At 33.8% G+C, this 61,967-nt stretch overlaps 3 protein-coding genes, 1 long non-coding RNA gene and 1 pseudogene across 4 annotated transcripts; all 5 read left to right on the top strand.

The window, feature by feature from the left end:
* The first annotated feature begins 6,244 nt into the window (after window positions 1-6,244).
* Window positions 6,245-32,327, top strand: LOC140955792 (uncharacterized). Its single transcript, XR_012170349.1, has 3 exons — window positions 6,245-6,451; window positions 6,597-6,697; window positions 32,207-32,327. It is a non-coding gene; the product is annotated as an uncharacterized lncRNA (long non-coding RNA).
* Window positions 6,956-12,675, top strand: LOC118059615 (TMV resistance protein N). Its single transcript, XM_073410499.1, has 8 exons — window positions 6,956-7,443; window positions 7,971-8,031; window positions 8,314-8,426; window positions 8,534-9,629; window positions 9,742-10,017; window positions 10,104-10,763; window positions 11,014-11,601; window positions 11,759-12,675. The coding sequence occupies exons 1-8, from the start codon at window positions 6,956-6,958 to the stop codon at window positions 12,497-12,499; spliced, it is 4,023 nt and encodes a 1,340-aa protein (XP_073266600.1). The 3' UTR covers window positions 12,500-12,675.
* Window positions 19,991-25,462, top strand: LOC118059614 (TMV resistance protein N-like). Its single transcript, XM_073410402.1, has 7 exons — window positions 19,991-20,419; window positions 20,702-21,194; window positions 21,349-22,456; window positions 22,578-22,853; window positions 22,939-23,763; window positions 23,899-24,513; window positions 24,605-25,462. Exons 2-7 carry the CDS (start codon window positions 20,707-20,709, stop codon window positions 25,331-25,333), a joined length of 4,041 nt encoding a protein of 1,346 aa, XP_073266503.1. The 5' UTR covers window positions 19,991-20,419; window positions 20,702-20,706; the 3' UTR covers window positions 25,334-25,462.
* A 6,550-nt stretch (window positions 32,328-38,877) lies between the features above and the next one.
* On the top strand, window positions 38,878-48,732 carry LOC118059616 (TMV resistance protein N). The gene is made up of 9 exons (XM_073410515.1): window positions 38,878-38,940; window positions 39,412-39,562; window positions 39,839-40,328; window positions 40,483-41,572; window positions 45,743-45,763; window positions 45,874-46,149; window positions 46,260-46,919; window positions 47,205-47,792; window positions 47,899-48,732. The coding sequence occupies exons 1-9, from the start codon at window positions 38,878-38,880 to the stop codon at window positions 48,526-48,528; spliced, it is 3,969 nt and encodes a 1,322-aa protein (XP_073266616.1). The 3' UTR covers window positions 48,529-48,732.
* A 6,915-nt stretch (window positions 48,733-55,647) lies between these two features.
* On the top strand, window positions 55,648-60,708 carry LOC118059620 (TMV resistance protein N-like; annotated as a pseudogene).
* Window positions 60,709-61,967: the final 1,259 nt, after the last annotated feature.

Below are 61,967 nucleotides of genomic sequence, written 5' to 3' on the forward strand. Positions count from 1 at the left end.
CTAAGCCTATGTCTCACATGTTACTTGAGATATTAGTCGAGGAGGCACTTAAAGGAAGCAAACCTTCTTCCAACTTTAAAGCAGAATCTTTTGTTAAGGTGGCTACATAAATTAGTCAAAAGTTCAACGTGCAATGCGAACCTAAGTATGTGGACAATCATCTCAAGACTGTGAAAAAAGAATGGGGAATAATAACCAAACTTAAAAATAAAAGTGACTTTGGCTGGGATGATTGTTTAAAGATGATTACAGTTTCGAAAGATGTATATGATGAAGAAGTAAAGGTATTGTCGCATGTCAAAATCCGCGCGGCATCGGCTGATGATTTTTCTCGTTGTGTGTTGCTTGCTTTGATTCGTTGGGAGTCGCCACATAGTAATTTATTAAAGGCTACTAGGAAACTAGATGTACTGATCTTGTCAGAAATTCGCGGGTAAGGGACTTGTTGTGGTTAAGAAAGGTATTAGCACCCCTAATGCACCCTACATAAGGTAAGCTGCTTCGTGGCTTTGATATGTTAAATAAATTTTAAAATTTTCTTTTGATCGAATGTTAGAAATACAACTTACATATAAGTTAATAATTCTGGACCGTGAGCAAATCAAAATATTAAATTCTTCTTTATTCTTTGCAATTTTATCATAAATAAAAACATCCATAAAAAAAACATACAAACACACACATACACTTTCACTATATTTTTTTTCTTTTCTTTTCCTTTCCTTTCCTTTCTTTTCTTTTCCTTTTCTTTTTTTTGCTTCCATATTTACAAAATACAAATTACAAAAACTCAAAACTAAAGAAATATTACATTAAACAATTCTAAAATTACAAAACAACCATTCAAAAATCCATAACAGTGCTGGGACCAGTTATGTGAAGCCAAAGGACATCAGGAACAGTGGCGACGCATGGGTTCACCCGCTGTCGCGAGCAAGGTCGGAAAATGAGTGGATCTGGCTCAGCTTCCTTTCCTTTTCCATTATCTGCTGGTGGTGACACCCACCGTCACCTATAAACGAAGAAAAGAACACAAACAATTGATCTGTTTAAAGCCTTCTGTTCTCTCTCAGTGTGCCATTTTCTCCTTCTTCTTCAGGTGGTCGGTTTGTTCTCGGTCTTCTCCTTCTTCTGATCTGGCGGCTGTTATCCGTGGCTGCTGAAGCCGCAGTGGAGATGGGCTTGCTGTTGATGTTGAGGAGGAGGAATGGACAGATCGGGGTCTGTGGACTTGTCGTTGGCTAGTTTTCCCCTTGTTGGTGGTAGCGGCGGTTGGGCTCATTGCTATCGTCTGTGAGGCCTGTGGATCTCCGGTGAGGAACGACGCTACTGGAGGTAGTGAGCTGGGTCTGCTGCCGATCGAATGAGATGATGAAGAGAATGGTTCTGTCTTGGCTAGCAGCTGGGAGGGGAAGTGGCTGTTGGGTCTGTTTGTTCCTCGAGAGGAGGAAAGAGATGAGGGCTCTGGTTTTCTTTGGCAAGGCCAAAGGGAAAAATGAGGGGTTGGTTGTGAGAAGGAGAACCGGTTTTGGTTTTGGGTAAGCGGCTGGAGAGGAAATACAAAATGGCTAAAGGGGGGAGGCGGTCGAGAGTGGCAGAGGAACATCAACTGGCTTTTTATTCGCTGGGAGTTGGGTTTTTCTCTTTTTGATCAAGTGAGGGCGCGATGGCTATGTCTCAAAAAATCCCAAACCGGGGAGGGTGGCTGTTGGCTTTGAAAGAGATGGATTTAGGGTTAGGGTTTTTTTTTCTTTTCAAAATTGCCCCCCTTTTAATTGTGTTGAGGGGACCAATATTTATAGGCAAAAATATTACTAGGTTTCCAAACTTGGTCCCTCAACTTCTTTCTTTTTGTAAATTTGATTTTTCTTAATTTTTTTGTATTTTTTGAAAACGAGCAATATCAACGTCGACTCGATGAGAAAAATCAATGATTTTAAAAATGACGCGTGAAAAGTTGAACGCGTTTGAAAGACCCTTAATAATTTAAATTCTTTTTTTTCAGACGACGTTGAAAATGTTAAAATGATGAAAATATATTAAAAACATATTTTTTGGATTTTCATTAATTTTCTCTATTTTTGGATTTTTCTGAAAATTTATCAAAACATGGGTCAAAAATTAGGCAGCAACAGGTATGATAAATATTTATACTCTTTGTAATTTTTATATTTACTTTTGTTTCTAAAATGTTATATAATGAACTAAAAAATTGCATATTCTAAACTTTATGAACAGGCACATCCCAATCACGTCAACAAAAAACTTGATATGTATGAGGCAATGACAATTATTGTTGGAAAAAACTTGGCAATCAGAAATTATGTCAAATCATATGTTGATGTCAACTTGGAAGAGAACATTGAAGAGCAATCAATTTCAATTGAAAATGAAGGGGAATATGAAGAAACTTCTAAGGAAAAAAAGACATCTTTCTCTAGTACACAAAAGAGGCAACATAGGAAGAGAAATCGCATGTATGAAGATAATGGTGTTGAAAAGTTGTCTAAACAGATTGAAGATGTAGCATTTGTAATTCAAAGTCTCAGCAAAAATCAACTTGATGTTAATGCGTTGTATACAGAAGTGATGAAAATTGAAGGCTTTGATGAGATCACTCTTGGGGATGTATTTGATCACTTGGTTCAAAATGAAATTCTGGCAAAAGCATTTTTGGTCAAAAATGCTAATTTGAGAAAAATTTGGGTTCAGAATTTTGTGAACCAACACTACTACAGGCTTGCTTGCTAAGATGGTTTGACTATGTTTAAAATTTGGATTCAGACTATGTTTGTTATTTGACAATTGTGTTTACTTGTTTAATTCGGTTTAGCATGTTTATGTTTGTTAATTTGAACTAATATGTACATATATGACATCGAAACTTAATATTTATGCATGATTATATTTGATGTTAGATATTTATATTTATTTCTTGATGCTTATTAGATATATAATAAAGGGATATTATAGGGATAATTGCCTTTACCCGTAAAAAAAAAAGTTAATCTTTATCCAAAAAACCCATCAAAATATTTTTGTATTTATTTATCTTTTTAAAAATTCTTCATACAAAAAAAAAACCCAAATATCTAACTCTTACCATAAACTAATTTGGCTTTCTTCATATGAAAAAAAAACTCATTGTAAGCTTTTAAAATTGAAAAAAAAATATATTAATAGGTTTTACCTAAGAAATATTTCATAAGGTTATTTCTCTATAATATGATATGATATATATAGTTATATTTTATAAAATAAGCTATATATATATATGAATATAGGATATAATAAAAAAAATTCATCATTATACTTTTTAGATTTTATTCTCTTATTGTAAGTGATTAAATATTTATATTAAATATTATATATATATTAGATAAACTTGAAAAAAAATTAATTCATTAATAAATTATTTTTCAGTTTATTTTCCATAACATTACTAAATATTGGAAAATAATTCACTTTTCAAGGAAACCACTTTCCAAAAAGGAACCACTTCCAGCAAACAAACGGAGCCCTAGGCTCAATTAAGTTTCCAAAACTTATCAATTCATCAACTAAACCCCTTTTATCATTAATTAAATAAATTCAAAGTTCAATTAAGTCCCCAAAATTATAAATTCAACAAATTGCTAGCAAAATTGAACCCCAAATTTACAATTCCTTCCTAGTTAATCCTCAAAAACTTCTCAATTGTGTTGTATTAACCCAAATCTCAAATTTTATTCATTCATTCCAATTTTTTCATTTCATTTTATAAAAATAATAAAAAAATAAATTATAACACATGCTCCATCTTAGGACCATTGGCTTAATGACTGGTTCATAATATCAATTATCAAAAGTCTTATTTCTGCATAGGTTTTTTATGAGTTAAGCATGCAAGCCTCATAGCTTAGGTCTATATGTGCTTGACATTTCTTTGCCCTTGTATGTTTTTTAAATAAATTATTGCAATGATGTTTCATAAATGATTCAATTATGTCATTATTTTTAAATAAAATTATAATTTTTTATAGTTATATTTGTATTTTTTTATAATTATGTACAAAACTCATATGCAAAATATTTTATAAAATGCACATTAATATTTAATGAGAATAAAATATATAATTGTTATTTTTGTATTTTCAATTTCTTATATTTTTCTCAAATTAATTATTCTTTACTGTTTTCATAAAGTCTCATAAAAATAATGGGTATGTTATTATGTTTTATTTTGTTTTTGAAAATTAGTTCACAAATCATGAGAAGTTTTTATATAAAAAACCAAGCTTCTAATAGAAAATACGTTTTCATCAAAATAAAAATAAATGAAGGAATAACGAAAAGGGAATATTGGCTAAAGAAATATATTTTTTATCTTAAATTTAAATTATTTGAATGCTTATGAATTTTTATTTTAATTGTTTTAATTTTTATTAAAAAAACCTGTGGTGTTGATTAAAAAGGAAAACTTTCATGGTTTTGTCAAATAAGAAAATAAATGCATAAACAAGAAGGGAGATTTTTGAGTGAATAAATATATTTTATACTCTAGAATTTAAATCATTGAAGTTCTTTGAGATATTTTTTAATCCCTATAAAATTAAATAAAAATTAATTTTAAGAATAGCCCCGCAACATCAAATATGGGACTTTTCAAACAATACTCGCCTAAATATTAATTGGGTGTTGTATTTGCTTGGGCTGGGAACGCTACTTATTTTAATTTCTATTTTTAACTATAATTTGAGACCGAACCCACCAAATAGACTTTTAATTCATGCTGAAATATTCATAATGCAAATTGAAAGGACTGTAAGGAAACAAACCATGCTAATTCTCTTTTAGTTATTTCTATAATTTTCTTTTTTTTTTTAATAAAAGAAAAAAGAAAAAAGAAAAAAAAAACATTCTTTAAGCGAAGATTTAATGTCAAAGTCTTCTTTTGATAAAAAGAACCCTTAGCTGTTTTAATATCACCGACACACTATGGAATCTCCACGAAGGTCACACCCATGTTTTAATATCACCGACACGCTTTGGAAATTTAATATATGCAAGTTGTCCGTGGAAATTTATACTTTTTTATTATGATGTTATTGTTGGTAGAAACAATAATTTGCAAGAAAGCATTCATAAAAAAACTATTGAGCCCTTCCCACCTGAAAAATGTATTATCAGTCTGATGATTTTTTTTTTTATATAGAGGAAAGTACTAATGATACTATCTAATAAAAAAAAATAAGGCATATTATATATATTGAAAAGGCCATTAAATCAATAGCCAAAGCAAAAATATAGGGACAAGACAAAAAGAAAAAAAAGAAAGGAATAGACTTAGAAAAAATAAATAAATAAAAATAAAAATTAATCTACTACAACAAAAATAAAGAGATTACCTAAGATTTTTTTCTAACCCATGCTCCGGTTCCCTTGGTTGAGCAAATGAGATCAAGCTATAACAAAGCAAGGAAGTAAATTTATTATTATTTTCAAGATGAGAAAATTATATCCCTATACAATCATCAGATTAGCTTAATTAATTACTTGTTAATCAAAGTTAAGCCCTTTTTTTTAAGATTATTTTAATAGCACATCATATTATGCTTTTCAAAAAGTCGTAAGAGAGCATGGACTAAATTATAATTTTATCTAGTTTGCTTCTTAATAAATAATAGAAAAGATATTTTAATACATATGGATGATGCACATGGGTGGACCATGGGGACCCTAAACCATTCCTTAAGGTCTATGCTAGCATGGAGAGAAATACATATAGCAAAACATTATTGCCTGTGTAAAATTAATGGAAAAAAAAAAGAAATAAAACATTACTTAGAAAGAAAAAAAAATATTCTTCACCGAAAGATAGATTTTCATTTAGAACAATTTACACTATAATCATTAAATATATATTAACTTAAAAAATCCAAGTAAATAGAGTAAAAAAAAAAATATTAACTTCGTGTAATCTAACCAACCTGCTCAGTTTTCTCGTAACCAAGCTAGTTTACTTGTCCAATCCCAATTATATTAACAATAATTTTATATTATTTTTTTTAAAAGGTAAACAACTAGGTTTTAGTAAAATATTGCCCACATGACCAAGCTCATCAATGAGCTGGGGATATACTCTTTGATGATATTATTTTAACTTTTAACGTTTATCAACATAACTTTCTCTCTTTTTTTATTATGATGTTAATGTTGCCCTTCATCTTTGATAATTTTTGCATACATAGCTAATAATTTGCAAGAAAGCATTCATATTCTTTCTCCCAAACAATATTGCCTCTTCTAGCTTTGATCAGTCCTCGTTACATTTTTGCTAGTAACTCTTCTTTGCTTCTTTGAAACTACATGTAAATTGAAAAATATGTTCGGGTAGTTGAAATAAATTACCGTCCCCGATTGCTGCAATTTCATAGCTTGTGGAATCCAACCAACACTTTGTTATATAGAGGTATAGAGGTATGGCTACATACCTCTTCTTTGCTTCTTTCTTGTTTTAATTTCATGTCCTTACTCATAACAATAGTTTGAAATCTTTATGTTCAGATAGACATCATTGGTGATTTTATTAAGTTAATTCCTTGTATGTCTTCTAGAACAAGATCATTCTATTTTAGAATGCTGAAAGAAAAACGAAAACAATCCAAAGATGAAGAAAATGATTCATCCTCGCGAAAGAGAAGAAAAGCTGACCTCAGTAAGCTTTTTAAATGCTATTGTTTTATGCTCTCTGGTTCTTAAACTTGAAGTATTAGGTGACACTCAATGAATAAGTGATTTTCTTAACTTACTCTCTAATAGTAATTGTGTTGAAATACCTACTCAGCACATTCATATGTATTGTCTTTGATGGTCACTTCACATATATCCCTTACTAGTTATAATTGCAAGATAGCAGATACCTCCTGCAATCGCTACATTGCCAATTAATCGTGCCTTAATTTCTGCAGCTGCCATGACAAAGCCAGATTCTTCTCCATCTACACCACAAGGGGCCTATGATGTCTTTTTGAGTTTTAGAGGAGAAGATACTCGCAAGACATTTACAGATCATCTATATACTGCCTTAGTCCAAGCAGGAATCCACACTTTTCGAGATGATGATGAACTTCCTAGAGGAGAAGAAATCTCCCAACATCTCCTCGAGGCAATTCAAGAATCAAAGATATCTATAGTGGTCTTCTCAAAAGGATATGCTTCTTCTAGATGGTGTCTAGATGAACTAGTGGAGATTTTTAAGTGCAAATATAGGAAAACTGGTCAAATTGCTCTTCCTATATTCTATGACATTGATCCTTCAGATGTGAGAAAACAGTCTGGCAGTTTTGCAGAAGCATTTGTTAAACATGAAGAACGTTATGAAGAGAAGGTGAAGGAGTGGAGAGAAGCTCTTGAAGAGGCAGGAAATCTATCCGGATGGAATCTCAAAGATATGGCAAATGGGTATGCCTTTTCTCTATAAGATTTACGTCCACACATTCATGGAGTCATTATACATTATATTTTTTACAATGTGAAACAATAAAATACTTTTTGAACATATTTAATGTTGGGGAATCCGACCGGTGATGTACTGATAGTTGTCCATTGGAAGCTAAGCACACTGACACAATATTTAATGTAGTTCGACAAATTGCCTACATCCACGGGAGATGTCCATATTATTAGAGATAGAGAAAGGATACAAAACAAATACATGGAGGAAAATGATCACTTCACTCAAATTCTACTCTCAACTCACATTGCTGCCCTTGTAGCTCTTCTCTCTTTCTCTTTTATTATCTTCACATACTCTCACAACTCTTTCTCATTTTGCTCTCAAATAATGCCTTTATTTATAGGCATCAATGGTAAGACAATAGGCCATCAATTATGACACAAATGGTGGCAACACATGGGTGCATCATTTTTGTCAATGGTTGATGCAACTTTCATTGTAGCCTTTTGATAATGACATCTCTATTTCTTAGGGTAGGTGCACATTGTTGGGGATATTCGACCGGTGATGTACTAATATTTGCTCATAGAAGGGTAAGCACACTAACATAATATTTAACATAGTTCGACAAATTACCTACATCTACGGGAGAGTCACAATTATTAGAGATAGAGAAAAAGTACAAAACAAATACATGGAGAAGGAGGATCACATTCACTCTAACTCAACTCCCAGCTCACACACACACTGTTGCAAATGGCAGTAGGGCTGTTGCCCACGACAACAGCTCCTCTTTCTCTTTTCTTCTCTTCGCCTCATTCTTTACACTCTCTACATGCTTTCATTGCTCTCAAATAATTATACTTCTTTTATAGGCATTAAATGGTAAGCTTCTCCAGCATACTTGTCAATTTTGGTGGGACAAGAAAGCCTTAATACATGCCACCAATTGTGGCATTAATGGTGCTTCCACTTGCTTGGTGGTGGGGTATTGCCACTAAATAACAATATCCTAACACACATGTCATTGCCCATTAATGATAATTTCCCGACACTTAATTCTCTCGCTATTAACTTTCTTTTGTCTATGAACAGGCATGAAGCAAAATTTATCCAATATATTATCAAGGAAGTGTGGAACAAATTGTATCCCAAGGACATGAATGTTGGTACTCACCCAGTAGGTATTGATCCCCTTGTCAACGAAATAAGAGACTTCATAAGTAATGCAACAAAGAAGGTTTGCATTGTGGGCATACATGGGATGCCAGGAATAGGAAAGACGACTATAGCAAAAGAAGTATTTAGTAAACTCTGCCATGAATTCGAGGGGAGCTCTTTTCTTTTGAATGTTAAAGAAAAATCAGAATCTAAGGATATGGTTCTTTTGCAACAACAACTACTTCATGATATTTTAAGACAAAATACTGAGAAGATCAATGATGTTGATAGAGGAAAGGTTCTGATTAAAGAACGACTTCGACAAAAAAGAGTTCTGGTTGTTTTTGACGATGTGGATCGTCCAGACAGACTACTTGATTTGATGGGAAAGCCAAGTTGGTTAGGCCCTGGAAGTAGGGTAATAATTACAACTACAGATGAAAGCTTACTTCTTGAAGCTGATCAAAGATACCAGGTTCGAGAATTGAATCGGGGTGACTCCCTTCAGCTTTTTTGTAGGCATGCGTTTAGGGACACCAAACCAGCAAAAGATTATGTTGAGCTTTCGAATGATGTAGTTGAATACTGTGGAGGACTTCCTTTAGCTCTTAAGGTTTTAGGTTCTTGTTTGTATGGGAAAAACCAAGCTAGATGGGAATCTGTAATTGACAGATTGAGAAAATTTCCAAACAGTGAAATTCAGAAAAAACTTAGAATAAGTTTTGACACACTAGATGAATCTACACTAAAGAATACATTTCTTGATATTGCATGCTTCTTTATTGGTAGAAAGAAAGAATACGTAGCAAAAGTGCTAGAAGGACGTTATGATTACAATCCAGAAGATGATTTTGGAACTCTCATTGAACGGTCCCTGATTAAAGTTGATGATTTTGGAACGATAGGCATGCATGATCTATTACGAGGGATGGGAAGGGAGATCGTTAAGGAAGAGTCACCTGAAAATCCTGCACGAAGGAGCAGAATTTGGAGTCAAGAGGATGCGTGGATAGTACTCAAGATGCAGATGGTAAGAACTCATTGCATACAGAAAAAGCACATTCATTAATTTGTATCTTTATTGTCAAACTTATTACAAAAAATCAGATGGAAGTTCTATTGATTTTTTTTTTCTTTTTAAGGGAACAGAAGTTGTAAAGGGCCTTACATTGGATGTGAGAAGATCAGAAGACAAATCACTAAGCACAGGATCATTTACAAAAATGAAATTGTTAAAATTACTCCAAATCAATGGAGCAGAACTCACCGGATCTTTCGAGCGGCTTTCTAAAGTGTTGACGTGGATTTGTTGGCTTGAATGTCCTTTGGAATTTTTACCATCTGACTTTTCACTGGACTACATAGTTGTTATTGATATGCAGTACAGTAACATCAGAGAACTATGGAAGGAAAAAAAGGTGCGAAACATACCAAAATGCCTAAAAATTCATCTAGAAAACTTTTGATGATTACTTTTTAATGATTTTTCTCTCTGCTCTGATAGATGCTCAACAATCTAAAGATTCTTGATCTTAGTTATTCAAAGAACCTTGTGAAAACACCAAAGTTGCACAGTTCAAGACTAGAAAAACTACTGCTTGAAGGTTGCTCAAGTTTAATTGAGGTAGATCAATCTATTGAACATTCAAAGTCTCTTGTGTGTTTGAATATTTCGGGGTGCTCACAACTTAAGGAGCTGCCGGAGTGCATGGGTGATATCGAGTCCTTCACTGAGCTTCTAGCAGATGGAATTAACAACGAGCAATTTTTCTCTTCAGTTCGACATTTAAAGTGTGTCAGAAAGTTGTCATTGCGTGGACACTGGAAGTGGGACTGGAACTTACCATATCGGCCTTCATCAAATTCTTCTTGGATTTCAGCTTTTTTGCTAACTTCCACTATTTGGAGAGTATTGGGCAAGCTAAAACTTGTTAATTGTGGTTTCTCTGAACGTGCAACTAATTCTGTTGATTTTGGAGGTTTTTCCTCTCTTGAAGAGTTGGATCTATCAAAAAACGAGTTCTTCAGTCTGCCTTCTGGCATCGGCATCCTTTCTAAGCTGCGGCTTTTGACCGTTCAGGAATGCGGAAATCTTGTATCAATCCCAGAGCTTCCCTCAAATTTAGAACATTTGGATACATTTGGGTGCAAATCTATGCAATGGGTAAGACTACCAATCCAAGCAAAAAAATATCTAAGTTTGTTTCTGATTGGTTGTCCGGATTTAATAGAGATTGAAGGCATGGAAGGTCTAAATAATCATGGCTGGTTTATTTCCTATATTACCAAGAGCAAGTTATCAAATAATTATAAGAAAAGTCTTGCTGAGGTACTATTTCTGTCTCTCGTGCACGCAAATAAGCACACAATTTGCACATACAATATATACATTAATTATTGTCTAATATATACAGGCACTGTGCTACGGTGGTTACGCGTATCATATGTTCTTCAATCGTTGGCATACGTTCAGCCATAGAGATAAGTTCACTATGATTCCAAATTGGTTCAGCTACCGAGGAAAAGGAAGTTCATTATCATTTCATATACCTCCAGTTTTTCGAGGCTTGGTCGTTGGGGTTGTCTGTCAACGCTTGATAGGTCTTATTGGAAGCGCCAAATTGTGTATAAGAAATAAAAGCAACGGTATTCAATTGTTTGAAGCAACTGTAAGTGATTGTGTCGGTAGAAATTGGTTGAGATACATAAGTCTAAGCGAGATGGCAATGAAAGAATATTGTGAAGATGAGGAATTGGAACTGTGCGTGGGACTTTATACGGGAGAAGACGCTGAAGTGTTTGAATGTGGGATCCATGTGATAGTTGAAAAGACAGATTCATTTGAAGGGTCAGAGTGGGATCATGAGTCTAGAGTTGGAAGAGATAGAGGAATACCTGCACCACCATATCTGTCTCAATATGCGCGTTACAATTTCTTTGAGATTTACGGCAAGCAACGTCTCGGTAATTTATCAAAAAATACCAAGGATCGGCTTCTAGAGGTACTAGTTCTGTCTCTCTTGCACACAAATAAACACACAATTGGCGCGCGCGCGCACAAATATATATATATATATATATATATATATATATATATATATATATATATTAATTGGTATCTAAAAATCTCAGCATTTCTTGAATTCAATATTTATGCAGAGAATCTTCAATTATCATTTTCTCGAGTATTTTATTCCCTTCAAGGCCTTTTCAGTTCCCTATGATTATTCCATCATTCCAAAATGGTTTAGCTACGGTGGAGAAGGATGTTCATTATCATTTGATATACCTCCAGATTTCGAAGGCTTGGTCATTTGGGCTGTCTGTTCAGGTGCTATTTGGCATCAAGAATTAAAGGCTATTATAAAAAATAAAAGCAACGGTGTTCAGTTGTTCGAAGCTACACATGCAATGCCCTATTTCCGTAGTAGGTGGCTAAGAGTCATAAGTAGACGTGAGATGGCAATGGAAAAATACTGTGGAGCTGATGGATTGGAACTACATGTGATATTGAGGTCCGAAAAGAGTGAAGTGGTACGATCTGGGATCCATGTGATACATCCATTTGGACGGAGCAACTACGATCAAACTCCAGCGTTGGATCATGACATTTATAACAAAGAGTCTTTTGAAGGTTCAGAGGGGGATCATGATATTGACTACTACGAGACTTCATTTGAAGGGTCAGGATCGTCGGATCATGAGATTGACAACCAAGAGTACTCCGAAGTTGAAAGTGATAGAACGATACCTTCGCCACCATATCATCTGCTTCATCATCCCCGTCATGGTTTAATGAGATTTTCTACAAGGCAGCAGTGGAAAGCTTTTTTGATTCGGGCGTTCAGCCTATGGAAAACCATAGTCATGCAAAAATTCTTACCTGATGATCTCAATTAGTCGAGGGATTGGTTTCAGAAAACTCCCCACTTTATGCCCACTTAGCTATGATATTATCATCTTGTTGTGTAAAATCACTAATTAAATTAATGTAGTATTTATTTTAAATAGCAACAGACTGATATTGTTTGTTACACACTATGAACTTCAATAAGAGAATCATTAAAGAATTGTAGACCCTGTATGATCTAAAATAAATAATAAATCAAACAATTCAAAGTTGAGACAAGTTATGGGATTTTCTATAAATAAATCATAATGTTGTAAACTTGTTTAAAAGACTATGGCACTATTTTGGCTTAGACACATGATAGATTAGACTTTAGAGTATTGTTTGTCACTCTTGTCCATAAAATTATCTTTATGAAATAAGAATTTTCAAAGTTTTGTTCTGTAATAAATAATTTTTTATTTGTTAGGAAGTGTTCAAGTATGACCATGTTTTCTTCATCTATGCACTATTGATTAAAGAAATAATCCATAAATACAAGCACTTGTGGGCTCATGCATTAATGAGTAAACACAAGGGCATGCATTGAGGAAGATAATAATTAAAAATTTAAAATTATTGTAAAATGGGTAGATTTTACATGATTTTACTTGATCTTAGTCTGGTTTTTATATGTTTTTTATGTTAACTTAATTTTGAACGATGATTATATATTTACTTGTAAAATTATATTATATAATTTTTACAAGTTAATTCTTAATTTTAACACCCTTAACTTTTCCTACACTTTTCAAAGCCCTGCTTAGTCAAAATTCAAAAGGGTCAAAAGATTTTTTTAACCAAAAAAAAAAAAAAAGCTTTTATCACATTACCAAATAGAATATACTAGTTACTAGCCCAAAATCCCTTATAACCTATGAATCTATGAATGAATCAACATTGGTTGAAAATACTTGAATATTTTTTTTATTTTTTTATGTTTTAAATCATTTTGATGTGCTGATGTCAAAAAATAATTTTTTTAAAATAAAAAAATATATTATTTTAATATATTTGTGAGCAAAAACATTTTAAAAAAACAACCACAATCATACTCCAAACCATCCCCTTACACAAATTAGCAAATCAACAAACAAGAACAAATTTATTTTTTTAAAAAAAGGTGAACTTTTTTGGTCCAATTAACATGTTCTTTTAAGTACTAAAAATACACCAAAAAGAGAAATCACTTTCATGTTGTAAAAGAAAGAAACGAAGAGCCCGTAAAACCTGAAGGAAGGATAATTGCACGCAAAAATGATTCGACTGAAATTGGGCTTTCTTCACGGCAGAAGTTTCTTTTTTCCCTCGGCCAACCCATCCGGTTGAAAAGCACCAATTTCAAAAACTCATGCATGTTTTGAAATCACTAAATTAAATTAGAAATTTTTAATAATATCTCATATTTAAAATATTTTTAGTGTTAAGAATTAAATTTTACATAGAATTCAATCTCTAAAAAATTATATCAAAATAAAATAGATATTAACCCCTTTGATTTATAATTTGAAATAGAAAAAAATTAATGTTAAAACTTATTTTTTTTTAAATACCTATCTTTTTTTATTATAGAACATTGAATAAATGAGATGACGGTAATATAAAAAAATAAAATGAATTGAATTCTATTTATTTCAAACATGTAGATTTAATTTATTAATAAATTGAATTCAAATTAAATACTATAATTAAATTCAATTACGGTGGAAAATTAATTCCACACAAGCAATTAAGAAATCATGTTAAAAAAAATCATTATTATAGGTCCAACTTAAAAATAAGTTACATAACTAAACACATATTATACAAAACAACTCTAAGAAATTATGAGTTGCTAGCAAATAATCCAAATTTTCTAGTGGACTCATGAATGAGTAAGTAAACATAAAGGTATACATAGAGGAAGGTAAGAATTGGAAATTTGAAAATATTGTAAAATCAATAGTAACATTATGATTTTACCTGAATTTAGTCCATTTTTTTTATTTTTTTTTATTTTTAACTTAATTTTGAACAATAAATATTTATTTACTCATAAAATCATACAAGTTAACTCGTAATTTTAATACCCTTTACTTTTCCTTCACTTTTGGGAGCCCTTACACTGCTTTGTTAAAATTCAAATGGGTCAAGATTTTTTTAACAAAAGGAAAATAAAGGAAAAAAAGAAAAAGGCCTTCGGATGACATTACCATATAAAATATATTGATAGCATGAAACATCTTTAATTTTATCAAAGAAAGATATCTCTAATTTAAACATTAATGTAGAGTTTGCTAGATTTATATATGATCGGGCTCAGAGCAATGCGTCCATGCAACCTCATGTTGAGCAGCAGAACATCTAACACCTTTCCTCTAACAAGTTTGTCGCACGTCACCCGCGCGACGTCAGTTAGCAATTTTTTTGTTTCGTTTGCTTGATTCATTGGAAGTCGTCACCTAGTATTTAAGTGAGGGTTACTAGGAAACTTGGATGTACTGGTCTTGTCAAAGATTCATGGGTAAGGAACTGATTGTGGTTAGAGAAGGTATTAGCACCCCCAACGCACCCTACCTGAGGGAAGCTGCTTTGTGGCTTTGATGTGTTAAAGAAGTTTTAAAATTTTTGTCTTTTCATCGGATATTAGAAATACGACTTACATGTAAGTTCATAATTCTTGACCGTGAGCAAATCAAAATATTAAATTCTTCTTCATTCTTTGCAATTTTATCATAAAAAAAAACATCCATAAAAAGCATACAAACACACACATACACTTTTACTATATTTTTTTCCTTTTTTTTTTTACATCTATACTTCAAAATACAAATTCAAAACAACTACACAAAAATTACATTACACAATTTCAAATTTACAAAATAGCCACTAAAAACTTTAGAAATTGCAGGGAAGGCCTTCTACAACTGCAGGAACAGTGGCGACGTGTCTCCTCCACGCGCCTCCACTACTGACGACGCGTGGGTTCAAACAGCGTGAAGGGGAGGGGGGGCTGTAATGGCTTCCTCCCCTCTTTACTTTCCTGCCACCCGTGAGGACCTCGTCACCTGTAAATCCAAGAAAATGCAACAAATGGCAATTGATTTTAATCCTTTTCTTCCTTATTTTTGGATATGCCTCTCTCTCTTCTCCTTTAGATCTGCTTCACTGCAGATCTGTTCTTCAATGGGTTTTTCATCCTCCCCTCCGCTACGGGTAACTAGAAGAAGGAGGAAGGATGACTGCTGATTTGTAGATGCGTAGATGTCGCTGGAGGCTATTGGGTATGCGGGCGCTGCCGAAGGGAGAAGGTGAAGAGTGTGGCCCTGGTGCTGCTGTGTGTGAGCTGCTTGCTCATTGGCGAGGACGGCGTTGCTGCCACTGGCGGTGAAAACTGGCTGTGGCCGCTGAAGTTGCGGTGGAAATGGGAACAACTATTGAGGGAAGATATGTGGAAATGAGGCTTGTGGAAATGTGGTGGCTGTCTTGTAGCTGAAAGGGAGGCTTGCGGCTGAGGGGAGAAGACTGGGGGTCAATTTGGTGAGGGGGGAGATCGGCTGTGGGGCTGTTGGATGGGGGAGCTGGGTCTGCTCGGGTTAGATGAAAGAAAAGGGAGGGCTGGTGTTTGGCAGTGTCAGGGAACAGAGACGGATGGGGGGAGGAAGAAGAAGAAAAATCAGAAGAGGGGAGGCGGCTGCTTCGGGTAATGGAGAAGAAAGAGTTAAGCTTTTTTTTTTAGGGTTTTTTTTTGTTGCCTTCCCCAAATGTTCAAAATTGCCCCTCTCATTGTTTCGAGTTGTGGACCTATATTTATAGGTAAAATGTTGCTTGGGCCTCAAAATTGGTCCCTTAACTTTCTTTTTTTGTAAATTTTGATTTTTTCTTGTTTTTTTTTTCCGAAAATAAGCAATATCAACGTCGACTCAATGAGAAAATTCAAGAATTTTAAAAATGACGCGTTAAAAGTCGAACGCGTTCAAAAGACCTTTGAAAAATTAAATTCTTTTGAGACGATGCTGAAAATGCTAAAAACGATGCAAATATATTAAAAATATATTTTTTTGGATTTTCTTTTGTTTTTTCTCTATTTTTGGATTTTTTTGAAAATTTTATCACATAGATGGATCAAAAATTGAGTAGCAACAAAGTTAAGTTCACACTTGCCATCCATGGATTTCACTAGCACTAGAACAACCTAATCTTGATAAAAAATAAAAATCAAATACAAAAGAAAAAGAAAAAAGAAAACAAACCAAGAATTCCAGTATAATAGGAAAGAGGAACATCTGTGCAAGTTCGTTATAAATGTATTTTTAACGTGGCATGAAAAATACAAAATAAATTTGGATCGTAAAAACGGATCGTGAAATTGTAAAATCATAAAAAGATATTTTTGTATTTAATTTTTTTTTTTAAATATAGATAATTGTTTTTCTTCAATTTTTTTTTATGATTTTAAATCATTTTAATATATTGATATCAAAAATAAAATTTTAAAAAAATAAAAAAACTAATATTTATATGTACAATTGAGTACGTAAATATCGTTTAAATTGATTGATGAAAGAACTTGATTAATTAATTGTTATACTATAAGAATAATACGAATCATTATGTGTAAAATTATAATGAATGATATTTTTTAAAAATAATTTTTTTATTTAAAAATATATTAAAATATTTTTTTATATTAATATATTAAAATTATATAAAAATATTTTTTTAATGTTAAAAACACTTTTAAAAAAATCTAGAAACATAAACAAAAAACTATGCAAATTGCCAAATACCCATTAATATGAGTGATTCTGAAAAACCTTACTTGGCCACGTCATGTTATAAGTATAGTCTTTACAGCTTTACTTGGCAATGTCATGCTATAAGTATAGTCTTTAAGGTATAGCGAAGGTCATGTAGATGTGAGCTGGAGGGTTGGAGCCTGACGTATATAATTCTGGATGAAATCATGAAAACAGTTCTAAAATCACGATTTTATATGATTTCACTTTATTTTAACCTGATTTTAATTATTTTTGAGTTTTTCAAATAATTTTGCACGTTAAATATATATTAACTCGTAATGATTTTACGAGTCAACTCGTGATTTTAACAATATTGCATTGTGTGTTGAATTTTGAACAGTCCCTTTGTTTCTGTAATGAAACTGTGCTCTTCCCAAATCAGGTCACCTTTCCTGTAGTCTGGATGACCTGAATCCAGAACTCTAGCCACCCCATGCATTTCCACTTAAAGGCTGCATAGTTTTGAATAGCCACATATCAGTTTGAGCTGAACTCCTTGGGAAAATTATATATATATATATATATATCAACGAACTGCAAGATAAAGAGAATGAGGAGGCATGAGTGACTTACCAAACCGGGCATGTAGGAATCGATATAAGATCCTTCACGCTTCCTCATTCTACCTCTCCAGACTGGATCGCATGACAAATACAGATTCTTGACTAGAATTCCAGGAGTTTCTTTTGGTACCTTAAGGTTGATGGTACTAGCGATCACCTCCACGTCTGATTTCTTAGGCAGACCCGAGATTACATACTTCTTCAATATCACCTGCTTGTTAGGCTGTTAGCTACTTCTTCATCACCACTCATTGCCATTATGTGCCAGAAATTCCAAAACGTTAAACACACACAGAGAAGTTTGCAATCTCTATACATAGATAAGATATACAACTGTTTCTGCTAGCTTTTTCTCCATGTTGTTTTTCTCTTTTGCATTGCTAGAAAAATAGGGTGCAAAATGGCTATGACAATCATGTTTTTAGCAAAAACAATTGCCAAAACAATCATGTCATGTTATTGATTAAAAAAAAATCCAGGAGAATAGTTGAAGAAAAGCACCAATTTCAAAAACTATTGCTTGTTTGGAAATCACTAAATTAAATTGAATTAGAAATTTTAATAATACCTTTTATTTTTCCTACACTTTTGGGAGCCCTTGCACTGCCTTGTTAAAATTCAAAATGGTCAAGATGTTTTCAACAAAAAGGAAAAAAAGAAAAAGAAAAAGAAAGCCTCCGGATCACATTACCAAATAGAATGTACTAGACTAGTCACCAGCCGAAAATCCCTTAAAACGCTATGAATGAATCAACATAAATATGAACACAAAGAATTGAAAGGTGGATTATATAGATCCAGTCCCTTTCCCTCCTTTAACACAAATTAGCAAATCAACAAACAAGAACAAATATGCAAGTTGTCCGTGGAAATTTTTACTTTTTGATTATGATGTTATTGTCGGGTTTCTCAAAAACACGGTAGAAATAATAATTTTATTTTTAAAAAAATAATAAATATATTTTATATGAATAAAATTAATATATAACAAGTTTTAAATAATGTTGAAGATAAATTTTTTTTTTTTTTTTTAAATATCAGACTAGACCCGGAAACAAAAAAGCAGGGCTGAGAGATGGAATTCAACAGGCAAATAAATGGAGATGGAGAGTGAGGGCGAGGGTCTTCGACTCTTCTTTAGTTTCCCGTGTGGAAAATTATGCCATTTGATTGTGATGCTGCCACACCCAACAACGCGGTTTTGTAATCAATGGTGCTAGATTGATGCTTAGACGTGTAGCCCTCGCCATAACTGTTGTGGATTGCGACAATCTTTTCCACTAAAAAATTCAATATGGTCTTTCAAGTTTTGGTTTTTGACATTTTTGTCATAAAATTCATTTTAAAAATAATATTTATAAACTTATTCGGTTGTGCTGTAATTTTTAAATAAGATTATAATTTTTTTAGTAATGTTAATTATTATTTTATGAATAATTATATATGAACCTAATATTCAAGATTTTTTTTTGAAAAAATTACTCATGAATATTCAATGAAAATAAAATATTTATTTTATCAATTTAAAATTAACAAATATTTTTTTGTGACTTTCTTAGCATAACATGATGAGTTTTTTTTTTAAAAAATTTAAAATTTTTTTACTAATATTTATTTTAATTAATGTAAAATTAAATTTAAAAACTATTTTTATTCTAAGGTAGAAACAAAACAACAATTTTCCTTTTATTTTTCGAGAAGCATATCCTTGTAACAAAAAACTTCATGCACTTGCAACCATAGTTTTTTAAATCGACGGGGAGTTGATCCCAAAGCTCTAGATTTTAGATTAGTTGGGATTAATCTAGATTTATTTAAATTTTTTTTATAAAAAATAAAAACCTTGATCACACGCTGCTAAAGAAATTTAGTCCTCCAGTCTATGTCAGAGGCGCGCTAAAGCAACAACTATAATCAATCAGCAACAACCGGGAAATTACCTTGATCACACGCTGCTAAAGAAATTTCCAAGCTCCTATTCCTACATATGATACCCGAAACAATATTGCCTTCAGTCCTCGTTTCTTTGCTCTTCAGCTAACCTTTCTGATTGCTGCAATTTGATCTTTAAAGTCACCAGGTTCGTGGAATCCGAACAACTCAAACACCATATTGAGGTAACCTTTGCGATTGTTGCTACTGATTGCATGTAGTTATACATGGAATTTTATGCTGCCATGTTTTTTGCTTGTAACTCTTCTCTGCTTCTTTGAAACTACAAGTAAATCAATGGACTGACTGGAAATTAATAACCGTTTTTGTTCAATTCACTATTTAACGTTCAATTCCTTGTCATTTACAAAGGAATTTCCCTTGTTAATTTCTCATGTTCTTGCTGGTAACTCTACTTTGCTTCTTGCAAACTATATGTAAATTGAGAGACTGACTTGGGAGTTGATAACAAAAATTGATAACCGTGTTTGGGTAGTTGAAATAAAGTATCGTCCCAGGAATAGGATTTCAGTTCTGAGACGTCAAACAAAGGCAGCTAGCTGGAAGCAGTATTAATTAATCAGCTAACCTCTCTCCCAGATTGCTGCAATTTCATAGCTTGTGTGGAATCCAACCAACCCTTTGTTATATAGAGGTATAACTCTACCTCTTCTTTGCTTCTTTCTTGTTTTAATTTCATTTCTTTACTGATAACAATAATTTCAAAGCTTTATGTTCAGATAGACATCAGTGATGAGTTTATTGAGTTAATTCCGTTGAAATTGCGTTGAAATTCCTACTGAGCACATTCATGTATATGTATTGTCTTTGATGATCACTTCACATGTATCCCTTACTCTAGTTATAATTGCAAGATAGCAGATACCCCTGCAATCACTTCATTGCTAATTAATTAATCGCGCCTTAATTTCTGCAGCTGCCATGACAGAGTCAGATTCTTCTCGATCTCGACCACAAGGGGCCTATGATGTCTTTTTGAGTTTTAGAGGAGAAGATACTCGCAAGACATTTACAGATCATCTATATACTGCCTTAGTCCAAGCAGGAATCCACACTTTTCGAGATGATGATGAACTTCCTAGAGGAAAAGAAATCTCCCAACATCTCCTCGAGGCAATTCAAGAATCAAAGATATCTATAGTGGTCTTCTCAAAAGGATATGCTTCTTCTAGATGGTGTCTTGATGAACTTGTGGAGATTCTGAAGTGTAAATATAGGAAAACTGGTCAAATTGCTCTTCCTATATTCTATGACATCGATCCTTCAGATGTGAGAAAACAGACCGGTAGTTTTGCAGAAGCATTTGTTAAACATGAAGAACGTTCTAAAGAGAAGGTGAAGGAGTGGAGAGAAGCTCTTAAGGAGGCAGGAAATCTATCTGGTTGGAATCTCAAAGATATGGCAAATGGGTATGCCTTTTCTCTATAAGATTCACTTCCACACATTTATATATGGAGTCATTATACATTACCTATTTTACAATGTGAAACAATAAAATACTTTTTGAACATACTTAATTGTCTTGCTATTAATGACTAATGACTTGCTTTTGTCCATGAACAGGCGTGAAGCAAAATTTGTCCAAGAGATTATCAAGGATGTGCTGACTAAATTGGACCCCAAGTACTTACATGTTCCGAAGCACCTAGTAGGTATTGATCCGCTTGCTCACAATTTTTTTCACTTCCTAAGTACTGCAACAGATGATGTACGCATTGTGGGCTTACATGGGATGCCAGGAATAGGAAAGACGACTATAGCAAAATTTGTATTTAATCAACTCTGCTATGGCTATGGATATGGATTCGAGGGAATCTCTTTTCTTTTGAATGTCAAAGAAAAATCAGAACCTAATGATTTGGTTCTTGTACAACAACAACTACTTCATGATATTTTAAGACAAAATACTGAGAAGATCAATAGTGTTGATAGAGGAAAGGTTCTGATTAAAGAACGCCTCTGCCGCAAAAGAGTTCTTGTTGTTGTTGATGATGTGGATCATCTGGACCAATTAAATGCTTTGATGGGAGAGCGAAGCTGGTTTGGTTCCGGAAGCAGGGTGATAATTACAACTAGTGATGAGCGCTTACTTCTTGAAGCTGATCAAAGATACCAGGTTCAAGAATTGCACCGGGGTGACTCCCTTCAGCTATTCTGTCAGCATGCGTTTAGGGACACCAAGCCAGCAAAAGATTATGTTGGGCTTTCGAATGATGTAGTTGAATACTGTGGAGGACTTCCTTTAGCTCTTGAGGTTTTAGGTTCTTGTTTGATTGGGAAAAACCAAGCTAGATGGGAATCTGTAATTAATAGATTGAGAAAATTTCCAAACCGTGAAATTCAGAAAAAACTTAGAATAAGTTTTGACACACTGGATGAACCTACACTAAAGAATACATTTCTTGATATTGCATGCTTCTTTATTGGTGGAGAGAAAGAATATGTAGCCAAAGTGCTAGAAGGACGATCTGGTTACAATCTAGAAGAAGATTTGGGAACTCTCATTGAAAGGTCTTTGATTAAAGTTCATGATTCTGGAACGATAAGCATGCATGATCTATTACGAGGGATGGGAAGGGAGATCGTTAAGGAAGAGTCACCTGAAAATCCTGCGCGAAGGAGCAGAATTTGGAGTCAAGAGGATACGTGGAAAGTACTCAAGATGCAGATGGTAAGAACTCAATGCATACAGAAAAGCACATTCATGTGTATCGTTATTGTCAAACTTATTACAAACAATCATATCAAAATTCTCTTGATTTTGAATTTTTTTTCTTTTTTTGCTTTTTTAGGGAACAGAAGCTGTAAAGGGCCTTACACTGGATGTGACAAGATCAGAAGACAAATCACTAAGCACAGGATCATTTACAAAAATGAAATTTTTAAAATTACTCCAAATCAACGGAGTAGATCTCACCGGATCTTTCGAACGGCTTTCTAAAGTGTTGACGTGGATTTGTTGGCTTGAATGTCCTCTGAGATTTTTACCATCCGACATTTCACTAGACTACGTAGTTGTTATTGATATGAAGTATAGTAACATCAGAGAACTATGGAAGGAAAAAAAGGTGCGAAACATATCAAAATGCCCAAAATTTGTCTAGAGAACTTTTGATGATTACTTTTTAATGATTTTCCTCACTGCTCTGACAGATTCTCAACACTCTAAAGATCATTGATCTCAGTTATTCAAAGAACCTTATAAAAACACCAAACCTGCACAGTTCAAGTCTAGAAAAACTACTGCTTGAAGGTTGCTCAAGTTTAGTTGAGGTACATCAATCTATTGGACATTCAAAGTCTCTTGTGTGTTTGAATATTTCGGGGTGTTCAGAACTTAAGGAGCTGCCGGAGTGCATGAGTGATATTGAGTTCTTCACTGAGCTTCTAGCAGATGGAATTAACAACGAGCAATTTCTCTCTTCAATTGGACATTTAAAGTGTGTGAGGAAGTTGTCATTGCGCGGACACTGCAACAGGAACTTACCATATCGGCCTTCACCAAATTCTTCTTGGATTTCAGCTTTTCTGCTAGCTCCAACTTCCACTATTTGGAGAGTATTGGGAAAGTTAAAACTTGTAAATTATGGTTTGTCTGAACGTGCAACTAATTCTGTTGATTTTGGAGGTTTGTCCTCTCTCGAAGAATTGGATCTATCAAGAAACAATTTCTTCAGTCTGCCTTCTGGCATTGGTATCCTTTTTATGCTGCGGCTTTTGAGAGTTAAGCATTGCAGCAATCTTGTGTCAATCCCAGAGCTTCCCTCAAATTTAGAACATTTGGATACAGAAGGTTGCGAATCAATGCGAACTGTAAGACTACCAATCCAGGCAAAAAAATATCTAAATCTGGTTCTATATACTTGTCCGGATTTAATAGAGATTCAAGGCATGAAAGGTCTAAGTAATCATGGCTGGATTATGCGCTCTGTTCCCAACTACAAGTCATCAAATAATTATAAGAAAAGTCTTGTTGAGGTACTATTTCTGTCTCTCTTGAACACAAATAAGCACTTAATTGGCTCATACTAGATATACATTAATTAATGTCTAATATTCAGCATTCCTTGGAATCAATATATATATATATATATTATATATATATATATACAGGCATTATGCTACGGTGGTTATGGGTATCAAATTCTCTTCAATCGTTGTTATACGTTCAGCCACAGAGATAAGTTCACTACGATTCCAAATTGGTTTAGCTACCGAGGAAAAGGAAGTTCATTATCATTTCATATACCTCCAGTTTTCCAAGGCTTGGTCGTTGGGGTTGTCTGTCAAGGCTCGATTGGTAGTTCTGGTACCACCAGATTGGAGTATAAGGCTATTATAAAAAATAAATGCAACGATATTCAATTGTTTGAAGGAACGTTATACGAAGGTGGCTGTAGAAGTTGGTTGAGATACATAAGTATAAGTGAGATGGCAATGAAAGAGTATTGTGAAGATGAGGAATTGGAACTGTTCGTGGAACTTCTGGACATGCTCGATAGTTTGAGAGAATACACTGAAGTGTTTGAATGTGGGATCCATGTGATAGTTGAAAAGCCAGATGCATTTGAAGGGTCAGAGTGGGATCATGAGTCTGAAGTTGGAAGAGATAGAGTAATACCTGCACCACCATATCTATCTCAATATATGCTTTACAATTTCATTGAGAATGACGGCAAGCAAGGTCTGAGTAATTTATCAAAAAATACTAAGGACTGGCTTCTTGAGGTACTATTTTTGTCTCTCTAATATGTGTGTGTGTGTGTGTATTAATCAGTGTCTAAAATTTCAGCATTCCTTGAATTCAATATTTATGCAGAGAATCTTCAATTATCATTATCGCGAGTATTTTATTCCCTTCAAGGCTTTTATGGTTCCCAAAGATTATTCTATGATTCCAAATTGGTTCAGCTATAGTGGAGAAGGATGTTCGTTATCATTTAATATACTTCCAGATTTCGAAGGCTTGCTCATTTGGGTTATCTGTTCAGGTGGTGGTTGTCAAGAATACAAGGCTATTATAAAAAATAAAAGCAACAGTATACAATTGTTCGAAGCTACACATGCAAGACCCTATTTCCGTGGTAGGTGGGTAATAGTCATAAGTAAACTTGAGATGGCAATGGAAAAATATTGTGGAGATGATGGATTGGAACTACATGTGATATTGCGGTCCGAAAACAATGAAGTGGTACGATGTGGGATCCATGTGATAGAGACACATCCATTTGGACGGAGCATATACGATGCAACTCGAGCGTTGGATCATGACATTTACAACCAAGAGTCTTTTGAAGGTTCAGAGGGGGATCATGACATTGACTACTACGAGACTTCATTTGAAGGGTCAGGATCGTCAGATCATGAGATTGACAACCAACAGTCCGAAGTTGAAAGCGATATAACGATACCTTCATCACCATATCATCTGCTTCACCATCCCCGTCATGGTTCAATGAGATTTTCTACAAGGCAGCAGTGGAAAGCTTTTTTTGATTCGGGGGTTCAGCCTATGGAAAATCATAACCATGCAAAAATTTTCACCTGATGATCTCAATTAGTCGAGGGATTGGTTTGAGAAAACTCCCCACTTTATGCCCACTTAGCTATTATATTATCATCTTGTTGTGTAAAATCACTAATTAAATAAATATAGTATTTATTTTAGCTAGTCAAATTATTGGACTGATGTGGGTTGTGGTGGTTTAAAAAATCTTATGCAACATAATCTTCATGGGTGTTAAATGCCAATTGTTTCTTTTTTTTTTCTTGACTATTTCTATGCAATTATCTATATATATTTTTTAAGAGACTACAGAAAAATAGCTGTGAAAAAATGAGATTTTTATCAACTTGGTTTCCTCATAAAAGACCATGCATCTTTTTATCCAAGTCTTTAAAGTGAAGATTATACCATGGATCTCTTGCACAAGTTTAAATTGCGTTAGAGTAATCCGGCTAGTTGGAAAAACACTTTTTAATGTTGGGTAATGTCATGGAAAATGAGTTGGAAAATGACTTATTAATATTTTATTTCTTTTCAAATTTATTAAAATAATAAGGAACAAATCTTAAAAATGAAAAAGTTGAATGAGAATGAAATTGAAAAAAAATATAATTTCATAAATTATCTCAAATAAAATAAATAATAATCAAAATAATAGAGATTAAATCTAAAAAATAAAAAAAAATTAAAAGATAAAGAAATTAAAAATAATACTAATTAACTTTTCATAAATTATTTAAAATAAAATAAGTAACAATCAAAAGAATGAGGATCAAATTTGATAGATAAAAAATTTCAATTAAAAATTGATAAGAAAAAAGCAAATAACAATTATAAAAATGAGGATCAAACTTAATATAACAATTAAATTCTTAGTGATGAAATTGAAAAACAAATATTCAAAACAAAATATATATATATAGCAATCAAAAATTTAAGGATCAAATTTGATATAAATCAGCAAATAATATGATATTTTAAAATTTTTTCAAAACTTCCAGAAAAATATTTTTCCGCCTAAAATAAAAGGAAAACATTTTCCTAGAAACCAAGCCAAATTTTTCTTTGACTAGAAAGTGTTTTTCGTTGACCGGAAAGTATTTTTCCGTCGATCAAATTTCTTAATAGCAAACAAATATAGGAAAGTTTGGAAACTGGTTTCTCAAAAATCACTTTCCAAAAAATAAAAACCTATAAAAAATCTAAAAGAATAGAAACTTTAAAGTGAAAAGGATTATACCTCAACGACCCTCCTAAGCATTGGTTATCCTTCAATTATAAGTGTCAGTTCTTCACAATAAGACCCATTAATTGTTCACAAACAAGCTTTTCTTGTTTCTAATTAACAAAAACCAAACCCTGTTAATTAACATGTTCTTTTAAGTAATAAAAACCAAACCATTGAGAACCCTTTAACACAAATTAGCAAATCAACAAACAAGAACAAAAGATTTTTTAAAAAAAAAGTGGAACTTTTTCGTCCAATTAACGTGTTCTTTTAAGTACTAAAAACTACACCAAAAAGAGAAATCAGTTTCATGTTGTAAAACAAAGAAACGAAGAGCCCGTAAAATCTGAAGGAAGGATCATTGCACGCAAAAATGATTGGAATGAAATTGGGTTTTTGTTGTGAAACCAAAGACCCCACCTTTTGCCTATCTCTGTGAGTGTCTCTTCTTTTTAAGAAAACAAAATTCGAAACTTTTTGATGATCTCCAGATTCTCCACACTATTTGTTAGTTGAGAAGGGAGGAGGAAACAGGAGAAAGTATCTAACTTCTCGCCCCTTCAAAGGATCTCAAGGTTGAGCTTGCTCTCCTTTTTGCTAAGGGCGCTACATTAACGTGCTTAATTGATTCAGGTAGATTATGGTGTCATTTTAGGCCTTTTGAGCTGCTTTCTATAAAGAAAATGAAAATAAAAATCATTTGTTCTTAAAAAAAGTTGAAATGATTTCAAGAATCTAGCTTGCAAAAGCATACCCAAGAGATGTAACTCAACAACTTTCAAAGATATTGTACTGGTGATTGTTTGCCTTGATTCTTCCTCTGAAATATTGACTCTTCTGTGAAACATGCAGGCTTCAAAAGGCTGTAGTTGAGTTCTTCTATATAAGTGAACAACAGAAGGATATATATTATCCAATTCTTCCTCTGATTTTGCTAGAAAAGCCTTTCTTGATTTTTTCTGCAAATTAATTGAATTATTGGCAACCTGATATTCTATGGTATTTAACTAAATATGAAAATCTGGATAACCCTCTGGTTGATTGGGATATAGTAGGCAACATTGTTGGCTTTCTAGTATTCTACACAAAGGTACGTGGACCATATATATACTGGTTAAGAGGCATTCTATGTCATCTCGGATCATACGCCAGCCTTTCCATTTGTGAGGTTCTAATCTGCATAAGATAACATCTCGGCAATTTGCACCTTCATTTAATTATTTATGGGCTTGAAAAACTTTTGTTAAAAAACAACTCCAAAGATCAAAAGATACCTTGAAAAGCCTAAAAATGATCAAAATAACTCACGTTTATTATAATAAAAGCCCAAAAGAAACCTCAATAAGATCGATCCAATAAAAACACCCAAAAAAAAAATTAATTTAAATAATAAACTTGAGACCATAAAAAACCAAGTTAAACCTATTTGAAATTGATTAGTTTAAACTGGTTTTTAGTTTATTTAAAACCTTTACAGTTTAGTTTACATAGTCCATCATCCTTATCCTTTATCCTGATAGCATGAAACATCTCTAATTTTATCAAAGAAAGTATCTCTAATTCAAGGATTACTGTTGAGTTTGGTAGATTTATATATGCTCGGGCTCGGAGCCAAAAGATGTTAACATTTCATTGTAGTGAGTGTGTCGATATGACATGGACAAGTAGCATATAATTAACCTCACGTTGAGCAGCACAGCATCCAACATATTTCCTCCAACAAGTTCAGTTCACACTTTCCGTCCATGGATTTCACTAGCACCACGGCAACCTAATCTTGATAAAAATAAAAATCAAATACAAAAGAAAAAGAAAACAAACTAAGAATTCCAGTATAGTAGGAAAGAGGCACATCTGTGTGTTGAATTTTGAACAGTCCCTTTGTTTCTGTAATGAGACTGTGCTCTTCCCAAATCAGGTCACCTTTCCTGTAGTCTGGATGACCTGAATCCAGAACTCTAGCCACCCCATTTCCACTTAAAGGCTGCGTAGTTTTGAATAGCCACATATCATATTGAGCTAAAGTCCTTGGGAAAATTATATATATATCAACGAACTGCAAGATAAAGAGAATGAGGAGTTATGAGTGGCTTACCAAACCGGGCATGTTGGAATCGATATAAGATCCTTCACGTTTCCTCATCCTACCTCTCAAGACTGGATCACGTGACAAAATTAAGTTGTATAACTAAACACATATTATACAAACAACTCTAAGAAATTATGAGTTGGTAGCAAATAATCCAAATTTTCTAGTGGACTCTTGTATTAGTAAGTAAACATAACGGTATTCATGGTTGAAGATAAGAATTGAAATTTTAAAATTATTGTAAAATCAATAGTAAAATCATGATTTTACTTGATTTTATATGATTTTAGTCTAGTTTTATTATTTTTTATTTTAACTCAATTTTAAATAATAAATATATACTTACTCATAAAATCATATAATTTTACAAGTTAACTCATTATTTTAATACCTTTTATTTTTCCTACACTTTTAGGAGCCCTTGCACTGCCTTGTTAAAATTCAAAAGGGTCAAGATGTTCTTAACAAAAAGGAAAAAAAAAAGAATCAACATAATAAATATATTATGTGCTAGACTGTACTAGACTAGTCACCAGCCGAAAATCCCTTAAAACGCTAAGAATGAATCAACATAAATATGAACACAAAGAATTGAAAGGTGGATTATATAGATCCAGTCCCTTTCCCTCCCTTTAACACAAATTAGCAAATCAACAAACAAGAACAAGAAAATGGTTAGAGTTGTCCCATGTATATGCAAGTTGTCCGTGGAAATTTATACTTTTTGATTATGATGTTATTGTCGGGTTTCTCAAAAACACGGTAGAAATAATAATTTTATTTTTTAAAATAATAAATATATTTTATATGAATAAAATTAATAACAAGTTTTAAATAATGTTAAAAATAAAAAAATAATTTTTTAAATAATAAATATATTTTATATGAATAAAATTAATAAAAGTATCAGACTAGACCCGGAAACAAAAAAGAAAAGAAAAGAAAAAGCGCAGGGCTGAGAGATGGAATTCAGCAGGCAAATAAATGGAGATGGAGAGTGAGGGTGAGGGTCTTCGACTCTTCTGAGTTTCCCGAGTGGAAAATTATGCCAATTTGAGATTGTGATGCACAGATTCAACTAATCCTTGTCAAGCTATCATTTTTAAGATTGAACTAATCCGTGTGGAATATTATGCCATTTGATTGTGATGCAGCCAATGACATACCCAACAACGCGGTTTTGTAATCAATGATGCCGACTGGGGAGAAAGATTTAGATAGTGTGTTGAGTATGGTTGTGGTTGATTTTTAAATAATTTTTGTATTAAAATATGTATTTATAAATTTTTTTTTATTTTTTAAAATCATTTTTTGACATTAGCACATCAAAATGATTAAAAAAAAACTAAAAATGTATTAATTTGAAGTTAATAAAAAAAATAAAAAAAATAATGTAATTTTTTAAAAAAATTCTTCTTGAAAAAGTGTTTAATGGAGGTTTTTTTTCCTCATTCAATGATACTTGAAAAAATAAATTGAGGTTTGCAAAAGATTTTTATTTGATTTAATTTTTAATTTTTAAAGTGACTAGAAAGTGTTCCTTGGTTGAAAATGTATTTATTAACAAAACTTCATGAACTTGCTTTTAACCATTGTTTTTTAAATCAACAGGGAGTTGATCCCAAAGCTATAGATTATAGATCAGCCTCTTCTTTGCTTCTTTCTTGTTTTAATTTCATGTCTTTACTCATAACAATAATTTGTAAGCTTTATGTTCAGATAGACATCATTGATGAGTTTATTGAGTTAATTCCTTGCATGTCTTCTAGAACAAGATCATTCCATTTTAGAATGCCGAAAGAAAAACGCAAGCAATCCAAAGATGAAGAAAATGATTCATCCTCGCGAAAGAGAAGAAAAGCTTACCTCAATAAGCTTTTTAAATGCTATTGTTTTATGCTCTCTGGTTGTTAAGCTTGAAGTATTAGGTGAAACTCAATGACTGAATGATTTTCTTACCTTACTCTCTAATAGTAATTACGTTGAAATTCCTACTCAGCACATTCATATGTATTGTCTTTTTTTTTTTGAAAGATGTGTCTATTATATAAGCGTCAAAGTCTGACGGGAATAGTACAAAAGCTACACAATATCTTAATATGGCATAAAGTCATATGAAGGATAAAGCGTAACTTAAGATAAACCAAAGCAAAGAAAACCATACAAAATCCATCCAAATGAGCTGAAGCTAAACATTCCTCAACAAAACAAAATAGAAAATACTCAAAGACATAATGGGAGAAGAAACAATAGCAAGCCCATAGAAAAATGGTGGATTCAAAGCCAGGCAACAAATTCACTTGATCTCCGCACTCCTTGCTTAGCCAAGCCATCTGCCATGCAATTACTTTCACGAAAGATATGAGAGAAGGTGATTGAACCAAAATATGCTTTCAGTCTATTAACATAGGAGAACAAATTATGATGCTTCCAGTGACGACTGAGAGGATTATTCATCCAGCGAATAACATTGACAGAGTCAGATTCGATGATGAGGTGTTGATGGTGTAAATGGCAATTAGATGCTGATAGATCAATGGCTTTCACAATAGCCCTTAACTCAGCAATATTAGAGTCTAAACTACCAACTGGAACAGAGAACATACCGAGCACATGGCCATGATGATTTCGCAGCACACCACCTATTCCAGAGGGGCCTGACTTACCAAGAGAAGAGCTGTCCACATTCCATTTGAGCCTATTAATCATAGGAGGAGACCATATATTTTTAATCCTGAAAGAGTGAGCATTGGACCACCGAAGCAAGCCATCTGCCGATCTGATCAGATCTGAAGGGGAGTATGGAAAATCTGAATGGATAGCTTTTAGCCAAAGACATAGATGACTGATAATAAGAAAAAAAAATTGAGTCATAATCAGGTGTCTTCTGTTGGAAAATGAGATCATTTCGAAGGAGCCAAAGAGACCATGCCACTGAGAAGAACAACATCAACCATGCCTTCCTTTGAAAATTACCATGCACCATGGAAGACCATTGAGACCACATATCTGAGAAGCTCTTTGGGCAACACCAAACTAAACCCCACCATTTAATGATTTTGGACCAAATGAGCCAATGCTTATGGCAGTGAAGCAGAATATGGTCCACCGATTCTGCTTCAACAAGGCAAATAGGGCAATTTGATTCCGAGCTACTCAAGATACCTCTTCGAACCAACATACATCGGGTGTTGAGTCTGTTAATGATAGCCATCCAGCAAAAGATCTCTACCTTAGGAGGCACAATACCTTTCCAAAATCCAGCAAACGAGAAGGCATTGTTTGTGGAAGGCTTTGGACTCAACAATCCGCAGAGAGATTTCACTGAAAATCTTCCTGAATTATTGTCCTTCCAAATTAGTCTATCCTCTCCATCTTTGTCCATGAGTACTATTGATAGGATTGCATATAGTTGATCAAGCAAGCCAATGTTGCGCCCTCGTAGTGGACGTATCCATGAAAAAAATGGAGAGGATCATATGTATTGTCTTTGATGATCACTTCACATGTATCCCTTACTAGTTATAATTGCAAGATAGCAGATACCTCCTGCAATCGCTTCATTGCTAATTAATTAATCGTGCCTTTATTTCTGCAGCTGCCATGACAGAGCCAGATTCTTCTCGATCTAGACCACAAGGGGCCTATGATGTCTTTTTGAGTTTTAGAGGAGAAGATACTCGCAAGGCATTTACAGATCATCTATATACTGCCTTAGTCCAAGCGGGAATCCACACTTTTCGAGATGATGATGAACTTCCTAGAGGAGAAGAAATCTCCCAACATCTCCTCGAGGCAATTCAAGAATCAAAGATATTTATAGTGGTCTTCTCAAAAGGATATGCATCTTCTAGATGGTGTCTAGATGAACTAGTGGAGATTTTTAAGTGCAAATATAGGAAAACTGGTCAGATTGCTCTTCCTATATTCTATGACATTGATCCTTCAGATGTGAGAAAACAGACTGGCAATTTTGCAGAAGCATTTGTTAAACATGAAGAACGTTCTGAAGAGAATGTGAAGGAGTGGAGAGAAGCTCTTGAAGAGGCAGGAAATCTATCCGGATGGAATCTCAAAGATATGGCAAATGGGTATGCCTTTTCTCTATAAGATTCACTTCAAGTATCATTTTCTCTAGAAGAGGCAGTTATCATTTTCTCGAGTATTTTATTCCCTTCAAGGCTTTTTTGGTTCCCTGCTATTATTCTATCATTCCAAAATGGTTCAGCTACGGTGGAGAAGGATGTTCATTATCATTTGTTATACCTCCAGATTTCGAAGGCTTGGTCATTTGGGCTCTCTGTTCAGGTGGTACTTGACATCGAGAATTAAATGCTATTATAAAAAATAAAAGCAACGGTGTTCAGTTGTTTGAAGCTACACATGCAATACCCTATTTCCGTTGTAGGTGGCTAAGAGTCATAAGTAGACGTGAGATGGCAATGGAAAAATACTGCGGAGATGCTGGATTGGAACTACATGTGATATTGAGGTCCGAAAACAGTGAAGTTGTACGATGTGGGATCCATGTGATAGAGACACATCCATTTGGACGGAGCAACTACGATCAATCTCCAGCGTTGGATCATGACATTTACAACCAAGAGTCTTTTGAAGGTTCAGAAGGGGATCATGACATTGACTACTACAAGACTTCATTTGAAGGGTCAGGATCGTCGGATCATGAGATTGACAACCAAGAGTACTCCGAAGTTGAAAGCGATAGAACGATACCTTCGCCACCATATCATCTGCTTCACCATCCCCGTCATGGTTCAATGAGGTTTTCTACAGGGCAGCATTGGAAAGCTTTTTTGATTCGGGCGTTCAGCCTATGAAAAACCATGGACATGCAAAAATTCTCACTTGATTATCTCAATTAGTCGAGGGATTGGTTTGAGAAAACTCCCCACTTTATGCCCACTTAGCTATGATATTATATCTTGTTGTGTAAAATCACTAATTAAATAAATGTAGTATTTATTTTTGATAACAACAGACTGATATTGTTTGTTACACACTATGAACTTCAATAAGAGAATCATTAAAGAATTGTATACCCTGTATGATCTAAAATAAATAATAAATCAAACAATTCAAAGTTGTACCTTCTTTTTAATTTTAAAGTCTTGTTTCTTGTTAGATTATGTCTTAGACAAGTTATGGGATTTTCTATAGATAAATCATAATGTTGTAAACTTGTTTAAAAAACTATCGTATTTTAGTATAGACACATGGTAGATCAGACTTTAGAGTATTGTTTGTCACTTTTATCCGTAAATATATCCTTATGAAATAAGAATTTTAAAAGTTTTGCTCCGTAATAGATAATTTTTTTATTTGTAAGAAAGTGTTAAAGTAAGACCATGTTTTCTTCATCTCTACACTATTGATTAAAGAAAGAATCCATAGATACAAGCACGTGTGGGCTCATGCATTAATGAGTAAACACAAGGGTATACATTGAGGATAATAATACTTAAAATTTTGGAATTATTATAAAATGGATAGTAAAATCATGATTTTACTTGATTTTAGTATGGTTTTATCAGTTTTTGAAGTTAACTCAATTTTAGACGATAAATATATATTTGCTTATAAAAATCATACAATTTTACAAGTTAATTCATGATTTTAATACCCTTGACTTTTCCTACACTTTTCAGAGCCCTTGCACTGCCTTTTCAAAATTCAAAAGGGTCAAAAGAATTTTTTAACAAAAAAAAAAAAAAAACCTCTTATCACATTACTAAACAAAATATACTAGTCACTAGCTCAAAATCCCTTATAACCTATGAATGAATCAACATTAGTTGAAAATACTTGAATATTTTTTTATTTTTTTACTTGAAATTAATAATTTTTTTTATGTTTTTAAATTATTTTGATGTATTGATGTCAAAAATAATTTTTTAAAAAATATTATTTTAATGTATTTTTGAGCAAAAATATTTTAAAAAACAACCACAACCATACTTTAAAACATCCCCTTACACAAATTAGCAAATCAACAAACAAGAACAATTTTTTTTTTTAAAAAAAAAAAAGATGAACTTTTTGGTCCAATTAACATGTTCTTTTGAGTACTAAAAATACACCAAAAAGAGAAATCACTTTCATGTTGTAAAAGAAAGAAACGAAGAGCCCGTAAAACCTGAAGGAAGGATCATTGCACGCAAAAATGATTCGAATGAAATTGGGCTTTCTTCACGGCAGAAGTTTTTTTTTTCCCTCTCCCAACCCATCCGGTTGAAAAGCACCAATTTCAAAATCTCATGCATGTTTTTGAAATCACTAAATTAAATTAGAAATTTTTTAATAATATTTCATATTTAAAATATTTTTAGTGTTATTTAACATATTTTACATAGAATTCAATCTCTAAAAATTATATCAAAATAAATTAGATATTAATCCCTCTGATTTATAATTCCAAATAGAAAAAATTTCATGTTAAAATTATTTTTTTAAAATAACCTATCTTTTTTTTTTACATAACTTTGAAGAAATGAGATGAAGGTAATGAGGGTAATATAAAAACTAAAATGAATTGAATTCTATTTATTAAATTTAATTTATTTATAAATTAAATTCAAATTAAATTACAGTGGAAAATTAATTCCACACAAGCAGTTAAGAAATCATCTTAAAAAAATCATTATTATAGGTCCAACTTAAAATTAAGTTATATAACTAAACACATATTATACAGAACAACTCTAAGAAATTATGAGTTAGCAAATAATCCAAATTTGCTAGTGGACTCATTTATGAGTAAGTAAACATAAGAGTATGCATGGAAGAAGATAAGAATTGAAAATTTAAAAATATTTTAAAATCAATAGTAAAATCATGATTTTACCTGATTTTATATGATTTTAGACCAGTTTTATCATTTTTTTTATTTTAAACTCAATTTTAAATAATAAATATATATTTACTTGTAAAATTATACAAGTTCACTCGTGATTTTAATACCCTTTACTTTTTCTACACTTTTGAGAGCCCTTGCACTGCCTTGTTAAAATTTAAAAGGGTCAAGATTTTTTTAACAAAAAGGAAAAAAATAAAAATATGTAGAAAGCCTCCGGATCACATTACCAAATAGAACATACTGATAGCATGAAACATCTCTAATGAAAGATATCTCTAATTCAAAGATTAATGTTGAGTTTGGTAGATTTATCTATGCTCGGGCTCAGAGCAATGCGTCCATGCAACCTCATGTTGAGCAGCATAGCATCCAATATCTTTCCTCCAACAAGTTCAGTTCACACTTTTCGTCCATGGATTTCACTAGCAACCTAATCTTGATAAAAATAAAAATCAAATACAAAAGAAAAAGAAAACAAACCAAGAATTCCAGTATAATAGGAAAGAGGCACATCTGTGAGTTGAATTTTGAACAGTCCCTTTGTTTCTGTAATGAGACTGCGCTCTTCCCAAATCAGGTCACCTTTCCTGCAGTCTGGATGACCTGAATCCAGAACTCTAGCCACCCCATGCATTTCCACTTAAACGCTGCATAGTTTTGAATAGCCACATATCAGTTTGAGCTGAACTCCTAGGGAAAATTATATATATATATCAACGAACTGCAAGATAAAGAGAATGAGGAGGCATGAGTGACTTACCAAACCGGCATGTAGGAATCGATATAAGATCCTTCACGCTTCCTCATTCTACCTCTCCAGACTGAATCGCATGACAAATACAGATTCTTGACAACAATTCCAGGAGTTTCTTTTGGTACCTTAAGGTTGACGGTGTTAAAGAACCAACTCAACCCAATAGCTTAAATTTTTAGGTGAGGTCCAGGATATGATTTATATTATTCTCTAACACACTCCCTCAAGTGAAAGCTTTTAGGGCTTGAAACTTGCACAGGTCCACATTACTTTTAGGTGAGGTCCCAGGATATGATTTATATTATTTTCTAACAGATGGTACTAGCGATCACCTCCACGTCTGGTTTCTTAGGCAGACCCGAGATGACATACTTCTTCAATATCACCTGCTTGTTAGCTACTTCTTCATCACCACTCATTGCCATTATGTGCCAGAAATTACAAAACGTTAAACACACAGAGAGAAGTTTGCAATCTCTATATATAGATGAGATATACGACTGTTTCTGCTAGCTTTTTCTCCATGTTGTTTTTCTCTTTTGCATTGCTAGAAAAATAGGGTGCAAAATGGCTATGACAATCATGTTTTTAGCAAAAACAATTGCCAAAACAATCATGTCATGTTATTGATTAAAAAAAAAATCCAGGAGAATAGTTGAAGAAAAGCACCAATTTCAAAAACTATTGCTTGTTTGGAAATCACTAAATTAAATTGAATTAGAAATTTTTAATAATATCTCATATTTAAAATATTTTTAGTGTTAATAATTAAATTTTAAATAGGATTCAATCCCTAAAAATTATACCAAAGTAAATTAGATATTAACCCCTCTGATTTACAATTCCAAATAGAAAAAAATTAATGTTAAAACTATTTTTTTTCAAAATACCTATCTTTTTTTTATAGAACTTTGAAGAAATGAGATAAAGGTGATGAGGGTAATATAAATTATAAAATAAATTAAATTATATTTATTTTAAATGTGTAAATTTAATTATTTATAAATTAAATTCAAATTAAATAATATAATATAATTAAATTCAATTATTGTAATTAAATAATTAAATTCAAATTAAATAATATAATTAAACATAACGATATGCATGGTTGAAGATAAGAATTGAAATTTAAAAATTATTGTAAAATCAATAGTAAAATCATGATTTTACTTGATTTTATATGATTTTAGTCTAGTTTTAATATTTTTTACTTTAACTCAATTTTAAAATAATAAATATATACTTACTCGTAAAATTATATAATTTTACAAGGTAATTCATTATTTTAATACCTTTTATTTTTCCTACACTTTTGGGAGCCCTTGCACTGCCTTGTTAAAATTCAAAAGCGTCAAGATGCTCTTAACAAAAAGGAAAAAAAAAAAAAGAAAAAGAGAGAGAGAAAGCCTCCGGATCACATTACCAAATAGAATGTACCAGACTAGTCACCAGCCGAAAATCCCTTAAAACGCTATGAATGAATCAACATAACTATGAACACAAAGAATTGAAAGGTGGATTATATAGATCCAGTCCCTTTCCCTCCCTTTAACACAAATTAGCAAATCAACAAACATGAACAAAAAAATGGTTAGAGCTGTCCCATGTATATGCAAGTTGTCCGTGGAAATTTATACCTTTTGATTATGATGTTATTGTCGGGTTTCTCAAAAACACGGTAGAAATAATAATTTTATTTTTTAAAATAATAAATATATTTTATATGAATAAAATTAATAACAAGTTTTAAATAATGCTAAAAATAAAAAAATATTTTTTTAAATAATAAATATATTTTATATGAATAAAATTAATAAAAGTATCAGACTAGACCCGGAAACAAAAAAGAAAAGAAAGAAAAAGCGCAGGGCTGAGAGATGGAATTCAGCGGCCAAATAAATGGAGATGGAGAGTGAGGGCGAGGGTCTTCGACTCTTCTGAGTTTCCCGTGTGGAAAATTATGCCAATTTGAGATTGTGATGCACAGATTCAACTAATGCTTGTCAAGCTATCATTTTTAAGATTCAACTAATCCGTGTGGAAAATTATGCCATTTGATTGTGATGCAGCCAATGACATACCCAACAACGCGGTTTTGTAATCAATGCTGCCGACTGGGGAGAAAGATTTAGATAGTGTGTTGAGTATGGTTGTGGTTGATTTTTAAATAATTTTTTGTATTAAAATATATATTAATAATATTTTTTTATTTTTTATAATTATTTTTGATATTAGCACATCAAAATGATTAAAAAAAACTAAAAATATATTAATTTGAAGTTAATAAAAAAATAAATAAATAATGTAATTTTTAAAAAAACTTCTTCTTGAAAAAGTGTTTAATGGAGGTTTTTTTTTCCTCATTCAATGATACTTGACAAAATAAATTGAGGTTTGCAAAAGATTTTTATTTGATTTAATTTTTAATTTTTAAAGTGACTAGAAAGTGTTCCTTGGTTGACAATGTATTTATTAACAAAACTTCATGCACTTGCTTTTAACCATAGTTTTTTAAATCAGCAGGGAGTTGATCCCAAAGCTATCCCAAAGCTATAGATTATAGTGTTGGAATATTACCAATTATGTGGCTGCCTTGTCAAAGAAGATGGCTGCCATGTGAGAGTCAAAGAAAGAGGCTACAATGGTGGCTTGTTGGTGGCAGCCACCAACATTGACTTTGACAGCCACCATTGTTGAAGAAGAGGTGAGTTTGGCAGCCACCATTGTTGACAAAGAAGTAAGAGGAGCTGTCATTGAAGCCTATAAATAGACACCAAGAGTGCAGCACAAAATGAGAGAGACAGTCTTGTAGGAGAGCTACAAAAAAGAGAAAAAGAGAGAAAGAAAGAGAAGGGTTGCCACCAGCAGCCCTGCTGCCTTATGCAACTGCTGCCCTATATAGCAATGAGAGATGGGAGTTGAGTGGATGTCATCCTCCTCCATGTGTTGTATTCTTTTTCTATCTCTAATAATATTGATATCTCCCGTGGATGTAGGTAATTTGCCGAATCACGTTAAATATTGTCTCAATATGCTTACTCTTCCTATGAGCAAAGATCAGTATATCACCGGTCCCGGATTCCGCCCAACATATAGATCAGCCTCTTCTTTGCTTCTTTCTTGTTTTAATTTCATGTCTTTACTCATAACAATAATTTGAAAGCTTTATGTTCAGATAGACATCATTGATGAGTTTATTGAGTTAATTCCTTGCATGTCTTCTAGAACAAGATCATTCCATTTTAGAATGCCGAAAGAAAAACGCAAGCAATCCAAAGATGAAGAAAATGATTCATCCTCGCGAAAGAGAAGAAAAGCGGACCTCAGTAAGCTTTTTAAATGCTATTGTTTTATGCTCTCTGTTTGTTAAACTTGAAGTATTAGGTGAAACTCAATGAATGAATGATTTTCTTACCTTACTCTCTAATAGTAATTGCGTTGAAATTCCTACTCAGCATTTTATGCTATTGTTTTATGCTCTCTGTTTGTTCTCTTTGATGATCACTTCACATGTATCCCTTACTAGTTCTAATTGCAAGATAGCAGATACCTCCTGCAATCGCTTCATTGCTAATTAATTAATCGTGCCTTTATTTCTGTAGCTGCCATGACAGAGCCAGATTCTTCTCCATCTAGACCACAAGGGGCCTATGATGTCTTTTTGAGTTTTAGAGGAGAAGATACTCGCAAGACATTTACAGATCATCTATATACTGCCTTAGTCCAAGCGGGAATCCACACTTTTCGAGATGATGATGAACTTCCTAGAGGAAAAGAAATCTCCCAACATCTCCTCGAGGCAATTCAAGAATCAAAGATATCTATAGTGGTCTTCTCAAAAGGATATGCTTCTAGATGGTGTCTTGATGAACTTGTGGAGATTCTAAAGTGTAAATATAGGAAAACTGGTCAAATTGCTCTTCCTATATTCTATGACATCGATCCTTCAAATGTCAGAAAACAGACCGGCAGTTTTGCAGAAGCATTTGTTAAGCATGAAGAACGTTACAAAGAGAAGGTGAAGGAGTGGAGAGAAGCTCTTGAAGAGGCAGGAAATCTATCTGGTTGGAATCTCAAAGATATGGCAAATGGGTATGCCTTTTATCTATAAGATTCACTTCCACACATTTATATATGGAGTCATTATAGATTACTTATTTTACAATGTGAAACAATAAAATACTTTTTGAACATACTTAATTGTCTCGCTATTAATGACTAATGACTTGCTCTTGTCTATGAACAGGCGTGAAGCAAAATTTATCCAAGAGATTATCAAGGATGTGCTGACTAAATTGGACCCCAAGTACTTACATGTTCCTAAGCACCTAGTAGGTATTGATCCGCTTGCTCACAATATTTTTCACTTCCTAAGTACTGCAACAGATGATGTACGCATTGTGGGCTTACATGGGATGCCAGGAATAGGAAAGACGACTATAGCAAAAGTTGTATTTAATCATCTCTGCTATGACTGTGGATATGGATTCGAGGGAATCTCTTTTCTTTTGAATGTCAAAGAAAAATCAGAACCTAATGATTTGGTTCTTCTACAACAACAACTACTTCATGATATTTTAAGACAAAATACTGAGAAGATCAATAATGTTGATAGAGGAAAGGTTCTGATTAAAGAACGAGTCTGCCGCAAAAGAGTTCTTATTGTTGTTGATGATGTGGATCATCTGGACCAATTAAATGCTTTGATGGGAGAGCGAAGCTGGTTTGGTCCCGGAAGCAGGGTGATAATTACAACTAGAGATGAACGCTTACTTCTTGAAGCTGATCAAAGATACCAGGTTCAAGAACTGAACCCAGATGAGTCCCTTCAGCTTTTCTGTCAGCATGCGTTTAGGGACGCCAAGCCAGCAAAAGATTATGTTGAGCTTTCTAATGATGTAGTTGAATACTGTGGAGGACTTCCTATGGCTCTTGAGGTTTTAGGTTCTTGTTTGATTGGGAAAAAGAAAGCTAGATGGGAATCTGTAATTGACAGATTGAGAAGAATTCCAGAGCATGCTATTCAAGAAAGGCTTAGAATAAGTTTTGACTCACTGAAAGCCCCAAATCTAAAGAATACATTTCTTGATATTGCATGCTTCTTTATTGGTGGACAGAAAGAATACGTAGCAGAAGTGCTAGAAGGACGTTATGGTTGCAATCCAGAAGATGATTTCGGAACTCTCATTGAAAGATCTCTGATTAAAGTTGATGATTCTGGAACGATTAGTATGCATGATCTATTACGAGAGATGGGAAGGGGGATCGTTAAGGATGAGTCACCTGAATATCCTGCACAAAGGAGCAGAATTTGGTGTCAAGAGGAGGCGTGGAAAGTGTTGGTGGGAGGAGCCACTGGTGGTGGCTTTGAAACACTCAGAGGGGATAAAACACACTGTTTTATTACAAAATCCGAAGCTTACAAATACAACACAAAAGCTTAACAATTACACGCCCTCTCTCTCTCTTTCTCTTTCTAGTGTTTCTCTCAATTCTCTCCACACATATAACATAAGCTGGGCACTCTATTTATACACGAAAACAGAATACGAAAATTCAAACTTTCTTCAAGTGTGAAGGCGGCTGGCGGCTGTGGCAGCTGGTGGCTGGCGGCTGCGGCTGGTGGCTGGCGGCTGGTCGGTTGGTGGCTGGTCGGTGGCAGCTGGTGGTTGCCTTCCTTGACCATCTAGAGGTTGAGTTTAATTCAACAAATCTCCCCTTTAAACTCAATCGAGAGATATCATGCCAAGCATGAACACTTCTCTCTTCAATGCCTTCTCTCTGCTTGTAGACCCTTTTGACACCTATTGCTTTCTTCTTTTCTGGTGGGTCCTTATCTGCATGGAAACAAAACAGAGTTGTATCTTCCATGACCTGAGTGGTATCATACAACTCTTCAAGATTCCGCATCCTTCTTGGTCCTTCTGACGAGGATGCTGATGGTGGTGTTGATGATGATGCTCCTGGTGTGTTCCTCCTGTTGAATACAGGGAATCTGTGCACCGGACTTTGTGGTTCAGCTGCTGGTATAAACACTGGACTTTGTGGTTCAGCTGCTGGCACAATCGGTTCTTCTGCAGGTACAATCGGTTCTTCGACAAGTACTGTTGGTACCTCTTCACCTTCAAGGATCAAATCAAGATTGATCCATTTGACTGCTTCTTGATCACCATTCCATTCCCAAGATTTATCTTCTTCAAAGATAACATCTCTACTTGTAATCACCTTCTTCGTGATAGGATTATACAGCCTGTATCCCATCCTTCTTTCACCATATCCGACAAAGATGCATTTCTCGCTCTTATCATCGAGCTTTTTCCTTCTTGCATCTGGGATCTTTGCATATGCCACACAACCAAAGACTCGTAGATGAGTAACACTTGGTTTGTGACCACTCCATGCTTCTTCTGGAATGACTCCTTGCAAACTTCTGGTTGGGCAGCGATTCAACAGATACACTGCACATGATACAGCTTCAGCCCAGTATTGCTTGGGCAGCTTCTTTGCTTTGAGCAAACTTCTAGCCATGTCAAGAATCGTGCGATTCTTCCTTTCTGCTACACCGTTCAGCTGTGGTGTATAAGCTGGCGTTGTCTGATGTCTGATGCCTTGTTGTGTACAATAGGCTTCAAAGTCATTTGCTGTATATTCTCCACCTTGATCAGATCTCACTGTTCTGATCGTATAACCAGTTTGCTTCTCCACAATTGCTTTAAAATCTTTAAAACAATTGAATACTTCTGACTTCCTCTTCAGAAAGTATATCCACGTTTTTCTACTAAAATCATCAGTAAAAGTGAGGAAGTACCTATTTTGTCCAGTCGACATAGGCGTGATTGGGCCACACACATCTGTGTGTACTAACTCCAGTGGCCTCTTTGCTCTCCAGTTGACTTCTTTGGCAAAACTGGATCTGTGATGTTTGCTGAGGACACAACTCTCACAGACTTCTTCTGGATGATCAATGTGAGGCAAACCTTTGACCATCTTCTTGCTTGCTAGCATCTTCAGACTCGTGAAATTCAGATGTCCAAGCCTCAGGTGCCAAAGCCATTCTTCACTGTTGGTGATGGCACTCAAACACCTTGCTGCGTCATACTGGATGTTCAAAGGAAACATCCTGTTCTTGGACATTTTCACGTAGGCCATTAATCTCCAATTGTTGTCTCTAATTGCCAGATGACAATTCTCCGAGTAAAAAGTATAGCCTCTCTCCAAAAGTTGACCTAAACTGAGTAGGTTCTGCTTTATGGCTGGGACATAATAGACATTGGCGATGTAGCTGGAATCGCCGTTCTTCAACTTAATTGGGATGCTGCCTTTACCTTTGAATGGAACCTTCGTGGTATCTCCAAAAGTAACTAGACCTTGCTTGGTCTCATCTAGATTACTAAATAACTCTCGATAGCCGCACATGTGATTGCTGGCTCCAGTATCTAGATACCATATGTCCTCCTTTTTCTTATCAAGTCCTTGTTGGACAAGAAATGCAGTTTCTTCTCTGTCATCCTTCTCTACATAGTTGGCTTGCTCACGTATCTCCAACGGAGCTTTCCTTCTGCATTCAGTGCTATAGTGCCCAAATTGATTGCAGCTATAACATTTGATATTTCTCTTGTCACGGTTATTGTAACCGCCTCCTTTTCCTCTGGGAGTGAATGCTTGTTGTCCTCGACCTCCTCTGGTGGTGTTTCTGCCACCTCTTCCTCTGAAGCTTGTATTCCAAGAACCTCTTCCTTGGAATCTCTGAAATCCTCCTCTGGATTGTTGACTTCCTGCTTGAGTGGTGTAGCCACTTGATGAAGTCTCCCCTTGCTCATATTTGTCCTTGAGGGACAACTTTGCTTGTAAGGCATGCTCAATTGCCTTATCTCCATTTCGCTTTACGATCTTCTGCTCATGAGCTTGCAAAGAACTCATAAGCTCATCAACCGTCAACTTGTCCACATCTTTGGACTCTTCAATTGCGACAACAACAAAATCGAATTTTGGATCTAGGGATCTCAAAATTTTTTCAGTAATTCGAGCATCGATGATGGCTTCTCCATTTCTCCTCATCTGGTTGACTATCACCATAATCCTTGTGTGATAATCAGAAATAGACTCCGAGGACTTCATTTGCAATAACTCAAATTCACCTCGCAAAGATTGAAGACGAATCTTCTTGATTCTGTCAGCACCTTTGTATTTCTGTTGGAGAGCCTCCCATATATCATGTGATGTTTCAGCGGAAGCTATGATCTCGAATGTATCTTCATCAAGACCTTGGTAGATGATGGTCTTGGCTTTGTTGTCCTTCTTTCTGTTGACTTTCAAGGCTTGCTTCTGTGCCTCTTGTAAAGCATCTTCTCTTTCTTTGGACTCTGGTTCATCATAACCAGTTTGTACAATATCCAAACACTCTTGTGACCCAAGAAATGCCTTCAATCTGATGCACCAACTATCATAGTTGTCTTTGGTCAGCTTCGGGATGAGTGTATGTGTACCTTCTGTAGTCATTTTGCTCTTTTAATGACTATATCGCCTTCTGGAAGCCGAATTTGGCCAAACGGACACTGTAGATCGATCCGGAATGGTCCAAATAGTAGGGAACCGGTCTGACTTTGTTGAAATCGGGTCAGAAAATGGGTGAACCGGTCAAAACATCACTTCTGTACGGCGGGCGGTTCGCTGGGTTGAACCGGCAATATTCTGCGGAATATTCTGGGAATATTCTGTGGAATATTCTGGGAATATTCTGGGGAATATTCCTTCGGCTCGGCTGAGGCTTGAAGCGGCTCGGCTCGGCTCGAGGTACGGCTCGGCTTGTGGCTCGGCTGGACTCGGCGTATACGGCTCGGCTAGGACTCGGCGTATACGGCTCGGCGCGACTCAAATATGGCGCGCGTGTGGCTCAGTCGTCTTCAACCTCGGGGCGCGTGGGATGCGCGTGGGCGATCTGGCTGAATATTCAGGAGGCGCGTGTGGGCTACCCTGAACTCCGATTTGGCTGATTTTTGCGGCAGTGAGTTCGTATTGATGAGCTCTACACTGTGGAAGGATCAAAACTTGTTTTTGACAATTTTGAAAATTCGGATATACCCCAAAACTCTTCTGTTTTCCGATGAACGGGGCTCTGATACCAATTGTTGGTGGGAGGAGCCACTGGTGGTGGCTTTGAAACACTCAGAGGGGATAAAACACACTGTTTTATTACAAAATCCGAAGCTTACAAATACAACACAAAAGCTTAACAATTACACGCCCTCTCTCTCTCTTTCTCTTTCTAGTGTTTCTCTCAATTCTCTCCACACATATAACATAAGCTGGGCACTCTATTTATACACGAAAACAGAATACGAAAATTCAAACTTTCTTCAAGTGTGAAGGCGGCTGGCGGCTGTGGCAGCTGGTGGCTGGCGGCTGCGGCTGCGGCTGGTGGCTGGCGGCTGGTCGGTTGGTGGCTGGTCGGTGGCAGCTGGTGGTTGCCTTCCTTGACCATCTAGAGGTTGAGTTTAATTCAACAGAAAGTACTCAAGATGCAGATGGTAAGAACTCAATGCATACAGAAAAGCACATTCATTTGCATCTTTCTTGTCAAACTTATTACAAACAATCATTTGAAAGTTCTATTGATTTTTTCTTTTTGCTTTCTTAGGGAACAGAAGTTGTACAGGGCCTTGCACTGGATGTGAGAAGATCAGACGACAAATCACTAAGCACAAGATCATTTGCAAAAATGAAAAACTTAAAATTACTGCAAATCGATGGAGTAGATCTCACCGGATCTTTCAAACAGCTTTCTAAAGTGTTGACTTGGATTTGTTGGCTTGAATGTCCTTTGGAATTTTTGCCATTTGATTTTACACCGGACTACGTGGTTGTTATTGATATGAAGTACAGTAACATCAGAGAACTATGGAAGGAAAAAATGGTGCTAAACATACCAAAATGGCCAGAAAGTTGTTTATTATGTAATTTATATTTTACAAGTTACAACTTTTGATGATTACTTGTTAATGATTTTCCTCACTGCTCTGACAGATTCTCAACAATCTAAAGATTCTTGATCTCAGTTATTCAAAGAGGCTTGTTAAAACACCAAACGTGCACAGTTCAAGTCTAAAGAAACTACTTCTTGAAGGTTGCTCAAGTTTAGTTGAGGTACATCAATCTATTGGACATTTAAAGTCTCTTGTGTGTTTGAATATTTCGGGGTGTTCAGAACTTAAGGAGCTGCCAGAGTGTATGGGTGATATTGAGTCCTTCACTGAGCTTCTAGCAGATGGAATTAACAACGAGCAATTTCTCTCTTCAGTTGGACATTTAAACTATGTGAGGAAGTTGTCATTGCGCGGACACTGCAACTGGAACTTACCATATCGGCCTTCACCAAATTCTTCTTGGATTTCAGCTTTTCTGCTAGCTCCAACTTCCACTATTTGGAGAGTATTGGGAAAGCTAAAACTTGTTAATTATGGTTTGTCTGAACGTGCAACTAATGCTGTTGATTTTGGAGGTTTGTCATCTCTCGAAGAGTTGGATCTATCAAGAAACAAGTTCTTCGGTCTGCCTTCTGGCATCATCATCCTTTCTAAGCTGCGGCTTTTGAGGGTTGCGCTTTGCAGCAATCTTGTATCAATCTCAGAGCTTCCCTCAAATTTAGAACATTTGGATGCATATGGTTGCGAATCAATGCAATGGGTAAGACTACCAATCCAAGCAAAAAAATATCTAAATCTGGATCTGTTTTGTTGTCCGGATTTAATAGAGATTCAAGGCATGGAAGGTATAAGTAATCATGGCTGGATTATTCGCTCTGTTCCCCACTACCAGTCAACAAATAATTATAAGAGAAGTCTTGGTGAGGTACTATTTCTGTCTCTCTTGCACACAAATAAGCACGTAATTGGCACATACTATATATTCATTAATTAATGTCTAATATTCAGCATTCCTTGAAATCAATATATACACACACACACACAGGCATTGTGCTACGGTGGTTATGGGTATCAAATTCTCTTCAATCGTTGTTCTACGTTCAGCCACAGAGACAAGTTCACTATGATTCCAAATTGGTTCAGCTACCGAGGAAAAGGAAGTTCATTATCATTTCATATACCTCCAGTTTTCCAAGGCTTGGTCGTTGGGGTTGTCTGTCAACGCTTGATAGGTCTTATTTGTACCGCCAAATTGTGTATAAAAAATAAAAGCAACAGTATTCAATTGTTTGAAGCATACGTATGTGAACCGGTCGTTAGAAATTTGATGACATACATACGTACAAGTGAGATGGCAATGGAAGAATATTGTGAAGATGAGGAATTGGAACTATGCGTGGAACTTTATATGGGAGAAGACGCTGAAGTGTTTGAATGTGGGATCCATGTGATCGTTGAAAAGACAGATTCATTTGAAGGGTCACAGTGGGATCATGAGTCTGAAGTTGAAGGAGATACAGTAATACCTACACCACCATATCTGTCTCAATATTCGCTGTACAATTTCTTTGAGATTGACGGCAAGCAAGGTCTGAGTGATTTATCAAAATATACTACGGGTTGGCTTCTTCAGGTACTATTTTTATCTCTCTTGCACACAAATAAACATCTAATTAGCACACACAAACATTAATCAGTGTTTAAAATCTCAGCATTCCTTGAATTCAATATTTATGCAGAGAATCTTCAATTCTCACTATGACAGACCCTTCGATTGTTGTATGATTCCAAAATGGTTTAGCTACCGTGGAGAAGGGAGTTCATTATCATTTCATATACCTCCAGTTTTCCAAGGCTTGCTCATTTGGGCTGTATGTTCAGGTGTTGGGTATCAAGAATACAAGGCTATTATAAAAAATAAAAGAAACGGTATTCCATTGTTCGAAGCTACACATGCACGACCCTATTGCCGTGGTAGGTGGCTAAGACTCATAAGTACACGTGAGATGGCAATGGAAAAATATTGTGGAGATGATGAATTGGAACTACATGTGATATCGAGGTCCGAAAACACTAAAGTGGTACGATGTGGGATCCATGTGATAGAGACATTTCCATTTGGATGGAACAGCTTCGATCAAAATCCAGTGTTGGATCATGACATTTACAACTACGAGACTTCATTTGAAGAGTCCGAAGTTGAAAGCGATAGAACGATACCTTCACCACCATATCATCTGCTTCGTCATCCCCGTCATGGTTCAATGAGATTTTCTACAAGGCAGCAGTGGAAAGCTTTTTTGATTTGGGCGGTCAGCCTATGGAAAAGCATGGACACGCAAAAGTTCTCACCTCATGATCTCAATTAGTTGAAGGATTGGTTTAAGAAACTCCCTACTTTATGCCCACTTAGCTATGATATTATCATCTTGTTGTGTATGATCACTAAATAAATATAGTATTTTTTTAGGTAGCAAAATTATTGGACTAATGGGCTGCGTGGTTGTATTAGATATTATTTGTTGCACAACATGAATCTTAACAAGTGAATTAATAAAATATTGTAGGCTTTATATATACAAATTTAAAGTCTTTTTTCTTCTCACATAATGTCTTAGATAAGTTATAAGACTTTTATAGATAAATTATAATGTTATAAACTTATTTAAAAAAACTGATATTTAGGTATAAATACATAGTGGATTACATTTTAGAATATTATTTGTTACTCTTGTCCATAAAAATATCTTTATGGAATAAGAATTTTCAAAATGTTGTCCCATGATATATAAATTTTTATTTGTTAGGAAGAGTTCAAGCAAAACTATATTTTTTTCATCACTGCACTATTGATTAAAGAAAGAATCTAAGAGAGTAGTTGATATTTTTTTCATCACTGCACTATTTTTTTTTTTATTTGTTAGGAAGAGTTCAAAATGTTGTCCCATGATATATAAATCATTTTCAGATACTTGGGGTACAGATGATAGTAATCCAAAACTAGGAATCCGTCTATGCGAACACGTTTCAGAATGATGTTGATCAGGTTGTGTATGCCATCAGGATTATCAAATTTGGTGTACTGTGAAATCATCCCACACACTGCAATACGTCCATAAAGCCTCATGTTGATGAGTAGAACAACATCCAATATCTTTCCTCCAACATTTTCAAAGTACAGATCAATGCCCTCTGGAAAGTATCTGCAATCAAATTATTATTACAAACCAAAGTCTTTATCGCATTCATGGTGAAAGATACAAGGAAGAAAATAATAAGGAATAAACTATGTTTAGGTTGAATTTCTCAATTGTTGATAAAAGTTTGATTCAATCTCCTTCTTCCCTCTTTTGCACCCAACGTTGTCAATTATGAAAAAGTCATAAACATCAAAGTTATAAAACTCCTTCTTAGATTTCTCCTTTCACCAAGATAAAATAATTTGGATTTCTCTAGAGAAAGATATTCTTTTATTTATTGAGATACGTTTATGAAATTTCTAGTAAGGAAATTTCCTTTTTTATAATAAGAAATTTCACTTTTTTTTCCTTTTTGTTTTTTTAAAATGTGTATTTGTCAACAAGACTTTTTCAAGGTTGATTTTCTCATTTAATTATCTTTTAAATAGGCTTTCTCAATACCATAAATCTAAATCCAATTTGGATTTAATGTTTATCTAGAATTTATGAATGTTAAGTTTTCACTCCAAAGCCCATGTTTTCATGAGTTTATTTCTTCACACACATATATATATATATATATATATATATAGAGAGAGAGAGAGATAGAGATTAAAGATAAACTATGATAAAATTAAATGTAAGAGTATTGTTAAAATATATAAAAATCAAGCACATTGCCTTGTGCGCTATCATAATTCTTTTATTTATTGACATAATTTTTTGTTAGTACTTATATTATTATTCTGTTGGAAATGAATTTACTAACGGGATCACGGATGAAAACTAATAAAAACTTTTTGGTTTGGTGGTAATAAAAAAAATTATTTAACAAATGGATTTACTAACAACAAAAGCACGCACAAAAAAACTTACTCATCTTATTCCGTTGATATTTTTCTTGGGAAACTTGTCATATAATCGATAGAAATATCGTATGCAATTCCATCAATTATTAAATAGTGGCACAATGATATTTGCGATAATTTTTTCCCAATTCTCTGAAAATATACCAATGAACTTAATCCAATTGATAATTATTTAATTTTTTTTTTAAAAATCTATTTAACAGAAGTAGAAAATAATTAAATTAATATAAATTAACACATCATAATACTCAGGAACTGAGTTGCTTGAAAAGAAAAAGAAGAAAATCAACTCAAACAAATTTACAACAAATAAATAACACAAAAAAAATATACAACAACAAATAAATAAAAAAAATTAAAAAACAATTTCCACCTAACCTAGAAAATCTATTTCAGAACCCATAATCTAACAACAAATTAAATAATTTAATTGAAATTAAATAACAAAATAAAAAAAAAATTCAACAAAATTGATCTCATATATATATAAAAAAAATCCTACAACAACATTCATACAATTATTATGAACAAAAAAAAATTAAAAAAAAAAACAAAAAAAATGAAAAAAAAACATAAAAAAATTTAATATAGTTATAAGTAAAGTTGAGAAGACAAAAAATAAAAAACAAATTCATAAAGTATGTTAACTAAAAATAAACTGAGAAGAAAAATAAAGAGAAGAGGAGAATACATACCTGAGCGTGGATGAGAAGTAAAGGAGTTAAGGATAGAAGAGAAGAGAAAAGAAAGAAAAGGATGTTGGCGTTTTTTGCATAAGGAGACAAGAGAAGAAGAAGAAAAAAAGGCGCGTCAGTTGTGAAATAAAGGATTCTAGTTTTTTTTATTAGGTCACTTTACAAATGGTTTTTACTTATGAATAATTAAATATTAATATATTTAAACATGTTATTGGTGATTCTATTTATAATATTTAATTTAAATTTTCAATTTAATAAATGTTTTTCAGAAATCCCTCAAATATCATCATTGACTTTCCAATTCATCGATGAATATGTCTATAATATTTAATTTAAATTTTAAATTTAAGAAAAAAAAATTTTAGAAACCTTTCAAATATCACTAATGACTTTTCAATTCATTGATGATTTTCATCTGTAAAAAAAATAATAAACAATGCAATTAAAAAGTGAATAGTTCTAGAGCTCTCTGAAAAATACCGACGAAATTAATTCATTGGTAATACTTTTGTAACTGACATGATGAACAATGCTAAGGAAAAGTGAATAATTTACCAACGAGTTTTTGTCAAATACACCCTTATCAAACAGAATTTGGGCCTAAGGCCCATAACCAGCCCATTTCTCTTCTTTTTTTTTGCGTTGGGCTAGTTCCAGCGGTTACTGGTTCAGACTAGTAACCAGTTGGTTGGTCTGCGAGCGTGCATGGGTTCGCACGCTTGCTACAGTGTCTGCGTAATTAAATTACCAAATGAGGGGAAAAAATGGAGACTTACCTGCGTTCGGTGCTGGCGAGAGATGTTGAGTTTTGGTTGGGATTATGGAATTTCCACTTCTCTTCTTTTGCCTTCTCCTCCTCCTCTTTTCTTTTCTGCTCTTTTAGTTTGTGTTTATTTTTAGTCAAGTTGATTTGCTCTCTTTTTGTCTCCCCTGTTATTCGTTCCCTTGTTTTCTCCTCCCCCTTTTTTCTTTCTTCTCCCTCTTTTTTTTTTCGTCATCTATGCCTCTGCCTTTTATAGAAATTCTCTCCTTCTGCTTATCTTCCATGAAAATGATAAGGCCTGGGTTTTTATGTTTTGGCCGGATTGGGACACCAACAGTCCTGCCATCGCTGGACTGTTGGTGGTGGTTTCCTCCACGTCTCAATGGCTTGTTATGGAGGTTACGGACATGAAAAATAAACTGAGAAGCTGGTGATGGAAGTCGTGGGCATTGCAATGTGTCTGGTGGTGTGAGTTGCCTGTCTGGGTGGCATTCTGTATTTCCTTCGCAGGCGGTCTCCTCTGTTTCAAGAGGAAGAAGACGAAGAATGCAACAAAACGGCGCGGTTTCTGACTGAGGCAGCCCTTTTGCAATTTAGTCATTTTACGTTTTGACATCTTCTAATCAGGCTCCTAGATTTCGGCGCCATTTACAAAACAATCATTGGCTTCCAGTTTAATCAATTTAGTCCTTAATTGATTCTAAACTTTAATGTTTCTTCAATTAAGCCTATGATTTCATTAATTAAACTAATTCTAAGTTCAATTAAGTCCATAAACTTATTAATTCATCAAAACCCTTGATATCATTAATTAAACAAATACAAAGTTTAATTAAATCCTCAAACTCATCAATTCTTTTAATTTCTAGTAAAATTGAACCCTAAATTTACAATTTCTTCTTTGTTAATCCTAAAAACTTTCTATATATGTTGTCTTGATTCAAATCTTAATTTTTCTTCGTTCATTCAAATTTTTTCATTTTATTTTCTTTTCATTATATAAAAATAAAAATAAAAAATAAAAAATAAATTTATGACACACGCTCCATCTTAGAGCCATTGGCTTCATTGACATTGATTGGGTTAATAATATCAATTATCAAAAGTCTTATTTGTGCCTCGTTTCTTATAGGCTAAACTTGTAAGCCTCGTAGCTTAGGTCTATCTGTGCTCGACATTTCTTGGCCTTTCTATTCTTTATGTTTTTTTTTTAAATAAAAATCTCTTTAAATAAATAATTGCAATGATGTTTCATACATCATTCAATTATGTCATTATTTTAAAAAAAATTATAAATTTTTATGGTTATATTTGCATTATTTTTATAATTATATACAAAACTCATATGCAAAATATTTTATAAAATGCACATTAATATTTAATGAGAATAGAATATATAATTGTTATTTTTATTGTCAATTTCTTATATTTTTTTTCAAATTAATTATTCTTTATTGTTTTCATAAAGTCTCATAAAAATAATGGGGATGTTATTATTATTATTTTTTTGTTGAAAATTAGTTCACAAGATGAGTTCTTATACAAAAAAACCAACCTTGTAATAGAAAATATGTTTTCATCAAAAATAAAAATAAATGAAGGAATAAAGAAAAGGGAATATTGGCTAAGGAAATATATTTTTCTTCTTAAAATTAAATTATTTTCATTCTTATGAATTTTTATTTTTTTTTTTTAATTTTTATTCAAAAAACCTGTGGTGTTGATTAAAAATGAAAATTTTCATGGCTTTGTCAAATAATAAAATAAATGCATAAACAAGAAGGGAAATTTTTTACTGAATGAAAATATTTTTTACTCTAGAATTTAAATCATTGAAATTCTTTGAGATATTTTTTAATCTCTATAAAAATTAAATAAAAATTAATTTTAAAAATAGCCCCGCAACATCAAATAAGGGACTTTTCAAAACAAGACTCGCCTAAATATCCATTGGGTGTTGTATTTGATTGGGCTGGGAACTCTACTTGTATTAAAATATTTTTATTTTCAATAAGAACTAAAAATTAAGTTATACATCATTGGAAAACAAAGGTATCAAATGACAGAAAAACAAGAACTTAAGGGATCAAGTTGAAGTTTTTCATGTCAAAATCTAAACCATGTTTATTTTGTTTTTCTTATTTTAATTTCTATTTTTAACTATAATTTGAGATCGAATCCACCAAATAGACTTTTAAGTCATGCTGGAATATTCATAATGCAAATTGAAAGGATTGTAAGAAAAAAAACCATGCTAATACAACAAAAAATATGAAATTAGAAAGATTAAATGTTTAATAATTAAATTGAAAAAAAAAATTCATGGATGTGAACAGTATAATACATAGTGTAATGTGTCTGACACAATAATGAACTAAACTGGGCTAAAGTGATTGTGCCACCTCTTTTAGTTATATCCATAATTTTCTTTAAAAAAAAAACAAAAAACAAAAAACATTCTTTAAGCGAAGATTTTGGTTAGACTGACGCCTGGTCAAAGTCTTCTTTGGGTAAAAAGAACCCGGCTTTAAGATCACTGAAACACTGTAGAATTTCCACGAAGGTCACCAATAAATGGTTAGAGCTGTCCCATACATGCAAGTTGTCCGTGGAAATTTATACTTTTTGATTATGATGTTATTGTTGGGTTTCTTAAAAACACGGTAGAGCGAATAATCTTAATTTTTTCAATAATAAATATATTTTATACTAATAAAATTAATAACAAGTTTTAAATAATGTTAAAGATAAAAAAAATATTTTATATGAATAAAATTAATAATAAATATCAGATTACACCTACGAACCAAAAAGCAGGGCTGAGAGATGGAAGCAGCCAAATACATGGAGATGGGAGTGTGAGGGCGAGGGCCTTCTGAGTGGAAAAAGATTTATACTGAAGAGTCAAGGAGGTTCATGACTAGTAGATATGGGAAGAAAAGTGGTTGAGCTTCTTGAGCGAAGGTTCAATGATAATACACCCATCGTCTCGAAGTCTATAGCCCTTCGTCTGTTCCCAACTAAACTTCTTGAGAAACACTGTTATTTTACAAGAACAAAAACCCATAAATTCCAAACAAAACAATTGTGTGTGGAAAAAAAAAAAAAAAGAGTTAGTGTTCATACCCGCATTGACTGACAGGAAGAAGTCTTCAATAACTCACAAAATAGGCTTCTACCACTCATTATTCATCCTCAGCGGATGCACTGTACATCTCTGGCTCAAACTTGGAAAGAGAATTGTATTTTAAATTATTTTTATTAAAAAAATATATGAAAATAATATATTTTTTTATTTTTAAAAAATCATTGCAACTACCCTAATCAATCAGCAACAACCAGGAAATTACCTTGATCACACGCTGCTAAAGAAATTTCCAAGCTCCTATTCCTATATATGATACCCTTCATCTTTGATAATTATTGCTAATAATTAGCAAAAAGGATTTATATTCTCTCTCCGAAACAATATTGCCTCTACTATCCTTCAGTCCTCATTACTTTACTCTTCAGCTAACCTTTCTGAGAGCTGCAATTTGACCTTTAAAGTCGCCAGGTTGGTGGAATCCGAACAACTCAAACACCATATTGAGGCAACCTTTGCGATTGTTGCTTCTGATTGCATGAATGCATGTAGTTTTACAGCAATATTAACACTAAGAAGATTGCGAAACAAGATAATTGCTACATGGGATTTTATGCTGTCATGTTTTTGCTAGTATGTAACCCTTCTTTGCTTCTTTGAAACTACATGTAAATTAAAAACAAATTGAAAAATATGTTTGGGTAGTTGAAATAAATTACCGTTCCCGATTGCTGCAATTTCATAGCTTGTGGAATCCAACCAACCCTTTGTTATATAGAGGTATAGCTTATACCTCTTCTTTGCTTCTTTCTTGTTTTAATTTCATGTCTTTACTCATAACAATAATTTGAAAGCTTTATGTTCAGATAGACATCATTGATGAGTTTATTGAGTTAATTCCATTTTAGAATGCCGACAGAAAAACGCAAGCAATCCAAAGATGAAGAAACTGATTCATCCTCGCGAAAGAGAAGGAAAGCTGACCTGATCAGTAAGCTTTGTAAATGCTATTGTTTTATGTTCTCTGGTTGTTAAACTTAAAGTATTAGGTGAAACTCAATGAATGAATGATTTTCTTACCTTACTCTCTAATAGTAATTGCGTTGAAATTCCTACTCAGCACATTCATATATTTGTATTGTCTTTGATGATCACTTCACATGTATCCCTTACTATTTATAATTGCAAGATAGCAGATACCTCCTGCAATCTATTCATTGCTAATTAATTAATCGTGCCTTAATTTCTGCAGCTGCCATGACAGAGCCAGATTCTTCTCGATCTAGACCACAAGGGGCCTATGATGTCTTTTTGAGTTTTAGTGGAGAAGATACTCGCAAGACATTTACAGATCATCTATATACTGCCTTAGTCCAAGCAGGAATCCACACTTTTCGAGATGATGATGAACTTCCTAGAGGAGCAGAAATCTCCGATCATCTCCTCAAGGCAATTCGAGAATCAAAGATATCTATAGTGGTCTTCTCAAAAGGATATGCTTCTTCTAGATGGTGTCTCAATGAACTTATAGAGATTCTCAAGTGCAGAAAGAGGAAAACTGGTCAGATTGCTCTTCCTATATTCTATGACATTGATCCTTCAGATGTGAGAAAACAGACCGGCAGTTTTGCAGAAGCATTTGTTAAACATGAAGATCGTTCTAACGAGAAGGTGAAGGAGTGGAGAGAAGCTCTTGAGGAGGCAGGAAATCTATCTGGATGGAATCTCAAAGATATGGCAAATGGGTATGCCTTTTCTCTATCCGATTCACTTCCACACATTTATATAAGGAGTCATTATACATTATCTATTTTACAATGTGAAACAATAAAATACTTTTTGAACATACTTAATTGTCTCGCTATTAATGACTAATGACTTGCTTTTGTCCATGAACAGGCATGAAGCAAAATTTATCCAAGAGATTATAAACGATGTGCTGACTAAATTGGACCCCAAGTACTTACATGTTCCTAAGCACCTAGTAGGTATTGATTCGCTTTCTCACAATATTTTTCACTTCCTAAGTACTGCAACAAATGATGTACGCATTGTGGGCATACATGGGATGCCAGGAATAGGAAAGACGACTTTAGCAAAAGTTGTATTTAATCAACTCTGCTATGACTGTGGATATGGATTCGAGGGAAGCTCATTTCTTTTGAATGTCAAAGAATCAGAATCTAAGGATATGGTTCTTCTACAACAACAACTTCTTCATGATATTTTAAGACAAAATACTGAGAAGATCAGTAATGTTGATAGAGGAAAGGTTCTGATTAAAGAACGACTCTGCCGCAAAAGAGTTCTTCTTGTTGTTGATGATGTGGATCATCTGGACCAATTAAATGCTTTGATGGGAGAGCGAAGCTGGTTTGGTCCTGGAAGCAGGGTGATAATTACAACTAGAGATGAACACTTACTTCTTGAAGCTAATCAAAGATACCAGGTTCAAGAATTGGACCCATATGAGTCCCTTCAGCTATTCTGTCAGCATGCGTTTAGGGACGCCAAGCCAGCAAAAGATTATGTTAAGATTTCGAATGATGTTATTGAATACTGTGGAGACTTCCTTTAGCTCTTGAGGTTTTTAGGTTCTTCTTTGTTTGGGAAAAACCAAGCTAGATGGGAATCTGTAATTTCCAGATTGAGAAAATTTCCAAACTGTGAAATTCAGAAAAAACTTAGAATAAGTTTAGACACACTGGATGAACCTACACTAAAGAATACATTTCTTGATATTGCATGCTTCTTGATTGGTAGAAAGAAAGAATACATAGCAAAAGTGCTAGAAGGACGTTATGGTTACAATCCAGAAGATGATTTGGGAACTCTCATTGAAAGGTCTCTGATTAAAGTTAATCATTCTGGAATTCTCATTGAAAGGTCTCTGATTAAAGTTGATTATTCTGGAACAATAAGCATGCATGATCTATTACGAGAGATGGGAAGGGAGATCGTTAAGGAAGAGTCACTTGAAAATCCTGCACAAAGGAGCAGAATTTGGAGTCAAGAGGATGCGTGGAATGTACTCAAGATGCAGATGGTAAGAACTCAACGCATACAAAAAAAGCACATTCTTGTGCTCTTTATTGTCAAAACTTATTACAAACAATTATATGAAAGTTCTATTGATTTTTATTTTATTTTTTGCTTTTTTAGGGAACAGAAGTTGTAAAAGGCCTTACACTGGATGTGAGAAGATCAGAAGACAAATCACTAAGCACAGGATCATTTACAAAAATGAAAAACTTAAAATTACTGCAAATCAATGGAGTAGACCTCACCGGATCTTTCGAACAGCTTTCTAAAGTGTTGACGTGGATTTGTTGGCTTGAATGTCCTTTGGGATTTTTGCCATCCGATTTTACACTGGACTACGTAGTTTTTATTGATATGAAGTACAGTAACATTAAAGAACTGTGGAAGAAAAAAAAGTGCGAAACACACCAAAATGCCCCAAAAACTTGTCTATTATGTAATTTTATATTTAGCAAGTTACAACTTTTTGATGACTACTTAATGATTTTCCTCACTACTCTGATAGATTCTCAACAATCTAAAGATCATTGATCTTAGTTATTCAAAGAATCTTGTTAAAACACCAAACTTGCACAGTTCAAGTCTAGAGAAATTACTGCTTGAAGGTTGCTCAAGTTTAATTGAGGTACATCAATCTATTAGACATTCAAAGTCTCTTGTTTGTTTGAACATTTCGGGGTGTTCACAACTTACGGAGGTGCCGGAGTGCATGGGTGATATTGAGTCCTTCACTGAGCTTCTAGCAGATGGAATTAACAACGAGCAATTTCTCTCTTCAGTTGGACATTTAAGGTGTGTGAGGAAGTTGTCATTGCGCGGACACTGGAAGGGGGACAGGAAGTTACCATATCGGCCTTCACCAAAGTGTTCTTGGATTTCAGCTTTTCTGCCAACTCCAACTTCCACTATTTGGAGAGTATTGGGAAAGCTAAAACTTGTTAATTGTGGTTTCTCTAAACGTGCAACTAATTCTGTTGATTTTGGAGGTTTTTCCTCTCTCGAAGAGTTGGATCTATCAAGAAACGAGTTCTTCAGTCTGCCTTCTGGCATCGGCATCCTTTCTCAGCTGCGGCTTTTGACAGTTAAGGAATGCGGAAATCTTGTATCAATCCCAGAGCTTCCCTCAAATTTAGAACGTTTGGATGCATTTGGTTGCAAATCAATGCAATGGGTAAGACTACCAATCCAAGGGAAAAAAAATATACGTATGTCTCTGTTTGGTTGTGCGGATTTAGTAGAGATTCAAGGCATGGAAGGTCTGAGTAATCATGGCTGGATTATTTCCTATGTTACCAAGAGCAAGTTATCAAATAATTATAAGAAAAGTGTTGTTGAGGTACTATTTATGTCTCTCTTGCACACAAATAAACACACAATTGGCACATACTATCTATACATTAATTAATGTCTAATATATACAGGCACTGTGCTACGGTGGTTACGGGTATCAAATTCTCTTTAATTGTTGTTATACGTTCAACCACAGAGATAAGTTCTCTATGATTCCAAATTGGTTCAGCTACCGTGGAAAAGGAACTTCATTATCATTTCATGTACCTCCAGTTTTCCAAGGCTTGGTCGTTGGGGTTGCCTGTCAATGCTTGATAGGTCTTTTTGGTGCCGCCAAATTGTGTATACAAAATAAAAGCAATGGTATTCAATTGTTTGAAGCTTACATGTGCGATTCGGCCGCTAGCAATTTGATGACATACATAAGTAAAAGTGAGATGCAATGGAAGAATATTGTGAAAGATGAAGGGGCAATTGAAACTGTGCTTGGGACTTATATGGGAGAAGGACGCTGAAGTGTTTGAATGTGGGATCCATGTGATAGTTGAAAAGACAGATTCATTTGAAGGTGTCAGAGAGAGCAAGGAATGGGATCATGAGTCTGAAGTTGCGAAGAGATGGAGGAATACCTGCACCACCACATCTGTCTCAAATATGCGCTGCTGACTACAATGTTCTTTGAGATTGACGACAAGCAAGGTCTGAAGTAATTTATTAAAAAATACCAAGGATTGGCTTTTTCAGGTACTGTTTCTGTCCCTCTCGCACAACAAATAAACACACAATTGGCGCGGCGCGCGCCATATATAGCATGTGTATATTATACATATATTTAATCAGTGTCTAAAAATCTCAGCATTCCTTAGAATCACTATTTATGGTTATTAAATTTTTTACAGAGAATCTTTGATTATCATTTTCGCGAAATTTAAATTTAAATGTATTTTATTCTATCATTCCAAAATGTGTTCCGCTACGATTGGAGAAGGATGTTCATTATCATTTGATTTACCTCCAGATTTCGAAGGCTTGGTCATTTGGGCTGTCTGTTCAGGTTGTGGTGGGTATCAAGAATACAAGGCTATTATAAAAAATAAAAGCAACGGTATTCAGTTGTTCGAAGCTACACATGCAAGACCCTATTTTCGTAGTAGGTGGGTAAGAGTCATAAGCAAACCTGAGATGGCAATGGAAAAACGCTGTGGAGATGCTGGATTGGAACTACATGTGATATTGAGGTCCGAAAACAGTGAAGTGGTACGATGTGGGATCCATGTGATAGATCCATTTGGACGGAGCATATACGCTCAATATCTAGCGTTGGATCATGACCTTTACAACTGCGAGACTTCATTTGAAGGTTCAGAGGGGGATCATGACATTGACTACTATGAGACTTCATTTGAAGGGTCAGGATCGTCGGATCATGAGATTGACAACCAACAGTCCGAAGTTGAAAGCGATAGAACGATACCTTCGCCACCATATCATCTGCTTCATCATCCCTGTCATGGTTCAATGAGGTTTTCTACAAGGCAGCAGTGGAGAGCTTTCTTGATTCGGGCGTTCACCCTATGGAATATCAGAGCCATGCAAAAATTCTCAGCTGATGATCTCAATTAGTCGAGGGATTGGTTTAAGAAAACTCCCCACTTTATGCGCACTTAGCTAGCAAAATTATTGGACTAATGGGCTGTGGTTGTTTAAAAAAACTTATCCACCAAAATCTTCATGGGTGTTAAATGCCAATTGTCTCTAATATTTGTTTTCTTGACTATTTTAAGCAATTGAGTAATTATCTATATTTTAAGAGACTACAGGAAAAGAGCTGCGAAAAAATGAATATTTATATCGACTTGATTTCCTCATAAAAGACCATACACGAATCTTTTTATCAACTTACATAAAAAGTCTGAATTGCATAGAGTACTCTAACTAAGAAATCCAAAGGACATAGAAACTTTAAAATGAAAAGGGTGTCAAAGGATTATATACCTCAAGGACCCTCCTGAGCATTGGTTATCCTTCAATTACAAGAAAATCAAACTAGTACCAAATTTGGTGGAAACAAACTAAATTGAATAATTCATCACTTAATTTTAGTTATTTTTATGCTTTTTTAAAAATATATTGTTATACTTCATAAGTTTTAGATATTGTTTGTAACACTCCATGAACCTCAACAAGAGAATCATTAAAGAATTGTAGACTTTGTATGAACTAAAACGAATAATAATCAAAACAATTCAAAGTTGTAACTTCTTTTTAATTTTGAAGTGTTGTTTTGTTGTTAGATCATGTCTTAGACAAGTTATGGGATTTTTTATAGTTAAATCATAATGTTGTAAACTTGTTTAAAAGACTATGGTATTTTGACATAAACACATGGTGGATCAGAACTTTAGAGTATTGTTTGTCACTCTTGTCCGTAAAAATATCTTTTATGAAATTAAGAATTTTAAAGTTCTGTTTCGTAATAGATAATTTTTATTATTAGGAAGTGTTCAAAACAAGACTATGTTTTCTCTTCATCTCTGCACTATTGATTAAACAAAAAATCCATAGATACAAGCACTTGTTGGGCTCATACTTTAGTGAGTAAATACAAGGGTATTCATTGAGTAAGATAATAATTAAAAATTTGGAGTTATTGTAAAATGGGTAGTAAATATCATGATTTTATCTGATTTTAATTTGATGTTATCATTTTTTTTTATTTTAACTCAATTTTGGATGATAAATATATATTTACTTGTAAAATTCATATAATTTTACAATTAACTCGTGATTTAACAACCTTTTGACGTTTCCTACACTTTTCAAACCCTTGCTGCCTTGTCTAAATAGTTCAAAAAGGGTCTAAAAGTATTTTTTTCAACAAA

The sequence above is a fragment of the Populus alba genome, chromosome 7, assembly GCF_005239225.2.
Source record: "Populus alba chromosome 7, ASM523922v2, whole genome shotgun sequence".
NCBI classification, from domain to species: domain Eukaryota; kingdom Viridiplantae; phylum Streptophyta; class Magnoliopsida; order Malpighiales; family Salicaceae; genus Populus; species Populus alba.

What these genes read in the sequence shown, in the direction of transcription:
- LOC118059614 (XM_073410402.1), top strand. Translation starts at nt 20,707, where the DNA reads ATGACAGAGTCAGATTCTTCTCGATCTCGACCACAAGGGGCCTATGAT. An exon ending in AAGTACTCAAGATGCAGATG is followed by an intron (nt 22,457 to 22,577) that starts GTAAGAACTCAA and finishes TTGCTTTTTTAG; the next exon opens with GGAACAGAAGCTGTAAAGGG. An exon ending in AACTATGGAAGGAAAAAAAG is followed by an intron (nt 22,854 to 22,938) that starts GTGCGAAACATA and finishes CTGCTCTGACAG; the next exon opens with ATTCTCAACACTCTAAAGAT.
- LOC118059615 (XM_073410499.1), top strand. Translation starts at nt 6,956, where the DNA reads ATGACAAAGCCAGATTCTTCTCCATCTACACCACAAGGGGCCTATGAT. An exon ending in GGTGCAAATCTATGCAATGG is followed by an intron (nt 10,764 to 11,013) that starts GTAAGACTACCA and finishes TAATATATACAG; the next exon opens with GCACTGTGCTACGGTGGTTA. An exon ending in CCAAGGATCGGCTTCTAGAG is followed by an intron (nt 11,602 to 11,758) that starts GTACTAGTTCTG and finishes ATATTTATGCAG; the next exon opens with AGAATCTTCAATTATCATTT.
- LOC118059616 (XM_073410515.1), top strand. Translation starts at nt 38,878, where the DNA reads ATGGTGGCTTGTTGGTGGCAGCCACCAACATTGACTTTGACAGCCACC. An exon ending in AAGTACTCAAGATGCAGATG is followed by an intron (nt 45,764 to 45,873) that starts GTAAGAACTCAA and finishes TTGCTTTCTTAG; the next exon opens with GGAACAGAAGTTGTACAGGG. An exon ending in AACTATGGAAGGAAAAAATG is followed by an intron (nt 46,150 to 46,259) that starts GTGCTAAACATA and finishes CTGCTCTGACAG; the next exon opens with ATTCTCAACAATCTAAAGAT.